Source organism: Tenrec ecaudatus, chromosome 10 (genome assembly GCF_050624435.1).
Source record: "Tenrec ecaudatus isolate mTenEca1 chromosome 10, mTenEca1.hap1, whole genome shotgun sequence".
In the NCBI taxonomy this organism is placed as follows: Eukaryota; Metazoa; Chordata; class Mammalia; order Afrosoricida; family Tenrecidae; genus Tenrec; species Tenrec ecaudatus.
This window is the reverse complement of record NC_134539.1, coordinates 60,354,825-60,426,913: the sequence shown is the minus strand read 5'-3', so window position 1 is coordinate 60,426,913 and position 72,089 is coordinate 60,354,825. Positions and strand designations below refer to the sequence as shown.

At 40.7% G+C, this 72,089-nt stretch overlaps 3 protein-coding genes across 3 annotated transcripts; 1 reads left to right on the top strand and 2 right to left on the bottom strand.

The window, feature by feature from the left end:
- Window positions 1-16,459: 16,459 nt before the first annotated feature.
- Window positions 16,460-17,419, bottom strand: OR1N2 (olfactory receptor family 1 subfamily N member 2). The gene has a single exon (XM_075559528.1). It carries the CDS (start codon window positions 17,417-17,419, stop codon window positions 16,460-16,462), a length of 960 nt encoding a protein of 319 aa, XP_075415643.1.
- Window positions 17,420-48,172: 30,753 nt separating this feature from the next.
- Window positions 48,173-49,114, bottom strand: LOC142457967 (olfactory receptor 1J4-like). The gene has a single exon (XM_075559048.1). The coding sequence runs from the start codon at window positions 49,109-49,111 to the stop codon at window positions 48,173-48,175; it is 939 nt and encodes a 312-aa protein (XP_075415163.1). The 5' UTR covers window positions 49,112-49,114.
- A 14,273-nt stretch (window positions 49,115-63,387) lies between these two features.
- On the top strand, window positions 63,388-64,323 carry LOC142457966 (olfactory receptor 1J1-like). Its single transcript, XM_075559047.1, has one exon. The coding sequence runs from the start codon at window positions 63,388-63,390 to the stop codon at window positions 64,321-64,323; it is 936 nt and encodes a 311-aa protein (XP_075415162.1).
- The last annotated feature ends 7,766 nt before the right edge of the window (window positions 64,324-72,089 follow it).

Below are 72,089 nucleotides of genomic sequence, written 5' to 3'. Positions count from 1 at the left end.
CCCCCTAGGGAATTGGATAGCTTGATAGTAATGCAAATAAGGTGCGTTGAGCTTTTGGGGTTTGGGTCCATGAAAACAAGGCATATTGAACACGAATGCAGAGATTGGTCATATTTGCCAGCCAGTAGGCTTAAAATAAGATATCTCAGATAGAGACAATGGTAGGGGGATAGCAATATCACTAAAGAAGAGTCAGGAGCTGAATGTGTCCTTTGGACCTAGGATCTTTGCACCGAGACTATCCTAGATCCGGAAGATTCAGAGAGAGTTTCCCACCAAAGACAAGAGATGGTGAGAAGCATCAGCAGAGAAATGGCAGAAACAGAGCCAGAAGTCTGAGATCCCTTAGGTAGGATACTTGCTACTGGAATGGGTACCTATGGGAATTTGGTGGAACTAGGCTTGCCGACACAGGAATCTAGAGCTGAGCAACATTGGATAAGGCTTACTGGTAGAGTAATACGTATTGACAATGATAAAAGAGCATTGTAACACTTGCCTGAGCAGGGTAGAGGTCTGGTAGAGGGGCTGAGGGTCAAAGTCAGACTTTCTTGTGGACTTGGCTGAGAAGAGCCTGTCCTGCTTGAATAATTGTACCCTGAGCCTTTCTGAACCTGAATTGTAACTTGTTACTTCCCTAATAAACTATGTAACATTTCATATGGTCTGTGAGTGCTCTGGAGTCATTGAAACGAATTTTTGAACACAGAGGAGTGTGCTTTGGGAGGGATGGTATGTGTCAGAGTTGTTCAAAAGATTGCTAGGTGGTAGAGGCATGTCTGATCCACCTCAAAGGAATCAGCCTGGGGCTGTTGATGTAGAAAATGATTCTCTTTCCCCTTCCTGACATTTGAAGAGCAGGTCAGGTGCTTCTCCTGCCAGGACACTTAAGAAATCATTTTATTGAGGGATCATACAACTCTTATTACCATCCATACATCCATTCAGTGTGTAAATCGCATTTGTACATTTGTTGCCCTCATCATTCTCAAAACATTTGCTTTCTGCTCGTGCCCTCGATATCAGCCCCTCATTTTCCCTTCCCTCCATTACAAACCCTTGATAATTTATAATTTATTATTATTTTGTCATATCTTACACTGTCTGATATCTCCCTTTACCTACTTTTCTGTTGTCCTTCCCCCGGGAAGGAGGTTATATGTAGATCCTTGTAATCGGTTCCTACATTCCATGCCACCCTCCCTCCACCTTCCTGGAATCGCCACTCTCACCACTGGTCCTGAAGGGATCATCTGTTCCTGGATTCCCTGTGTTTCCAGTTCCCATCTGTACCAGTGTACATCCTCTGGTCTAGCCAGATTTGTAAAGAAGAATTGGGATCATGATGGTGGGTGAGTGGGTGGGGAGAAACATTTAAGAACAAGAGGAAAATTGTATGTTTCATTGTTGCTATACTGCACCCTAACTGGCTCATCTCCTCCCTTCTCAAAGCAGATGTCTAATTGCCTACAGCTGGGCTTTGGGTCCCCATTTGCACACCTGCTCATTCACAGTGATACGATTTTTTGTTCTTTGATGCCTGATACCTGATCCCATTGACACCTCATGATTAAACAGGCTGGTGTGCTTCCTCCATGTGGACTTTGTTGCTTCTGAGCTAGTTGGCAACTTGTTTACCTTCAAGTCTTTAAGACCCTAGATGCTATATCTTTTGATAGCTGGACTCCATCAGCTTTCTTGACCACATTTGCTTATGCACCCATTTGTCTTCAACGATCATGCCGGGAAGGAGAGCATCATGGAATGCCAGTTTAATAGAACAAAGTGTTCTTGAATTGAGGAAGTACTTGAGAAGAGACCCAATGTCCATCTGCTACCTTAATACTAAACTTATAAATATATGCACATAGATCTACTTCCTCATCATCATATAAAATATATTTACATATATACATGCCTGTATTTAGAGCTCTATAAACGTCCTTGGCTCCTACTTCTTTCCCGTATTTCCTTTTACTTTCCTCTTATCCCACTATCATGCTCAGCCTCTCCTTTGGGTTTCAGTAATTCCTCTTGGTTACGTTTCCCTTGATCAATCCCTACCAGGCCTCCTACACTCACCTTGACATGATTTTGGATCACTTGTTTTTCCCTTATTCGTGGATTGATTAACACCACTTCCTTTCCCCCACCTCCTCCTCTCCGATGTTCTCCCAGAACCATCGGTCCCATTGTTTTCTTCTCCAGATTGTTTATCCAACCTATCTTATCTTGATAGACCTGCAGAGATAATACTATGCACAAACAAAAACAAGACAGAGCAAAACAAAGCAACAATAAAACAAAACAAAACAAAAAACCCCACAACAGCAAAAAAGAAAAACCCAATGCCAAAACAGAGAAAGGCCTGTAAATAGTTCAAGGACTGTTTGTTGGCCTTTAGGAGTGTTTTCTGGTTGAGTCTGATGGGCTGCTATGCCCTGGCTGCAAAGTCTATTTTACTCCCTTGGGTCTTCCTTGCTTTGCTCCCCTTGCTGTTCTGTTGCACGCCCTTAGTGTTTTGCCTCAGTGTGGTGGGATCAGATCGGGAGTAATTCCCACACTGTGTCTCCAGTGTTGTTCCCTGTAGGGCTATGGGTCAGTGAGGGCAAGCCATATGGTCCTCTATGTGCACTGGCTGCTCTGAGTGGGGATATCATCCTGAAGGCTTAGTGGGCCAGGATGTGCTCCACTCTCTTTCTCCCCCTTCGTTGCTCCCATATTCTCTGATCAGGCATGTCCCTCTCCCTGAGCTGTAGCTTCAGTGCTGTCCTCTGAAGTAAATTCTTCTGGGGTTGAGGGGTGCTGTCCATGTAGTTGGGATTGGGTCCAGCCCCCTCACACCTCTCTACTGGTTCCCTGCTTCAGGCTGGTATCTTGCATTCACATCTTAGAATGCCAGGACAACACTTTTAAATGTTGTCTAGGACAGAGTTTGAGGTTCAAATTATGGCAAGGTTGAGCTACTGTTGGTCTTGTTAGGTGCTGTTGAGTTGGTTCCAACTCACAGTGACCCAAGACACAACAGATTGAAACACTGCCTGGTTCTGCACCATCCTCACAATCATGTAGCCATGGTTGCAGCCACTGTGTCAATTCATCTTGCCGAGGTCTTCCTCTTTTTCACTGCCCTTCTACTTTACCAACCAGTCCCTGGCAAAGAACCCTCTTCTTAATCTCTTTACTCCTAAAGTCTTGTGAAAAAATGAATATGTCAGGCTCTGAATATTCAAAGACTGACAATTAAACTCACTCATCAGATATCTGTTCTCTCTACGAGGACCATGACTAGCAACTATTTCCTTGATTATAGTGGGAGGGTATGACCTGCCTGATTCATAGTTGGTGCCTTTTCCTAAGGATAATTTGACCTGAAAGAAAAGGAATAAAAATAACAATGTTCTTTTTAAAAATCATTTTATCAGGGGCTCATGCAACTCTTTTCACAATCCATGCATAAATCAATTGAAGACAACAATAGTCTTGATTTTAAGGATTAAACAAGGAACCAGCAGAGTATGGCAGATGATGTGTGGACCTTAATTTCAAGTGAATGTGTTCAAGTGTTAACATTTTTAGTTTCACGGCCTGGACAAGTAGCTTTATCTTGTTTATCATCAAATTCCTCATCTAGAAAGCAGAGGTAAAAATGTCTGCATTGTGATGGTTAAATGCTATATTTAATGGGAATCAAACTCAAGCTTACTTAAAACTTAAAGAAGATTCTGTTATGTTTACCTTCCCGGCATGATTGCTGAAGATAAAATTGGTGCATAAGCAAATGTGGCAAAGAAAACTGATAGTGCCTGGCTATCAAAATATATAGTGTCTGGGGTCTTAAAGACTTGAAGATAAACAAGCAGCCATCTAGCTGAGAAGCAACCAAACCCACATGGAAGAAGCACCCCAGCCTGTAGGATCATGAGTGTCGATGTGATCAGGTATCAGGCATCTAAGACCCAGAATAAAAATCATATCAATGTGAATGAGGGGGAATGCAGAGTGAAGACACAAAGCCCATCTGTAGACAATTTGACATCCCCTTACAGAAGTGTCGCCAGATGAGCCAGTAAGGATGCAGTACAGCACTGATGAAACATACAACTTTCCTCTAATTCTTTAATGCTTCCTCTCCCCTACTATCATGACCCCAATTCTACCTTACAAATCTGAGTAGACCGGAGCATGTATACTGGTACAGATATGAGCTGGAAACACAGGGAATCCAGGACAGATAAACCCAATAATGAGAGTAGAGATACCAGGAGAGGAAGGGGAAGGTGGGGGAGAGATGGGTAACTGATCACAATAATCTACATATAACCCTCTCTCCCAGAGGGATGGGCAACAGAAAAGTGAGTGAAGGGAGACATGTCAGTGTAAGACATGAAAAAAAGTTATCATGGGTTCATGGGGGAGGGGAAAAATGAGCTGATACCAAGCATTCAAATAGAAAGAAAATGTTTCGAAAATGACAATGGCAACATATGTACAAATGTGCTTGGTACAATGGATTGCAATAAGAGCTGTATGAACCCCCAATAAAATGATTTTTAAAATCCAAGAAACAAAAGAGAAGAGTTGTGAGAGTTGTGAGACTGTCACCACAATCAATTCCAGGTGGGGATGGACGTAAATGAAAAAGAAAGAGTAGGATTTAGGACTTAACTGAAGAGACCAGTAGCGTCTCATGGATACATATGAAATTTCAACATCATTTGAGATCTCTCCTTCTTAAATCAAAGAGATAAAGATAAAGAAGGCCAGCAGCACTTCTAGGTCCTCATGGTTACCAATCCCAGGAAAAGAGAAATTTGCTCTTCAGATGTTTCCATTTGAAAGGGGACCCAATCCTATTGGCTTAGAGAGACATATGTTCATCTCTAAACCAAAACCTATGATTGGACGGTCAACTAATCTCATTCATCTAGTCTGTGTCAAACACCCACCCCTGATGCTGGGAAGTGAGGTTAGCCCTGCCTGATTACACATGGAATACAAATGGAGGGGGTGCATGGTGCCTCCAAAGTATTTTGGACAGAACAATGTGACTACTGTCATTGGATAACCTGTGTGAACATGCCTTCACACATACTGATGCTGAAAACATGACAACTCTTGCTGATCCCCTGCCCCACCCCCTTTGTCCTGAGAATGGGTGATTGCATTTCTTTATATTCATACAGAAAATATCCCCAAGGACTAAGAACTGATGTTATTTTATTATATTCTTTTACTTTTTAAAGTATTGAAAGTTTACAGAGAAAAAAATTCCCCCACTTAACAATGAATATCCATCTGGTCTTGAGACACTGATTGTAATTCCCTTAATGTAACAGCACTCTTCCCACTTCCTCCCATGGTACTTCTCTGCTGCCCCTTCCTGTCTTCTGAGACCCACCAAGAGTTTCTGTCCAGTCTTACTTCCTCCCTTCTTGGAGACCATCCTGACACTAACAGTGAGATCTTCCCTTAAGGAGCGAGTCACCTACATCTGCTCCAGCAGAGGAAGAGGTTCATTCCTGAGGTCGCTATGATGCAGTGTTTGGCTTTGATCCACACCTCCATGTACTACATCTTGTCCAACTTCTCTTTTGCTGATGCCTGCTTTCCCTTCACTGCAGTCCCCAAGATGCTGATGAACAGCCAGAGGCATAGCCGTACCCCACCCCGTGGGCAGTACTTAGCTCAGGCGCATTTCTTCATGACGTTTGGGTCTCTGGAAGACTTCCTCGTGGGGAACCCTACATGGTCATCTGCAGATTCACTACTCCAGACTCAAGAGTCCTCTTGTTTGAGTTCTTCTTGAAGCATGCTAGTTTTTTACTAACCTTATTGCTATCTTACACACCTTGTTCTTGGCAAGGCTCTCTTTTGGCGCACACAATGCTATCCATGACTTCTTCCGTGAGGGACTCCCTCAGATGCAATGTTTCTGTTCAGCTATCAGCACCTAGCAGGTGGCCCTGCTCACCGTGTGCTCCGGGATGCTCACTGATCACTCTGTCAACTGGATGCATCCTTGTCACTATCCTCAGGATCCGCCCTCCCCCTCCCCCAGCAGGCAAAAGGCCGTCTCCACCTGTGGATCTCATCGGACTGTTGTCGTTGGGTTCCACGATACAGCAGTTGGTGTCTGTTTTGACTCCTTTATTCACATTTGGGTCCCAGGGGCGACTCTTCATTCATAGCCTCAGAAACAAGGACATGAAGACAGGACTGAAAAGTGTTTGGGAAATTCAGATCCTCTCTTCTGAAGGACTCTGACTCCACATTTATGTTTGAAAGAGACACATTGGAGGATTCATGTTTATAAAGCACTTTTTAAAAAGCACTTTTTTGCTTAACTTTCAGAGAAAATTCACCAACAAGGTAGTTGCTTAATCTCCAGAGTTAGACAATGTATATGGTGAGTACATATATTTCATAAAGGGTTTATTGTCTTATAAATGTTATTAATATTTTTCTGGTATCACTAGTGTAATCTCTACCTAACTGGGAAAGATCCATCAAAACGTCATTGATTTGCATTTACTCAGATGAAGTTTGTATACCCTCTAGAAAAAATTCAACCATCGTTTTGTTTTGCTTTTCAAAATCATTTTCTTGGAGCTGATATAGATACTATATATCATTCTATAGTTCAATCACATCAAGCAGTATTGTGCATCAATCAGTATTGTACAATCAATTTCAAAATATTCTCATCCTTCTTCAACCCCTTGATTTCAACTCGCCTTAACCCACTGTTGCACTCCCTCACCCCAGGAACCATTTCCTATTTGTTAGCTCTACAGATAAATCAATCCTGGGTTTCATATACCAACAAACATAAAAAAATATATAACAAAATTCAAGAGGGTTGCCCCCAATGACAAAATACATCTGAGATAAACCCCAATATGAAAAAAACAAAAACAAAATGTTGAAACCCATACCAGGCCCAACATGCATCACAGAGGAGGGTCAACTGACAAGACTTTAATTGTTCAAGTCAGGTTCATCATTTCGATCTCCTATGGTCATCTCTCCGATGCACTCTGGCAGGCAGCTTTCTCCCAGCCCTCTATTATGGGTAACGTGATATTACTGGAGTCTTATTTGCTGTGTAGGTCCCACAAATATACCTTGGGGTTCCATTGTCATCCATAACCTTCTGCAAACCAGAATCTTACAATATAGGCTGATATTATTCCCTCTTTCAGCTTAAGATGAAAAGATTTGAACCATAATCTCTCAGTCCTTTGCATTCATCAGGAACAAGAAGATACTGATCCTCAGCCATTATGGAACTCACCTTGCTATATAATATATAGTTGCACACATGTGACTGTGTGTCATTGCACATATGCAATTAAGTACAAGTTTGTTCGTGAGAGTTTTCCATAAATCTTAATATTTATTTAATATTCATGTAATTAACTTTCTAAATGTCTTATGCCTTGAGTCACCCAATCAAGACCATCTTGGGCTGGGCATTATGGTGATCACATTTTACAAACGAGGAAACGGCGGTAGGATTTACATTTGTTTCTTGTCTAATGGTGAAGCTTGAACTCTTACATGCTTTCACAGGGCTAATATATGTACCGAGAGACAAATTTATATTCCTCAAATGAATACGCTGATGCCATGTGCCAGATAGTGTGCCGTCCACAATTGGTAAGATACAAAAGTGACCAAGATCCCTTACAGAGCACATTAAGGCTAATTAAGCATATAGCCAATAAATAATAAAACAAATAAATACCGTTATAAACTCTGATTAATCTTTTCAACAGGAGAGGCATGAAAGTATCACGAAGAAAAGACCTCATTGATGTTAGAGATCGTGAAAAGCTTCTTTAGGGAAGTTAACTGTAAGATAGTATCTGAAGCAGGAATGAAGATACAAGTAGAATTAAGCAGAGTAAGGCTATACGTAAACCTTCCAGCATATTTGAAGTTCCTGAGACCAGTGAGACCGTAAGAGTGAGCATGACAGAGCATGATGATATGTGCAATGGAGATATGATTCTCACGCCTAAACCATCACTAATTAAACTACAAAAGCAGTTGAATCCATTCAGCTGACCAAGGTGTCTTTTCAGAACTTGGAATTCATGATCTAGGAAGTCTAGCTAGTTGGTAAATTCAATGACAAACTCACAGAAAATATCGTCACAGTCCAACTGGTGGGGGAGATTTCTAGAGGGACAGAAAATGGGAGGGCTTGATGGGGCTCATGCTGTTAAGTCCTATGCAACAGCGTTCCAAAGGTTTTATACCAATACACAGTGCCATTTTTAGCATGAAAGCATTTCAGTTGCACCCTATATTCAGCAAGATTAGACAATGGGCAAAATGGTTGAAGGATGTTGACCTGGGTGTACTTGAATATGGTGCCCCAAAGAAGGAAGGGAAACCAAGGAGTTGGGGAATAGTAGACTGCTGGGTGATTTGATTAGTAGTTTAAATTATAAAATACAAATGTGGTGATATGAAATGTAAACGTTCAGCTAACAAACAGTAATTTTCCCCCAAAACTTGATGATGACGCATAGCAGCCCTGTAGGACAAGGAAGACCTGGCCCTGTCATTTTCTGAGATTGTAATTCTTCTTTTGTTTGCTTGTCTATTTTTGTACAGTTTTATTGGCATATAATTCAAATATCACACAACTTAATCATATTAAGAATTGTGCAATTATCATCACAATCAAATTCAGAACATTTCCTTCTTTTTTGTACTTACTGCTATTGTTGTTAGTTCCCCAATTCCCCCCATCCTCCTCTCTCCTGACCCCAAGTAATTATTAATCCAGTTGTCTCTGTCGATTTATGTGTCCTGGTTTTCATATACAGAAAATCATAGAAAACAAAAGCAAGAAATAAACAAATAAAATAAAAACAACAGTGACAAAACAGAGAACATCCTCAATTGAAAAGCAAGCAGACAATCTGAAAGAAGTTTAGAATGAGTCAAAGGGAAAGTAAATGTTAAGGTGTTACATTTGAACTTGTTTGCAGCGTCCATAATCCACCTCACAATGTTCCATGTCTGATAGAAAGGCTATTCATATCCCTGGATTATTATCAAGAAGGATTCAATGGCATCTTAATCCATGAGCGGATCCGACAAATGGATCTGGGGCCTCCACTTTCATCCACAGTCTTCTGCACAGCAGGAGTTCACAATTTAAGCTTTGATACTGTTCCCTCCTTCCAATTTGGATTTTATGATTTACAGTCCTTGGATCACACAAGCTGGCGTGCTTCTTCCATGTAGATTTAGTTGATGTCTCACTTAGATGGCTGTTCGTTTGAAGACAAACCTTGAAGGCACAGACACCATTTTTTTCTGATAGCCAAACATCATCTGATTTCCTCACCACACTTTGCTATAGCACCCATATCTCCAGTGATCTCATCATGAGGGCAAGTATCAAACAGGGCCAGGCCGTAAGAAATAGTTGTTCATAGGTTAGGGTTACAATTAAGTGCAAGCCCATAATCATTTCATATAGCTAACATTACATATGTCTGCAATTCACTAAATTTTATTTTTACACTTTTATTGACATATAGTTCACGTATCATATAGCTTAATAGTTCGCGTGTATTTTTTAAACTTGTACAATCATCACTACAATCAGTCTTAGAACACTTCCTTCTTTCTTGTGCTCATTGTTGGTTTTATTTAAACCTCATTTTATTGGGGGCTTGTACAACTCTTATCACACAATAAATACACCCATCCATCAAGTCAAGCACATTTGTACACTTATTGCCATCATCATTCTCAAAACATTGTCTTTCTACTTGTTTTAACTCCCAATTTCCCCCGAAACTTCCCCTGCCATTCCCTAAGAAAAACATTGGAAAAAAATGAAACCAGAGAAAATCCACACTTGAAAAGAAAGCAGAAAATATTAGAAAGTAGAACAAATTAACAATGGGTAAAACTTGAGATCAAATGGTAAAGTATTAAATGTTAGCCTAACTGCACTGTAATAGTTCACTTTTTAATGCACTCTGCTTGACAACAAGGCTAGTCACACGCCTGGTTCATGGTCAGAGGGGATTCACGGGAAGCTTACTCTATTTGTATTTCCCTTTCACTTAAAAAAAAAATAATGTGATTATTGACGAGAAAAAAAAGGACTGGATTGTTAGTCTTTTAAATGTTAACCATGGTGATAGGTGTGCAATAGTACTTTGCAGTCTATATTTGTATTTTTAATGTAAACAGAATTTGAACACTTTCTGATATGTGTATTAGTCACAGGACATCTTTTTTTGTGACAAAACCCACTGCCATCAAGTCAATACCAGTGATACATAGGGACCCTGTATAGGAGGCTCTACAGGAGCAGATAGCGCCATCTTTTTCCTTAGGAGCAGCTGGTAGATTTGAACCACTGAACTTAATAGTCCAATGCCTAACCCACAGTGCTATCAGGGTTCTTTTCTCTTTGTAAAGTGACAGCTAAGTTCTTTTGCTTATGTTTCTATTGCTTTTGCTCTTTTCCCCCCTTATGCACACATTCATATAGGTATAAGTAAAAAAGTATTGCTATAGTCATAGAAGATTTTATTTTAAAAATATCAAAATGTGAGCTGGTTTCTTGACATATCTTTCATATAGGTCTATACACTGCTAAAGGGAGTGTTTTCATCTCTCTAACCCTTACCCAAAGAATTCTGCATTCCTCTATGGAACCAGATGCAAGTGGTCGTTTGACAGCCTCAAGGACTCAAACTGTGATCCTTTCAGATGTTCTTTGAGTTTGGGGCGCGGGGAGGAATTCTGAAAGGGCAAGATAAGAACTGTAGAGTGGATAGGTAAGATTTATCAATGAAATTCTTGTGGGACACCCGTGTTACCCTTGAATAATGAGCAAGGTCATTGTTGTGGTAGGAAAAAAAGGAATCTTGTATAACTTTCCAGGTTTTTTCCTCACTAATGCAACTCTCCATATTCTTAACACGTTTCTAATCACCCACCGTCCCCCATAATCATCCTGTGATTTTTGAGAAAATATATCATTATTACCCCTTTGAGTTTTCAGAAAACAATCAACCTCTCTGTCTTGAATTTAATTGGCCTAGGAGACCCCTCAAAAGAAGTGATTCCCTCAGATCTCCATTCGGTCAGAATTTTCTCTTGAGATCGTATTAGCAAATCCAAGACGCCTCTCTGATCCCAGTCTGTTTCATAAAATCAAGTTCTTAGGTTTAATCTTGCGTAAAATACTGATGGACTGGTCAGCGCTTTGATCTAGCTCATCTGTGAGTGACACTCTGATCAGGGTACCCGAATGACACTAAGACAAGTTATTGGAAGAACTTATGACAATATCACATGATTGTAACTACACTACTTCCAAATCTCAAACTCACTGCCCTTGAACGGTTTGATTCAGAGCGATTCTGTAGGACAAGGTAGAAGCTGCCTCTTTGGGTTTCTGAGACTGTAAATCTTTAAGAAATAAACTTAGCAGCCCAAAGTGTAATCAACCATGCCACCCCGGGCCTTTTAAATTATTCCACAGTCATGATCAAGTTTGGTATCTAGCATCAGGGGTCCTCCTACTTGTTTTTCCTTCAAGATTATTTGGCTATTTGTGTTTCTAAGTAAATTCATCATCAGTTTGACAATTCACACACAAACATAAAGATAGTGGTGAGATTTTGATTGGAACTGTTGAAGTAATTGACTACTATCCATTGGAAAGCCCAGGACATTTTTGTAATTTCTATTTTCAGTTCCAAATATCCCTCTGTGGAGATTTAATTGGCAAAAAATAAGTAATAATCTAGCAGATATAATACTAAAATAGATGTTTATTATGATGATTATATCAACAATATTTAGGCCACAAATTGTAAGAATAGCCACTCTACTTGAGTCAAATAAAACAATTATAAAGGTGAATGGGAATGGGGAGTTACTTCTTTAGTGGTACTGAGTTTTATTTGGCATGATAAAAAATTGTGGAAATTGATAGTGATTATTGGTGCACAGCATGGTTAATATAATCAATATGACCAAATTCTATATTAAAATAGTTAAGATACTAATGTTAATTACATATAATTTACTATAATAAAACAAAAAGAATTACAGGAAAAGATGAATGATATACTATCTTATAAGAAAGACTCAATAATACAAATCTTGAAGATCTAAGCGTCAGTGTCCCACTGCTCCATGGCACTTGACCGCGGTCCCCAGAATGCACCCAGAAGCCCGGGTCCATGCGGCCCTTACAGTGCATACCACCTAAGACACTCCCGCCTGAAGTCAGTTCCCAGAAAATTTTCAGACATTCTTCCCTGGAAAAGGCTGCAAAAGTGAGATCCATTGTGGAAATGCCACTGGGGGAACGGGACACTACCTCAGACACTCTTGTAACTTGAGGACTTAAGTCAGAAAAAGCATGGAGTCTGAGGAAGCGGAAGACAGCTCTACCAAGATTGCTGAACTGTCGTAGGCAGGCAAACATGGTCTGCCTGCACCAATGCTCTATATGCTGTATTAAGAGGTGTATTGTTCCAGCAAACCTGTGGCTGACGCTCTCAGTGATTATTATTGTAATATTCCCTGATAGTTAACTCCCATCGTTCGTGAAAATAGCATCCAGCCATGAAAGAATTGCTCTTTGTACACGTGAATAATTCAGATTCTGTGATATGGATTTAGCCTACTTTGACCCAATCTCTCTCTTTCAACAGTGCTTTAAGGAATGAGTACTAGTAGCTAATCAAAGACAATGTTAACCGAAGATGGTTACACCCTAGGAGAGTGATGAATAAGAATCTCTACCATTAATTAACAAGGACTTTTTGAAAGGAAGCCAAAGGCATATAAAAAAAACATAGATCCAGGAATGGATTTGGGACTCACACTAAATCCTAGACCCAAGTTAAGAACAATTCATTCTTACATCACGGCCTGCTCGATACTTGCCCTCAGGAAGGGAACACAGGGGTGCTATAGCAAAATGTAGTGAAGAAGTTAGATGGTGCCTGGTTAGTCAGGTAAAATAGCATCTGGGGTCTTAAAGGCTTGTCTCCAAACAGGCAGAGATCTAAGTGAAATGCCCACGAAGTCCACATGGAGGAGGTACACCATCATCAGTCACCTAAGGATTATAAATCATATAGTCCGAAGTCGAAGGAGTGATTAGTATCAGAGCTGAAGTTGTGAGAATCTGGTTTGCAGAAAGCTATTGATGACAGTGGGAGCCCAACATACATTTGTGGGAACTGCATGGGAAACAAATCTCTGGTGATCTCCCTCCATCCACAATTGAAGGGTGGGAGGAAAGCGGTTACTAAGCAGTGCATTGGAGAGATGAGTATAGAAGTTCAAAGGGATAAACCTGGCGTGAACAGTTAGAACTTCATTAGTTGATGCCCCGCTCTGGTGCATGATTTTCAACATCTTCTGTATTTTTTCCCTTGTTTGATCATATTAAGGTTTATCTCAGAGATGTTATGTCATTGGTGGTCACCCTTTTGAAGTTGTGTTATATGTTTTCTCTGTTTTTCAGTATATGAAACCCAGGATTGATGTACCCAAATGGAAAGCAAGAGGAATAAGGGTGTGTGTGTGGGGGGGGGGGTGAAGGGGGATAAAATGGAAACAATGTCAAGGAGTACAGGAAGAAAAATAATATTTGGGAACATTGTGGTAGCAGTTGTACAATATACTACTTGATGTAATTGAATTGTGGAATGATATGCTATATGTATTAACTCCTAATGAATAATAAGTTTTTAAGGATAATGATTCAAATCACTTTTTAGATCCACAATCCTCAAAAAAGAAACAACTGGAAATGGGTAGGCGGAACTCTGTAGGAACTCTAAAAAGCAATGGAAGTGTTGCAGCAAGAGAGAAATGCTAAATAAAGAAAAAAAGCCAACTTTGACATGATAGGAAAACAATTATTCCTGAGTCCCTGCATGTTTCCCATTTCCCAACTCCGCCGTAGCAGTGACGGCAATGGTGGCCTATGAACTGCACTCTCAGAAGGCGCCCGACCTTTGGTTTTGAAGCAAGCAGAGCAGATTTTGCTAGTCGTGTGTGCGTGCGCGTGTGTGTGCTGAACTCCCCGTTGCCTGAAAGATGGAATGGGGTTGCTCGCATGAGATAATAATGATAACCAGTGCTTCAGAGCTGTGACCACCAGGAGCTGCGGTCTCAGCAGGGTGACTGCAGCACATCCCTAGGAGCTCTGGCTGGTGGTCATCGGTTGGGCTGCGAGGACCAAGATGAAACCACCTAGTGGTCCCCTGGAGAAAGAGTGGGCTTCGACTCCCTGAACATCTCGAAAACCGGACTGGATAGTAGAGAGAGCACATACCTAATGCCCACGGGCTGACGGAGAAACCTGAATGAGCGTTTCTTTCAGGAATTAGTGCTGACAAAAGCATGGTGTATGAGGACAGAAGGGATTGAGAAAGCTGCACCTGTGCTGGCGACAAAACGAATGCATTAGAAGGAAGAAGAAAGGGAAAAAATCACCATCAAAGCCCCAAGCTTTCATCTTGGAGTGATCCCGAGCCACACCGAAACAAGCCGACTTTGTAATACATTGGAAGGCATCTGGCTTTTTGTTGTCTTTCGTCTGTTTCAACTGTCAGAAATATTCATGAATCAGCCTTTCTTTCCAGTGTCCAATTGCCAAGACCCATAGATGCTGAGAGTCAACTGCACAGGAGAAAGCAGTTGGACCCCCACACTTGTGTGTCCAATCTTCAGGTCTGGGAGACAAAGGGAAATAAGATGCTGACTTTCTGATTCTTGGAGTTTGGCTACACTGCTAATTGTCTTCAACACAATCATTAGGATTCTGAATTCCTTTTTGTTTTTTTCCAGATTTGATACCGAGGTGGGTCCTAATGATATCATTCGGAGTTAATCCTGGAGACGCAGCCTAGAGCTTGTGCTCTGTGAACCTAAGACGCTTGTGGTGGCTCTATAGCACCCAATTTTATGAATAAATTTACAACACTTATATTGCTTTCTTTTCACCTACCCAGAAATATGATTTTAATATAATAGATAATTAAATGGAGTACTAAATAGCTATGATATTGACCTTTTTATGTTCCTTGATATAGGAGGGGGAAGGAGTATTATAACTTATTGTGATGATGTATATACAAGTCTTTTTAAAAGAAATTTAACTATAGAAGTGTATGATACGTGATTATTATATTAAGAGAACAACTAAGAAAAAGAAAACAAACTTGACTAATGGTTACCATGGAGCGAGGAGCAAGATTTTTTGGTGAGGGGGTTACCGAGTTTACGCTAATGGTGGTGAAGGAATTTGGAAAAGGATATCAATAATGGTTGTACAACATGAAAAGTATAATCAAGGGCACAGGATTGTTCATGTGGAGGTTGCCAATTTGTAGAATGTTTTGTTGTTATGCTGTCAGTAAAGAGTCTCTTCCTAATTTTAAACTTGACTCAAACTGAACTTGACAGTGAGCCTTGCTCATCATTGGAGCATTTTTCTATGCAGCTAAAATTTATTTTATTAGCATAAAAATACACAGTTCTAAATATAGCTATAAAACAATGGCCTGTAATTTCACTGCAAAAAAAGATTACTGTTTAACTTTGCTTTGGACTTCATAGAATATTAATTTGCATCAGAGTAGTTTTCATCAAATCATTACCCTAAAATTCCCAAGTATTTGATTGATTGTTTTTTTTGTTTTTTAAAGAATATGTAATGAACATGAAGGATCAAATGTGCACACAGTACATGATTGGCACATAGTAGTCATACAACACATAATGACAAATTTTTACCATTCTATACAATAATACAACGGGTTTTTAAATAGTTCAATGAAATATTAAGTAAATCAATCCAATACCATGTTATTTTATTTCTCTATAGCCTATGATAACACCAATATTAGTCTTACTTATGCTCCCAAATCTTCCTTGTGTCAATTCCACAATGTGATAGAATAGGGGGAAATGGATACTGGAATCAAACATACCTGATTTTGGCAACTTATTGGTTATTCAAAATTCTAAATTACAGATTTCATAATTCTATCTCAATGAACCGATGCTAAAAACAATGAGAAACCTTGTAAGTAGTCAAAACATGTTTACATTCTTATTTTTCATTCCATCCCATAGTCCTCCGTGGACAGAATCCCTTGATTCCAGAACTGTACATCAGATGCCATTGTTCATGTGGATGGTGTGCTGAGTTCAGAGGAGGGGGCAGGAGCAGTTTCCTGTCCTTAGTAACATTTGCCTTACCGAAGTCAGATGAGGCAGAGTCCTATCATTTCACATCTTAAGGATAAAAGTAACCTTTCTACTACACCCCTAAGTCAGAGTAATCCAATAACTTTCCCTTAAAATTAGTCTGCAAGTGGTTGAATCATTGAGGTAACGGGAGGAAAGGAGCTGGTGTAGGTGCCAAAATTAGGCATCACTGACATGGTAAGAAGTATGTCTTCCCACTGCCAAAAAGTTTACCCAACGCCTCCTTCATGTCTCTGTTCCTTAAGCTATAGATGAATGGGTTTAGCATGGGAATAACCACCATATAAAGAATGGCCGCCCTACTGTCCCTCTCTGTAGAGTTCATTGATGGAGGAAGTAAGTACACACCCATCAGGGACCCGTAGAAGAGCAGGACCACTGTGAGATGAGAACCACAGGTGGAGAAGGCTTTCCACCTCCCTCCAGGTGATGAGATGTTAAACACAGCGCAGGAAATTTGGACATAGGAGAAGACAATTAGCATGAGGGGAGCAGTGAGAAACATCAGGCCCATGGTGATGATCATCAGCTCATTAATGTGGGTATCGGAACAGGCAAGCTTTAGTAGGGCACTGGGATCACAGTAGAAATAGGGGATAGCTTTCTGGGCGCAGAAGGCCAGACGGGTCAGCAGCAATGTGTGCATCAGGGCAGGGCAGTTGGTTAGCAGCAAGCACATGCCCAGCATTAGTGCACAGAGCTGGGGACTCATGGCTGTGCTGTAATGGAGTGGCTGACAGATAGCCACATAGCGGTCATAGGCCATCACAGCCAGGAGGAAATTGTCAAGGCCACCAAAAAAAAGAAGAAAGTACAGCTGTGTAAGGCACCCAGAATAGGAAATGGTCTGGCTCTGATGATAAATGTTGACCAGCATTTTGGGGATGGATGCAGAAGTGAAACAGGCATCAGTCAATGAGAGGTTGGCCAAAAAGAAGTACATAGGAGTGTGAAGGTGTGGGTCAGAACTGACGGCTAGAATGATGAGCGAGTTCCCCACTATAGTGACCAAGTACATGCCTAGGAAGATGCCGAACAGGAGAGGCTGCTGCTCCGGCTGCTCAGAGAGTCCTAGAAGGAGGAAGTCTGAAACAGTGGTTTGGTTCACTCTGCCTGGTCTCCCCATTCCTTGTAGACCTTGTTATCTGTGTAGATAAAACCTTTCTCTGTATCAATATTTAATTATGAATTCACATATATGTATCTACTACGATCTGAGTTATCAGAACTGTGGTGTGACATAAAGGAGAGAGAGTAACTACTATCTCAATTTGAATCTTTGGGTCGAGAGAAAAGATTTCACTAGAGAAGGCAGTGTAAGTTATTTGGAGATAGTGAGCCTTGGACATGGCCTAGATAGCTAGATAGAAGAAGTCATTTGTAATTGCCAATTTGAAATGAGTTGTATGCTCTCCATCAATTTATTTGCCCATCTCCGACTAATGGACACATAGACACACACACAGATCTACACACAGACACACATACAAGTGTTCTGTGTGGGACACGGGGAATAACTTTGAGTGATAAAATGCTTTTTTATTTCTTGTCTCTCAATATCTCACCCTTTTAGCCCCAGTACCTATGGTTTTCCATAACTGGAGGCAGAAGATAAGTGCACTGAGCACAGTGGGTGTCTGTGGTGTCCTCTTATCTCCAGTCACTGTTAGGACATCCTCTCTATAAACCAGAAAGAGACCACCATCTATTACTCGCTCTCCATTATCCCTGCCTTCCCTTTTGCATCTCTGCACTGGGAACTTATAGTTTTCCAGACCTCTTGGGCATCATCATGATTAGTACTTATTTACAAAGCCTTGCTATGTGCCAAACACCTATTATATCAACTCCACAATTATCCAAACTATGAAATTGAGTCTCAGAGATATCTCACCAAGATCATTTCGCTAGTCAAAGATTCAAAATATAAATCTGCACTGGACTCCAAAACCTTTGCTTCTCCCGACAGTCTACTCTACTTGTATGTCTGTAGAGTATTTACTCCTTATTAGAAGTGAATACCTGATATTTATTGTTATTAGAGAACGGGAAGGTGGGGGTGGGGTGGGTGGAGTGGGAAGGGCTCTGTCTTTTTGGCCTTAAAAATAGCTGCTCTTGTGTTCCATTGTACAGAATGTCGCTATGAGTTAGAGCTGACTGGACAGCACCTAGCAATATACAGGATTTAAAACAAGCCGGTCTGAACCCTCAGCTTATATTGACTTTATAGAAGCTTTGACAGTTGAAGCTTTTGTAGATATTTCTGTCCTTCGTTATTCTTTGGCTCACAGGAGGGACTTCTGATTTTAGTCAGAGATTCAGCTCCCCCATCACCTAACTGTTGCCTGGACACTGGGCTAGAAATGGGGGGATGAGTTTGTATGAATGTGTATGTCCTAGACCTTCCACATCCTTACCTGTCAGGATATGGGTCCGTTTCAAGCATGTTAAGTTCTCCAGGTATCTCTTCTGAATGGGAAATTCACAATGAGAACTCTGGGAATGTTCAGATTCAGAAACGATAAAGTTGGGATCTATTGAGCGCAGAGTTGATTAGTACAGCACAGGGTGTCTGACTCATTTTCATCTTCCCCAGGCCTAAGAAGGCAGGCGTATTTGGGGGGTTATGAAGCCCCCCGAGACCAACAGGATTCATTAGAGCCGACCTCAGTGTCATCATTCAGCCAGTTTTCCAGCCAGCTCTTGCTGGCTCCTGGGGGACCAGCGGAGAGCTCTTTCCCAGGTGTTAACTCGCAAATGTGGGTCTCAGGAGTGTGATTCTGGAGCCTCTTGCTTGGATGAAGCACACTTCACCCTGACACACTGGCCTCCTGGGAAATTCCAGGTACTGGGCAATTTAGTGCCTGCTCTTTGCCCTAGGATTGAGAAGAAATTAGGAACTTACATTATAACATGAGTATCTTTGCTGGCCATTTTACAAAACAAAATAAATCTAATATAAGTTACTACCTAACAAATCACAAACTCATTCAATTAAGTAAGGCAGACCAAGGAAATGCAATGAGATGTAAAGTCGGGAAAGATGTGAATCAGGGTTGCATCGTTCCACCAGGCTTATTCAATGGTTACGCTGAGCAAACAATAGGAGTGACCCTATGTACAACCAAAAAAATACTGCCCTGTACATGTGGAAGGACACAGTATCATGATTAGAGAAAGACTTATTAGCAACTTGTGACATGGAGATGGCACAAACCTGCAAACTGAAAGTGAGCAGAACTTGCAGGGCTTGCTGATAAAGGTCAAAGACGTCAGCCTTCAGTATGGATTGCAACTCAATGTAAAGTAAACTTAACTCCTCACAACTGGACTGATAGACAAAATCATGGAAACAGAAAAGATGGAAATTGTCCAGATTTAATTTTGCTTGGATCCACCATCCGTGCTCATGCAGCAGCAGAAATCCAGAAATGAAATGATGTGTTGCATTGGGCAAATCTGCTGCATCTGGGCTCCTCTCGGGGTGGGCCAGTCCTTCGTTAAAGACATCATGTTGGTAATGCAGAGGGTCAGCAAAATGAGGGTCCCCACCCCCATAATGAGAAGGGACTGACACAGTGCTCGCAACAATAAACATAAATATAACAATTATGAGGATGGCACAAGACAGGGCAGTGTGATCTATAGGGTCACTATGAATCAGAACTAACTGGACAGGAGCACACACACGACACCAGCCATAAAGTGAATACATAGTAGCTGCTAAAAGGAACTACTCACATCTCCTGGGTTTCTATTAATACTACTCACTGCTCCAACTCACAGAGACGCTGTAGCTATGGTAAAAACTGGCCTATGGGGTTTCTAAGGCTGCCACGAATTCTCTTGCAGAGGAACTGATAGGTTCCAACCAGTATCCTTCCGGTCAGCAGTCAAGCACTTAACCACTGTGCTATCAGGGCTTCTTCCTATTAATATGATGTACTTCTTATCGAGTACTTTCATTAAATAATCTCAAGTAAATCCCCAAACTCAGGACAGGCCATCTTCCACCCCCACGAAGACCCCAGTTGCCCTTCAACCTGGCAAGAAAGGGCTCTGCCTGTCCCCACTCCTGAGTGAGGAAGACCTGAGGAGGCTCTGAGTCCAGGCAAAGCAAAGCCAACTACTCATAAACATCTGAGCAGCCCTCCCAGCATTACCAACTGCACCATGATGCTGTAGAAACAGCGGTCAATGGTGGTCCATACAGAAACAACAACAAAATAAGAAAAACAGGCCACAAACAACTGAGGAACCCCCAGATCAAAAATAATATTCTAAAGAAAAGGTTGTGGACCTACCAGAAAAAGGAATCAGAAAAATGTTGTTCAGGTACTTTCAACAGATGAAAGAAATGTTTGAGAGAACAATGAAAGAAAAGAAAAATTAGAACCCCTATGCCAAATATAGCTCTAGAAGACAAATGATAAGAAAATAGAACTAGACAGCATGGTAAAAGAGCAGAGTAAGCAAATTGAAAACATGGAAAGTCAAATTAGTGGCCTTGAAAATAATTCCCTTGACAAAAACTGACAAGAGAAACAAAAAGAGCAAATGAATAAGAAGAAAACTTAAGAATTACGTGGGACATTATGAAGAGGAGCAGCCAACCTCTTATTGGGATTCTGGAATAGGAAGAAACAAGGCAAAATTGACAGAGAAAATAGTAAATGAAATCATGCAACAAAACTTCCCTAACGCCACACAGGAAGAGAAAATTAACTATGCAAGAAGCTGAGATACACCAAATAAGAGTGACCCTAAAGGAAAAACACTGTGACATGCTGTAATCAAATTTCCCAACATCAAGGACAAAGAGAGAGCCCTCAGAACAGTTGGAAGGGGGTTGGGGGGTGGAAACATGGTTGATTAGAGAATCAAATCTAGGGAGACTCATATGTGTATGAGAGAATTTATATCAAAATCGTAAGTGTACATTAAAAACACATCCCAGCCCAATCCAGATCAAGTCCATAAGTCCGATATCACTCCATATGTGAATGCTAGTCCATAAATTCCTCTCTAGACTCATGCAGTCATGCAACGACACTGAATGAAGGAAGATCACAGGCCAGTGGGTGGAAAGACTTATGGATCCAGTGGTGGTGGAAGCATCTCAGCACTGACATGTGTCTTCACGTAGCTTCTCTAGTTCCAGGGCTCTGGCTGTATCAGTGTAGCTCCATGTCAGCAGGAAGATGAAGCAGAGAATCTGGGTCTGGCCTCCAGTGAGTTACTTATCTCCATAGCGTCTCCATATGAGGTCATCATGCTGCAACCTGATTGACAGGCTACACTCTACCCCTTCACTCTTAATAGTCTCAAATTGACACTAGATTATGTAACTACCACACTCCCTTAGACCCAAAGAAAAAAATAGACTAAAAACTAACAAAAGGAGAAAAAGTTACCAACCTAAGGGTAACAAAAATAAGCAGGAGTGGCAATATTCATCCCTAATAAATTAGACTTTAAGGCAACAAATCATGAGAGACATGAAAGGGCACTACATGATGATTAAAAGAATCACAGAACAAGAATACATAACAATAACCAACATATGCATAATCAAGGAAGGAACCTTGCCAGAGGGGAGAAAATGGCGACCAGATAGGACTCCGGAGCTCCTGCTGCTAGACCAGAAAATCTGGAGGTAAATCAAAGGAAATGGGGAGGTGGAGTCCTGAAATTAGAACTAGGGTACCAGGGTTTCTCCTGAACCCTTTTTTGTGTGGGACAGAATCCAAGACACCAGGGAAATCCCACTCTGGCGCTCTCTGCAAGGTTGGCTGTCTTGAGCTCATGCCCAGAGGAGTGTCGGTGGGTAGCCATAATTTAGAGTAAAAGAAAAAATATATTATTACCTTAGGAAGATCGCGGTGTGGGAGCAAATAGGCGGAAAGTCGGGAGTCCAGGGAGCAAACCTAGTTCCAATTGGCAGAGAAGGAAATAACCCCCATAATAAGCTGGATTTCCCCCTCTGGGGGTCAGCCTGACAGCCTCCAAACAAAAAAAAGAAGGGTAAAATATATATTATTGGTTTAAAACTACTCAAACCCAAAGCTGGTTGCTCAGCTCCAAGGAGCACATAGGTGGAGGCCATTAATATAAATTAACATAAGAAGCAACCTTGCTAAGGAATGCCAGAACTCAGCTACAGGGCCTGGCGGCTTTTAGCATAACAAAGACCCGCTGTAGCAAAAGTCAGCTTTAAACCGCAAGAGCTGCTGCCCAGTGACTGTGAGAGACAATTTCATTTGATTTTATTCTAGCTGGCCGGGGGTGGGGGAATCAAATTAAATTCTCTGATCTAGTAAGCACCAGCACACCAGCAGACTAGATAGGAAAACAAGCCCCGCTTCCCTCTCAGTGATTCTACACATAGTTGGGGAGGCCCTGCCTATCCTGGGGCCCTAGACAGGGCTGAGGGAACACCCCAGTACTCCCCTCCCAGCCCCTCCTGCAGTGCTATACACAGCACAAGGCAGGTACACCAGTGAACTCCAGCACCCAAGTGACCCCTGGCCACTGCACGAGCTTGCTTTTGAAGTAACCCCACACAGCATCTGTGGAACCCTACACTATATAAGGTTTATTTGGACGCGAAAACAGAATCAAAGACCCAATTAACGAAGTTTTACAAGCAGGCTTTATTGAGAAATTTGCAGGCGGGTTCAGCAACTCAGGGTATTGAGCTATTGAATAAAAAATCCTGGCGGTGTTTTTATGCCCACTGCTGGCAGGCACAGCTGGGGAGGATCATAGGCTGGGGAGGATCTGCGCACACAGGTGCTTCAGAAGGGAGAAGGTCGTTAATCTTATCTATATGTCAGGGGCGGGTGGAGAGAACATATCTTCAGAAAACATTCTGGCTTTGGGACGAGCTGGTTCTGGGAATTTCGGGTTGAGCAGGGGAGGGGAGGTCGGTTAGGGGTCAGTCTTGAGAGCTAAGATGGAGGTGCAGGACTCAAAATGGAGTCTGTTGTGCCAAGACTGGACATGACCCCGCTACCTTGAGGAAGAGTTGGAACTCCTCCAGCCTCACGGACAGGCTATTAAGCTTCAGTTATTTCCTTACCTACTTCTCTATTTCTTCTCTCTATATTCACTAGCCCTTCTAACTTTCCCATTGCACTCAGTCTCAACGAGCTCAGGTTTGTGTTGGGATTTTATTTTCTCTCTTCTTCTTTTTCCCTCTCTTTCCCCCCTTTTTTCCCCCTTTCTCCTCTTCTCTCCCACTCTCTCCTATCATATGTCACTACTGGCTTTCAGGTCACTACCCTCCGCTTAGGGCAAATCAACCCAAATAGCAGGAGGAACTCAATCCTGCCCGCCATGGGAGTGCTGTACAGCACACAAGGCACCTGGAACAAACACCTACAATGCACTGCACTGCTGAGGGAGTCTCCGTCAGACCTCTAAGGCGATCTCGTCAACTAGGGCAATTCTGCCCAGCACCACTGGGTCCCTGCATTAGAAGGGCACACCAACCTGCCATTACGGGGCAGGGTCTAAACCCCTCTGGCCCCACATCCAAGCAATCAGGGATCAGCTATCTCTTTATTCTTTATTCCATCCTTGCCTCTCTCCTCCCTCGTCACGTAACATCACAGCCAACCTTAGTGAACTCAGTTGGGTTTATTTTCTTCTCTACCTTATTCTTTCTGTCTCTCTTTCTTTCTTTCCTCTCTCTGTCTTTGCTCTCTTTGCCTCTCTCTCAGCTTGTATGACTCTCTCTGCTCCTTCTCATTCCTTGCACATACCACTGCTGGGTCCCAGATCCCTGCATTCAGCCTAGGGCAGCCCTGTCCTCGAAGTGGGCAGCCTGACACTTAAGACAGTGCTGCACACAGGACGAGTCAGTGCTATACACAGCACAGCACAGCACAGCACAGGGTCAGCTATTTCTTTAACTATTTTTAAAATTCTCTCCCGTCCTTTCTTTTCCCTTCTCTCTTTTTTTCTTTCATTGTAATCTTCTTACACGTTTTCTTCTTTTATCCTCTCCTTCAAGGTTTTCTCTATTTTCTACACAGCCTCAACAGATTTAGTTCTCCTTTTTAGTTTTTTTCTTCTCCTTTTTTTATACTCTTTTCACCTTTGTGTACTCTGTGCACTTTAGGTGTACGTGGGGTGAATGGGTGTCAGTTTGCTTGGCATTATTGCCCCAGTGTGTGTCTTCCTCTTTCTCTTTTTCCTCTCCTTTCACTCTCTTTCCTACCACAAGACACTAGCGTCCTCCAGGCCACTTCTCTCCGCATAGGGAAACTCTGAAGGCCCAACTGGGGGAGACCCTACCCGCATTTATTGGTGTAGCAAGCAATGGGGGAATTCATGCCGGTGGTCTCCCACTCACCAAGCAGCAGGGGGTTCTCCCCTAAAAAAGTGGGGGCATTCCCAGCCTAATTCCTGAAACCCTACAAGTGACTCCACGCTGCTGCAGGAACATCCTCCAAACCTCCAAGGCAATCTTTCTGCATACGGTAATTCCCCTGCCAGCTACAGAGCTCTACACCAAGGAGGGTAAACTCGCATGCCCTCCGCAGCAGCACAGATACAGAGAAAAACACCACAGGACAGCTGAGGTGCTCCAAGAACTGTGAAGCCTACTTAGAGATAGTCCAGGGAACCAACGTCATCGTGGGCCCACAACGATCCAACCAGTGTCACATGAGAGGAACATCCAAGACACATTTCAAGTAGCAGAATTCTGGACGGCTAGCATAAGGGTGAAAGCACAGGAAGATATACTGATAGCCTGACCCCTCAGACAGCTTTATATATATACAAAGAGAGAACCAAAAGGTAAGTGCAAAAGGGGCACAGGGGAAAAGCTACTGTATACAAACGCTCCAGGGGTGAGGTCCAGATAGTATGGCAGGGGCCAGACCAAACCCAGGGGTGCATACAGTAGCCAACTAAAATGGGGGGTGGAGGGAGGAAAGGGGAAGGGGGGGGAAGAGAAGATGTGTGATGGGGGAATAGGGCACTGACCCACCCAAGGGGAGGGTATTGTTTGTATCTCCACAGGGAAAGAGGAACCAGATATAAAGCCAGTGCCAGATGTCTGCAGTGTGCCAACAAGGAGGGGGGAGCCAGTGGAGGGGCCTGAGGGCTTGGCCCCCAAACTAGCTACATGGACAACTGCCCCTTCCCCCAGAAGAATTTACTTGAGAGGACGGCACTGAAGCTCCAGCTAGGGGAAAGGGGCATGTCAGATTAGCACAAATGGGAGCAAAAGAAGGGAGAGGAAGAGAGCGTGGAGCACATCCTGGCCCAGCAAGCCTGGAGGACGATATTCCCGATCTGAACAGCCAATGAACAGAGTGGACAATATGGCTGATCCCAATAGGAGACACATCATCCCTCGGTGACCCAGGGCCCTAAGGGGGACAACACTGGAGACTCAGGGCCGGGACTGACCCAGACTGACCCTGTGACACTGAGGCAACACACCTCACAGCATGTGACACAGCAACCGTGGGAGCAGAGCAGGGAGCCCCCGAGGGAGCACAAAGGACAGACTCTGGGGCCAGAGCATCGTACCCCATTGGACCTGACTGAAGGACACGCCTAGAGATCAAAAATCAGACCTTGATCTACTTATAGGTTTTTTCTCTCTTTTAAAAATTCTTTTCTTTTAATTAATTTATTCTTCTATGGGTAATTGGTTTCCATTTCTATTGTCATAGCTGTGTTCTCACTCATTGCCTATCTTGCAATGACTTGATTTTTGGTGCATATTATTATCTCTACAAATCTATCTAGATAAGATGGACGGGATGAACAATCTGGAGGAGAAAACAACAGGACTAATGGTTCTGGGGGAACATGGGAGAGGGATGAGGGGGCAGGGAGGTGGTGCTGACAAACCAAGGGATAGGGGATCAATAAGTGATCCAAAATCAGTAGTGAGGAGGGTGTGAGTGGCCTGGTAGGAAGTCAGCAAGGGCAAGGTAACCTAGAGAAATTACGGAAACCCAAATGAAGGGTGAGCATGATAGTGGGACAAGAGGAAAGCAAAATGAAATAGAGGAAAGTACTAGGTGACAAATGGTATCTATAGAGGTCGAAAACTGGACTGTACATATGTAAGAATACTTATATGAGTGTGGGGAAACAGACCTATGTGCATATATTCAGAGGTTTAGTATTAAGGCAGCAGATGGACATTGGGCCTCCACTTGAGCACTTACTCAATGCAAGAACACTTTGTTCTAATAAATTGGCATTCCATGATGCACACCTTCCTGACACGATTGCTGAAGAAAAATGTGTGCATAAGCAAATGTGGTGAAGAAAGCTGACAGTGCCCGGCTATCAAAAGATATAGGATCTGGGGGTCTTAAAGGCTTGAGGATAAACAAGTGGTCTTCTAGCTGAGAAGCATCAAAGGCCACATGGAGGAAGCACACCAGCTTGGCTGAATGACGTGTAGAAGAGACCAGTTGTCAGACATCAAAGAGCTAAAAACCATATCAGTGGGTGCTCACCTTCCTGACACAACCACTGAAGAAAAATGTGTGTATAAGCAAATGTGGTATAGAAAGCTAATGGTGCCTGGCTATCAAAAGATATAGTGTCTAGGTCTTAAAAACTTGAAGATAAACAAGTGGCAATCTAGCTGAGAAGCGTCAAAGTCCACAAGGAAGATGCAAATGAGCCTGTCTAACCACAAGGTGCAGAAGAGACCAGTTATCAGACATCAAAGAGTTAAAAACCATATCGGTGGGTGCCCACCTCCCTGATATGCTCAATGAAGCCAAACGTGTGCATAAGCAATATGGTGAAGAAAGCAGATGGTGCCCAGCTATCAAAAGATATAGTCTGATGTCTTAAAGGCTCAAAGATAAACAAATGGCCATATAGCTCAGAAGCAACAAAGCCTACATGGAAGAAAAACCCCAGCCTGTGTGACCACGAGCTGTCGAAGGGATCAAGTATCAAGCATCAAAAAACATAAAATCATATCATTGAAAATGTGGGTGAGTGCAGAGTGGAGACTCAAAGCCCCAGGGTAGCCAACTGAACACCCCTGACTGTGGGACTGTGAGGAGGAGATGAACCAGGCAGGGTGCAGGGTAGCAACAATGAAACATATAACTTTCCTCTAGTTCTTAAATACTTCCTCCCCACCCACTATCATGATCCCAATACTACCTTGTAAATCTGGCTAGACCAGAGGATGTATATTGGTACAGATAGCAACCAGAAACACAGGACAGATGAATCTTCCAGTACCAGTGATGAGAGTGGTGATGCCTGGAGGGTGGAGAGAATGTGTGGTAGAAAGGGGGAACTGATTACAGGAATCTACATATAGCCTCTTCCCTGGGGGAGGGACAGCAGAGAAGAGGGCAGGGGGAGACGTCCAAACTGTAATATATGACAAAATAATAATAATAATATATGAATGATGAAGGGTTCACAGGGCGGGGGGAGTGAGGAGGGAGGGGGAAAATGAGAAGCAGATATTAAGGGCTCAAGTAGAAGGCAAATGTTTTGAGAATGATGATGGCAACAAATGTACATATGTTCTTGACAAAATGGATGTATGTATGGATTGTGATAAGAATTGTACGAGCCCCCAATAAAATGATTTAAAAAATAAAAAAGACCCTTGTAGTATGTTAATAATACCCTTACAGAGTTGTAGAGAAAAATAAATAAAACAACAATAATAGTAGGAAGCCAATTCCCCTACTCCCAAAGAAATACAGATCACCAGGAAAGAAACTCAAAGACACAGAAGAACTAAACAACATAATTAAACAACTCTACCTCATAGACACATTCAAAGCACTCCACCCAGCAGCAGCACAGCATGCATTTTTTCCAGTGCACATGGAACATTCTATAAAATATGCCATGTGCTCATAGGTCACAAAGCAAGCCTTTATAAACTGAAAAATATTGAGATTCTACATTCCATTTTCTCAGACCACAATGCTATCAAACTAGAAAACAGCAATAGAAAGAAGGCAAAAAGTCAAGCACATGGAGACTGAACAACATATTACTTAAAAAGACTAGGTAATAGATGAAATAGATGAAAAATTTAAATTCCTTGAAAAAATGAAATGAATATACAACATACCAAAACCTTTGTCATATCAAAAGCAGGTATTAGAGGGAAATTAATAGGAATAAATTTGCACATGGGGAAAAAAGAAGAAAACAAAAAAAATCAACACTTTAGTATCTTCAAAAACTAGAAGAGAACAGAAAAACAATAGAAAAAAATCAATATGACTAGAGGATGGTTCTTTGAAAGGATTGTTAAACCATGGTAAACTTAACAAAGGTGTGGTAGTTACATAATCTGGGATCAACAACTTGCAAAGGTCTGCCTGTCAATCAGGTCACAGCTTGATGACCTCATTTGGAGGTGCCACAGAGATAAATAGCTCGCTGGAGGCCAGATACACACAGACTCTCTGCTTTATCTTCCTGCTGACAAGCCACATGGAGCTACAGGGATGCAGCCAGAGCCCTAGAACTAGAGGAACCATGTGGAAACCACACCAGTGCTGAGATGCTTCCACCAAGACCTTCTACCCACTAACCTGTAATCCTCCTGCATTCAGCATCATTGCATGGCTGCATGAGTCTAGTATCGACATATGGTGTAATATCGGACTTATGTACTTGATCTGAACTGGGCTAGGATGTTTTCTTAATGTACAATTGCTCTTTGATATAAAGTTATCTCCTGTACATATATGAGTGTCTATGAATTTGTTTCTCTAGTTAGCCCAGACTAACACAAAAGGAAAATAAAGAAGATGCAAATATCTAGAATTAGAGATACAAGGGTGACATTAAAACAGAAGCAAATGAAATAAAAAGAATAATAACACATTGCTACAAAAGACAATATATTTTAAAACCTAGATGAGATGGACACATTTCTAGAAACACACCATCTACCCAAATTAATGCTCATTGATGTAAAAAATACTTCAAGCGACACATGACAAAATAATTATAGATCAGATCATCAAATACTTCCAATCAAAAGAAGTCGAGGGCCAGATGGCTTCACCAGGGAATCTACCAAGTATTTGGAGAGATGCTGAATCAATTCTACATAGACTATTCCAGAATATAGCAAATGATGGCAAACTCCTGAACTTATTGGAAGAAGCAAGCATAACCATGGTACCAAAACCAGACAAAGACACCACAAAGAGAGACAAATATTGGTGTATCCTTCTTTGGTCTTCCTTATTGAATATTAAAATTTCACCTGCATATTAGGCTACTGAAAATACTATGGCTTGGGTCAAGCACACTTCAGTAACAGTGTTACTTTTCAACATTTTAAAGAGGTCTTGTGTAGCAGATTTCCCCCATGCAATGCATCATTTGATCTCTTGATTGCTGTTACCATGAGCATTGATTGTAGATCAAATCAAGAAGAAACTCTGGACAATTTCAATGTTTTCTCCATTTATCATGATGTTACTTATTGGTCCAGTTGTGAGGATTTGGATTTTCCTTATTTTAAGTTGTAACTTATATTGAAGACTGTAATCCTTGATCTCTATCAGCAAGTGCTTCGATTCTTTTTACTTTCAGCAAGCAGGGTTGTGTCATCTACATATCAGAGTTTTTTTTTTAATTTTTAAAATCATTTTATTGGGGTCTCGTACAACTCTCATCACAATCCATACATATATCCATTGTGTCAAGTACATTTGTACATTTGTTGATATCATCATTTTCTAAACATTTCCTTTCTACTTGAGCCCTTGGTTTCAGCACCTCATTTTCCCCCTCCCTACCCCACCTGCCCTTCCTCATGAACCCTTGATATTTTATAAATTATTGTTATTTTTTCATGTCTTACACTGACCAATGTCTTCCTTCACCCACTCTTCTGTTGTCTGTCTCCCTGGGAGGGACTTATATGTAGATCATTGTGATCCGTTCCTCCTTTCTCCCCCATTTTCCCCTTCCCCTCCTAGTATTGCTGTTCTCAATATTGGTCCTGAGGGGTTTATCTGTCCTGTATTCTCCATGTTTCCAGCTCTTAACTATACCCATGTACATGCTCTGGTATAGCCGTATTTGTAAGGTAGAATTGGGATTAATAAGCCTTCCTTCAATCCTGGTGCCACATTCTTCATAAAGTCATTTATCTGATTATTTGCTAAGAATACAGTTTGAACAAAAATGGTGGAAGGATAATACCCTGATGCACACTTTCCTGATTTTAAATTATGCATTATTCTCCTGCTCTGTTTGCACAACTACCTCTTGATCTATTTACAGGTTATGCATGAAGTGTTCTGGAATTCCAAAGTGTTCACAATGAAATGTTCTGGAATTCCAATTCTTCTCAAGGTTATCAATAATTTGTTATAATACACATAGTCTAATGCCTTGGCATAGTCAATAAAGCACAATTAAATATCTTTCTGGTATTCTCTGCTTTTAGCCAAAATCCATCTAATGTCAACAATGAAATCCCTTGTTCCATGTCCTCTTCTGAATCCTGTCTGAATTTATGACAGCTCCCTGTCAAAGTACTGCTGAAGCAATTGTATGATATTTAGCATAATTTTACTTGCATGTGAAATGAATGATATTGTTCCATAATTTGTGCGCTCTGTTGGGTCAGTTTTCTTTGGAATGGGTGCATAGGTAGCAGTCTTCCAAGTTTCTTGGCATAGGCGAGTGAGTGCTTCCAGTGCTTCGTCAGCTTGTTGAAATATTTCAATTGGTGTTCCAGAATCCTGAGCCATATTTTTGGCTAATGACTTCAGTGCAACTCTAACATCTTCCTTCAGTACCATTGGTTCTTGCTCATGTGCTACTCTTGAAATGGCTGCATGCCAACTAGTTAGTCATGTCATCTTTCCATGTCATCTTTCCATCATCTTTTGATGCATCCTGCTTTGTTCAGTATTTTGCCCAATCAATATTGCAACTTGAGGCTTGCATTTTTTCTTCAGTTCTTTCAGCTTCAGATACACTGTGTTCTTCTCTTTTGATGTTCTAACTCTGGTTCATTACATATTTCACTATAAGACTTTACTTTATCTTTTGGAATTGCTCTTTAAAATTTTCTGTCCAGCTCTTTATTGTCATCATTTTGTCCATTTTCCTTAGCTAATCTATGTATAAAAGCAAGTTTCAGAGACTCTTTTGACATCAAGTATGATCTTTTCTTTCTTTCCTGTCTTTTTAATGACCTGTTGCTTTCTTCATGTCTATTGTTCTTGATGTGATCCCCAGCCCATCAGGTCTTCTTTCATTAATGTTCAATTCATTCGTGTTCAGAGTTCTTGAATTGTTCTCAAAATTCAGGGGAATAGACTCAAGGTCACATCTTGGTCCTCATGCACTTGTTTTCATTTTCTTCAGCTTCAACCTGAAATTACATATTAGAAATTGATGGTCTGTTCTGTAGTTGGCCCCTGACCTCATTTTAGCTGCTGCCATTGGGCTTCTCCATCATGTCTTTCCACAGAGATAGTCTCTATTCTCTCTATGTATTCTATCTAGAGAAGTTCATCTGTATCGTCAGCATTTATGTTGTTGGAAAAAAGGTATTTACATTTAGGAAGTCGTTGACTTTGCAACATTCTGTCATGTGATGTCCATTTTTGTTTCTATCACCAAGACCATAGTTTCTTTCTTTAAAATATATTTTTATTGGGAGCTCTTACAGATATTATAACAACACATCATTCAATTAGATCGAGTATAATTGTACAATTCCTGCCACCATCATTTAAAAAATATTTTCTTTCTTCTTGAACTCTTTGATATCAGCTCCCCTTTGTCCTCTCCCTCCCCCCCTCAGGAACCATTATTATTAGATTATATATTATTATTCCTATTATTTTGCATATCTGACACCATCCAACGTATCTGTTCACCTACAATTCTGTTATTCATTCTCCTTGAGTGGGGTTATACAGTCAGCATTACTATCAGTTCCTCTTTCCACTGCCCCACACCCCCTCTCTTCCCGTATCCTCTGGGAATCATTACTCCCATTACTATTTCTGAAGGGTTTATCTTGGATTTCATGCATCAAATGATCTTAATTATACAAATGAACATACACAGGTCTCACAAGATTAATGAAGTAAAACTAAGACCATTATTGTAAGGGGGAGACGTATTAAAGAACTAGAGGACAGTTATCTATTTCATCAGTGCTATACTGCACCCTGGATATATCATCCCTTAGGACTGTCCAAATGTCTTACAGGTGAGTTTTGCATTCTCCACTTTGCCTATTCTCCATCACGTCAATTTGATTGCTTCTGTTTGAATTTCTGATACCTACTCCCGTTGATGCCTCATGATCACACAGGCTAGTGTGCTTCTTCCATGTGGGCTTTGTTGCTTCTCTGCTAGATGAAGGCTATAATTTCCAGCCACAATACCTCATCTGTTCCCCCCCCCCACTTTGGCGTTCCAATTAACAATAATTGTGCAGTTTGATTGCGGATTGTAGGGGGAATTCTTCCATTTATTTATCACTGATTTGGTGGTTGTGCATAAATTTGAATAATAAATATATGGATTATGATAAGAGTTGTATAAGACCCTAATAAAATGATTTTTTAAATTAAGTAATAGTGGTATTGATTTGATTTCCTTGTATGTGCATAGATATTATCCATTTACAGACAGTGTTGTATTTCAAGATAAATCTTGAAATGTCTTTTTGATGAGGAATGTGATGCCATTCTAGATTGTGCCATTTCCAGCAGAGGAAACAATGTGCCTGTCTGATTCTCAATTGCCAATACCAACCAGTCTATTTCAGCTCACTAATGCATATGATATTGACCTTCTCAACACAATAAAGGCATTATATGAAAAACCAACAGCCAATGTCTTCCTCAATGGGAAAACCCAGGAAGTATGTTCTTCCTGTTAATAGGAACCAGGTAAGGTTGCCTCTTATTATGACTCTGATTCAAAATAGAGCTGCAAGTCTAAGCCAGAACCATTGGACACCAAAAGCCATGATGTCATATATATATATATTTTAGAGAAATGAACGAATAATTACTAAATTTATATGGGGAGGGAAGCGACCCAGAATAAGCAAAGAACTTCTTAAGAAGGACACCAAAATAGGAGGCCTCTCGGTAGGTGACCTCAAAATGTATTACATAGCTACAGCAGTGAAAACATCCTTGTACCAGTAAAATGATAGGTACATAGACCAATGGAGCAGAATAGAAAACCAGAAATGAATTCATCTACCTATGAGCAACTGATTTAAACTCCAGAGAACAGACTAAAAACTTTAAATAGGAAAGAGATAGTGTCTTCAGCAAATGATGCTGGCAAAATTGGGTCTTCATCTGCAGAAGAATGAAATAGGACCCATATATCACCCCATGTACAAAACCAAATTCTAGAGTGATCAAAGACCTCAAGATAAATGTAAATCGCATAGAGATCATCAATGATAAAATACGGACAAACTTAAGGGTCCTATTGCAGGACATGGACACCATCAAACATAACAAAGGAGGCGCACACAGAAGACAAAATAGATTACTTGAAACTACTAAAAATAAAGCACTAATGTGTATCCAAAGACTTCGCCAAAAGGGTAAAAAGAGAATCCATGGACTGGGGGGAAAACCAAAAAACTTTACTACAATACAACACACAAGGGACTAGTCTCTAAAATCTATAGACTACTGCAGTACTTCAATAATTAAAAAAATGAAAAATCCAATTAAAAAGTGGGTAAAGGACATGAACACACAGGTCACTAAAAAAGACATACAAATGGCTAATAAACATATGAAAGGTGTTCATAATCATAAGCCATCTGGGAGATGCAAGTCAAAACAAAGGCATGATCTTCCACCAACAATGACAGCTAAATTATAAATAAATAAATAACGAAACCAGAAAACAACAAATATTGTGGAAGGTACAGAGAGATTGGAACCCTCACCTCACACACTGCTGGTGGGTCTATAAATATGTACAACCATTGTGGAAAGCGATCCTGTACTGCCTCAAACAACTGAAAATAGAAATTCCTTATCATCCAAAATACCTCGCTGGACATATATCCCCTAAAGAAGTAAGAGCCACAACACGAACCAACAGATGCATGCCTGTTTTCATCACAGCACTGTCCACAATAGCAAGAAGTTGAGAAGAGTTCAAATGCCCATCAGCAGAAGAACGGATAACGGAGTTTGGTACATACATACAACAATATGCTATGCTTTGCTAAAAGACAAGTGGACCACAAGACACCTCGTGACACGAATGGACCTGCAGAACATTATGCTGATTGAAGTCAGTGAAACACTAAATGACAAAGATGGTTCTGAGACCACGATTATAGGATAAAAACAAGACACCACGTGCTGCCAAAGGGACTAGACTTTGGAGGTTCCCAAAGGAGGGAGAGCTAGGGTGGGAAGATGAAGCAAGGGCTAGAAGATATTGCAGGGAAAGGAGGATGGAGGTACAGTGGGTCGGTGGGATGGAGAATGTGGGTTGCAGGGGTTCATAGGAGGTTTCAAATATTAAAGGCAGAATTCATGCCTGGAATGAATCCCTACAATAGCTAATTCACAATTTAAAAAATTCCACTAAAGAATAAAACAAATAAAAAAATCCTGAAGCTTAGTTTTATAAAATTATATTCCTTCTTCTGAACCTCATTAATGAGGATTGAATAAAGTATATTTTAACACTCAATATAGTATAGGCCAGACAGTAAGTTTAAATACATTTTAAAACTTTTAATTTATTTGCTTCTGATATTTTTTACATTTCCAAGTTTATTATGCAACACTTAAATAGCATACATACAAAGTTGTACATTAAAAATATATTTTAAAATTGTTTCTTTATTTTTTAATCATTTTATTGGGCCTCATACAACTCTTATCACAATCCACACATATCAATTATATAATGCACACTTACACATTTGTTGCCCTCATCATTCTAAAAACACTTGCTTTCCGCTTGGGCTCCTAGAATAAGCTCAATTTTATTTTTTTGCCCCCTCCCTCATGAACCCCTGATAATTTATAAATGATTATTTTATCATATCTTACACTGCTTGACGTCTCCTTTGACCCACTTTTCTGTTGTCCATCCCCCAGGGAGGTGGTTATGTGAAGATCCTTGTGATCGGTTCCCCCTTTCTACCCCCGCTTACCTTCTCCTTCCCGGTATCGCCACTCTCACCACTGGTCCTGAGGGTGTCATCTTTACTGGATTCCTTATGTTTCCAGTTCCAATCTGCACCACTGTGCATCCTCTGATTTAACTAGGTTTCCAAGGTAGAATCAGGATCATGATAATGGGGAGTGGGTAAGGGGGAGTGGGTAAGAACTAGAGGAAAGTTGTGTGTTTCATCAATGCTACACTGCACCCTGAGTGACTCATCTCCTCCCAATTACCCCTCTCAAGGGATGTCCCGTTATCTACAGATAGGCATTGGGTCCCCATCACACACTCCCCCTCATTCACGATGATATGATTTTTCCCTCCTTTGGTGCTTGATACCTGGTCCCTTCAACCCTTCGTGATCACACATGCTGGTGTCCTTCTTCCCTGTGCGATTTGTTGCTTCTGAGCTAGATGCCCGCTTATTTACCTTCAAGCCTTTCAGAGCTGGTGTGCTTCTTCCATGTGGGCTTTGTTGCTTCTGAGATAGATGGCCCCTTGCTTATCTTCAAGCCTTTAAGACCCCAGATGCTATATCTTTTGATAGCTGGTCACCATCAGCTTTCTTCACCACATTTGCTTATGCACCCACTTTGTCATCAGTGATCATGTCGGGGAGGTGAGCAACACAGAATGCTCAATTATTCGAGCAAAGTGTTCTTATGTTGAGGGAATAATTGAGTCGAGTACCAATGTCAATTCTCCCTTACAAATCAGATTAGACTATAACATATACACTGCTACAGAGAAGAGCCAGCAACGCAGGGAATTCAAGATAGATAAGCCCCTCGGGGTCAACAATGAGAATAGAGATACCCGGAGGATAAGTGGAAGGTGGGGGAAGAAACAGGGAATGGATCACAAGGATTAACTAGAACCTCCTTCCAGGGGGACAATTAACAGAAAAGTGGGTGAGGGTGGCAGAGGATGATGTGAGACATGAAAAGAATAATCTATAACTTATCCATAGTTCATGTGGGAGGGAGGGAGAGGGAGAGGAGTTCATGGTGGAGGGAGGGGGGAGATGAGGAGCTGATACCAACGGCTCAAGTAGAAAGAAAACCCTTTGAAATTGATGATGGCAGCATATGTGCAAATGTGCTTGACACAGTGGATGAACGTATGGATTGTGATAAGAGATGTAAGAGTCCCAATAAAAGTATTTAATGAAAAAAGAGGAAAAATAAATATATCCTTTGCGGTTTAGACTATTTCAGAAAGTGGATATTATCAGTTTCAGAATTTCTTTGTAGGAGGTAAGTTAAGGCAGCCTTATTTCAAGTTTCAGCAAGGAGAATTATTTACATAGACAATGTATTTTTACCACAGACTGTAGCTATATATAAATATCATAATTTTCTAGAGATATTTTATTTACACATTGCAGAACATTGAATAACATCGATAGTTTATATGGAAGAATATTACTATTTTTATGTTCTATGACTGAGGCAAGGAATTAATAGAGAGTATGGGGAATATTCATGCCACCTCTAGGTGCTAACACTTAACATAAATGAAGAAGTAAAGCTTCCCAACCTTTTAATGAAGCCAGAGTTAATACAAATTTGGGGGGTATGAAGCAGTAAAGAGGGTCACACTGGGCAATCAACACTGTTGAGTCTAACAAGGCTCGAGGGCACTCTATCCCATGGGTCATTGTGTCTTTTAAATGTAAAAAGTGGATCCCTGCTCAGCCCACTTCTGATATTAGTCCGAGAAGAGAGGGGCAACCTGTCCCTGAGTGTATCAGTGTAGGTTTTGGAATACAACTATTCACCTCACGATCTGGGTTCTTGTGGTAGTTACATAATCTGTTGTCAATTTGGGACTTGCGAGAATTAAGAGTGAAAAGGTGGATTCTAATCTGTCAATTGAGTCATAGCCAATGAGGCCCGGCGTAGGCATGGCCTTCTCCTGAGGATTCTGGGAACTCCTGTATTTCCTCCTTGGAGGCAGAAGACACTTCTCTCTCTCTCCACTCACTCTGTGAGAGACTCTACTGACAAGACACATGGAGCTATGCTGATGGCATTGAGGGTCCTCGACCTGGAGGATACAAGGGGAGATCCACGCCAGTGCTGAGATGCTTCCACCATCACTGGATCCACAAGACTATCCACCCACTGGCCTGTGATCTTTCTGCATTCAGCATCATTGCACGTGTTTTCTGAGTCTGAAGAGGAATTTATAGATTGGTATTGAACATGTGGACTTGATCTGGACTGGGATGGGATGTTTTCTTAATATTCAATTGCTCCTGTATAGAAAGTTCTTTCTCATACACATGTGTGTCTATGAATTTGTTTCTCTAGGCTACCCAGACTAACACAGTTGGGAGGGTCATAATGCCACATGTCCCACCCAGGTCATTAGCTGTATCTAGTACAGAATCGTTTCTCTGCCCTTCTCTTTTACAGTTGTTGGTGATAACTGTGGTTACTCCAGGATCCCCTTCAGACCTGGCCTTAGCTTTGCATACTTTGCTGCTTCCTTGAATTCCTCACCTGGAATCCTAATCTCTCTCTCTGTGTATTTTAAACCTCAGTTAAGTAATCTCATCTTTGCTTCTGCCTGTGTTTATTGTGCTTGATCAAGAACCCTGGTTTCAGTTAACCTTATCAGGAAGAATCTGAGCTTTTTTCACCTAAAAGTAAGGACATCTTATTTCTCTGCTTTTTCATAACCAGCATAGTGTTGAGCACAGAATCTTGAGGGGAAACAAAGTTGATTACTGGCAGGGCTTATCTTTTGAATTCTCTCTCCATTATGTCCCAGTCACCTCTTACCTGTTCACAGACAAAATATATCAAGAAACAGTGAGGTAAGTAAAGGGACCTCATCATCCAGGGACGGTAGAGGAAGAGGTTGCTACAACTATCTAGAAGCACTTCATTGGTGTCTTTATGACATTCAGAGCCCTCTCGTAGCTAGAGTAAAGGATGAGAAACTCATTCGGATGGGGGAGAACCAAAAGATAGAGCAAGAGGTACTAGGGAAAAGTTCATGAACACAGGGGAAAACACACACAAGGTGGAAACTATGGGTTTGCAGTGGAGAACTTTTAAGGATTTGGGAAATTTTCTGATGAAATCTAATCTCTACAGAAATAGCCTGCTTGAGGTAATATATATTGTTAGAGACAGTGAGATGACGCAGCATTGCCCTAAAATAAGTGATTTAGCTCATCAATGGATCTGAATTGACATATTTGATGAAGGCAATGTCTGGATGTCAGAAAAGCAGAGTTGTCTTCCAGATTATATCTGGGCCAAGATTAATCAGTAGGGCTGTAAGAGCTTCTCTTAACTTTTAGGACATGCTTATTAGAATGTGCCCAGAAAAGAAATCTAATATTTATGCAGGATAACATTCCCCATTGAGAGACAGACAATAATTTAGCTTGTCGCTTCTCATATTTCAGAAGAATTTATATAGCTCTGAGATGAGCTCCTTAGATTTAAGGGGTAGAATAATATGTAATAGCCCAGCCTACTGACATCAAATCAATTTTTACTCAGAATGACCCAGTAAAGGATTTCCAAGACTGTAAATCTTCATGGGAGCGACAGTCTCATTTTTCTCCTGCTGAATGGCTGGGGGTTTGAACCACTAATCTTGTGATTAACAGCCCAGTACCTTACTCACAGGGCCACCAAGGCTCCTTATCTATGTAAGAGTTCTCAGATATTCCTCTTTGTAAGTTTTAAGCGTAAAACAATGTTTAGCAAATCTATCAATTTTGATGGTGAGTTTTTCTTAGGGTATAAGCTTTGAATGTAGTAAGAATAGGGACACGTGTAGTTCTTTAAGATAGTGATAACAAAGAAATGAACAATAGAAATATAGCTGGCTTAATTAAAGAGTACTATACTGAGACCCTGGTTCTTACACAATAACTTTCTGGAAGGTGCACTATAAACTCTTTCAATCATTTCATCTTGTAAATCTTAGGTTATTTATTGTGAATCAATAGCAAGTTGAGATTAAATGAAATTTTCTCAATCCTGGTGGAGCATCAAAATATCTGAAAATGTTCTTGTTTTAAAATGCAATTACAGTCATGTTTGATTAAAATTTACAATATGTTCTGTGAACTAGGACATTATGTGCTCTGGATGTTGTGAAAATACCACAGGCATTTGTACAGGCAGCCACTGGATTATGAATGATTCCTTTTCTCAGTCTGTCTCTGTTGTCTCTTGGCCTGTCAAAATTGTTGGTAAGTCAGAGTGATTAGGTATAGCTCATTTCTAATGACAGTCAAAGATATATCTTATTATAAAGCATAGAGTGTACCTTTCTTTGCATAAAAATATAAAGAAATATTTTCAGGTACTCAAAACCATCTCTAAAATATACAATAGCAATATTAATAATACATATTTTGTAATATTAATAATAACAATAATAAATAATTTGTGATATGCAGGTAACACAATCTTGTTTGGTGTAAGCAAACTTACTGATGAAGATTAAAGACTACAACCTAGGTTATACCTCAACATAAAGGAAACAAAAAACTTTGAAACTGACCCAATAAAGAACACCATGAAATGGAGACAATGTTGAAGTTGTCAAAGATTTCATTTTACTTGGATCCACAATACTCGTGGACACGGCAGCCAAGAAATATTAAAGAGGGTTACATTAGGCAAATGTGTTGTAAAAGTCCTATTTGAAGTGTTAAAGGGCAAAGACGTCACTTTGAGGAATAGGATATGTCTCATCCAAACTATATTATTTTCATTCCCCTCATATGCATTTAAAAACTACAGTGAACAAGAAGACCAAAGAACGGATGCGTTTGTATTATGGTGAAGAATTTTGAATATACCATGGACTTCTAGAAGAACAAACAAATACGTATTGAAAAGGTATAGCCAGAATGTTCTTTAGAAACAAGGATAGTGAACTTTGTCTCACCTACATTGGCCATGTTATCAGGAGGGACCAGTCCCATGAAGAAGAACATCATGTTGGTAAAGTCAAGTAACAGCAAAAAGAGAAGCCCCTCAAAGAAATGAAATAACACAGTAGCTGCAACAATGGCCTTAAACATGGCAGTGATTGTGCGGATGGTGCAGAACCAGGTGGAAGCATCTCAGCGCTGGCGTGGGTCTCCACGTGGCTCCTCCAGCTCCAAGGCTCTGACTGCCATCAGCATAGCTCCATGTAGCTTGTCAACAGGAACATCTCACAGGGAGAGTCAAGCAGGAGTGCGTGTGGGTCTGGCCTGAAGTGAGGTATTTATCTCTAGAGCACCTCCAAGTGAGGTCATCATGCTGCGACCTGATAGACAGGCTAAACTCCACCCCTTCACTCTTAATAGTCTCAAGTTGACACCAGATTATGTAACTACCACACTAAGACACTTCAAAAAATTTTTGAAAACTTTTTGTTGTGAATTAGCTGAAGATTTACTTTTACATTCAACAATTTATACACATTTAACTTCAACTCCCTTATTGAAACCCCTTCAATCTACCATCACTTTCATTCTGTGTTTCCTGTTTATGTTCCTCCTTGTTTCCTCCTCAACTTGGATGTTGATTTAATGATGCCCTTTTGATCTCCTATGGTTTATTATTTAGTTATCACAGGGATGGGTTCAGTTCCAGACCGAAAGGATGTCTGCAGGCCATAGTCTCCACCAGAATTTTTCCAACCAACAAGCCTGGCTTTCTTTATAACTTAAAGTATTCTTCCACATTTCTTGCCTATTCTATCTCAGATCTTGCATGTGATCCTTTTCAGAACAGTTGGTAGTGGAAGGCAAGCACCATCTAGTCCTTCGGGCTCCAGGGTTATGGAAATGGATGTTTGTCTGAGAAACTTCAAATACTGTTTTAAAAATACAGGCCATAAACTTTTGATTCCTTACTAGTCTTGGATATGACCGAGTACCCACTGGACCCCTATATCTCCCCATTACACTTTGTTTCTAAGACTCAGCCCATTTGAAAATGTGTCACGATTCCTGAATGTCTCCAATAAAAAGGCTGGATCTTCACATTAATTATTGAACATCTGTCACAGAATCAAGCTGCCCAAACTGTAGCAGTTGATGAACGTAAATAGGAATTACTTAGAGCAAAATGTGACATCTTAGTACCTGGTTATTCCATTTGCTTGGTGCCCTGAAGTGTGACATTTTTTACTTTCCCCAGCCAATCTTTCTAGATATTCTTTCAAGTGGCCGGTCCTTGAGTGAGATGAAGAAGTCATTCTCAGGTAACCAGAGCAGCTCGCAACTCTGGAGCCCTGCTCTTGACACCTCCCTCTAACTCTTCCTCTAGTCTATTGATGTGTCTTGTTCTACTTGCTCTGAGCCATGGACAGTTTCCCCTGAGCCACTAACCTCTATCTTTCGTTTCTGAACTGGCAGGAACATTTCCTCCACTTCTTGAGATGAAGTCTTTAGCGAGAGAACCTGGCAGAGTTATAAGGCCCCTAAGGACACAGTTCATGGGCATGAAAGAAGCTGAGGTGTGAGGTGACCAGATGTGGCCTCATACTGTTTCTACAAACCATGTCCCCTCTGATGTCCTAAACTTGCAGTTCAGCCTGGGCCAATCAGGACCACCTTCCTCACTTTGGGTGCTTTCTCACGATGGCCTCTTGTTTCTTTTTCTATTCGGACCTGTAGGAAATCTCAATCTGTTAATAGTTCAGTACATGTCTGATGTCTTTGGGGACAGACTGATGTTCTTTTTCACAGGCAACAAGAAAATCAGGAGATATGGCTGGATGTCAGGTTTGGGTCTCTTAATATGAGGAAGCTTCAAAAAAAAATCTTGGAAATTTCCACTATCTTTCTATTTCACGTTTCTACACACTTTCTGAAACCCTCTCATATTCTTCTGTGGCCATTCAGAGTGAGATCACTATAGAATATACAAAGGTCCATTGAGGGGCAGTGTTGTTAACAATTGTTCAATTCTCTAACACTGTTGAAGGTCCCACCCAGCCAAAAGTTACCCTCATACTCATAATTGCAAACTGACCCCTCTCTTATACATTTTATTCTGACCACCCCAAGCCCAAAGTGCAAGCTTTTGTTTTACTAAGGTCAGTTAGTGTCAATGCGATGATGACATAAAGATAATTCACAGAGAAGCATTAGAGGTGGAGTATAGGAGAGTTTCTTGGTGCCCGTTGCCTATTCAGAGTATTTATCTTTTTAAAAAATCATTTTATTAGGGGCTCATATAACTCTTATCACAATCCATACATACATCAATTGTGTAAAAGCACATTTGTACATTCATTGCCCTCATCCTTCTCAAAACATTTGCTCTCCACTTAAGCCCCTGGCATCAGCACCTCATTTTTCCTCTCCCTCCCTGTTCCCCCTCCCTCATGAACCCTTGATAATTTACAAATTATTATTTTGTCATATTTTTCCCTGTCTGATGTCTCCCTTCACCCACTTTTCTGTTGTCTGTCCCCCAGGGAGGAGGTGATATGTAGATCTCTCTAATCAGTTGGTTCCTCCTTTCAAACCCACCCTCCCTCCACCCTCCCACTATTGCCACTCACACCACTGGTCCTGAAGGGATCATCTTCCCTGGGTTCCTTGTGTTTCCAGTTCCTGTCTGTACCAGTGTACATCCTCTGGTCTAGCCATACTTGTAAGGTAGAATTGAGATCATGATAGTGGTGGGGGGGCATTTAGGAACTAGATGAAAGTTGTATGTTTCATCGTTGCTACATCACACCCTGACTGGTTCTTCTCCCCGAGACCTTTCTGTAAGGGGATGTCCAGTGGCCTACAAATGGGTTTTGGGTCTCCACTCCGCAATCAGAGTATTTATCTAATCTTCCTCTTGGAACCCACTTAAGAAAGCACGCCATCTCGTTCCATTTCTTAAGATTGTTAAAGTGAATTAATATTCTTCAAGGAGCCTAGCCTTCCAATCTGTTCTAAAGTATCAGTTCATAAAGGCAGAAATCAAGTCCTTTATTCTACCACCATCATCGATTAGCAAGATCAATCTGTTCTATACCTTCAAAAGGATTCTCATCTTCATCCCCACTGCCTCATCTTCATTCAGGCACACATCATCTGTCACCAGGGAATTGCAATAACCTTTGAGCTCTGTGTCTCCAGGCTCTACAATCCTTTACTGGCCCATCTAGCACATTAGTGACTTGATCAATCATTATGAAATACAAAAATAACCCTCCCAGGCTTAATTCCTGTCCCGCCCCACCTCCACCAATGGTACCCTCTAATTTGTAAGGCAACTTCTAATCTGCTTAGAAGGGCATCTTAGTTCCTTCATAATAAGGTTCCTCCCTGCTTGTCCAGAGTTCTCTCCTGGTCCTTCCCCTACCTGTGACTTAGCAATACTAAAGTTTTACACTTCCTGAATTCACCATACAGTTTCAATTCTCTGGTTTACTCTGCTTACAATATCGTTTCTTCAGTTCTGTTTCATACTTCTGAACAGTTTTCTACAACCACTGAATAGTTACCCACTGTCATCGAGTCAATGCCTGTTGATAGCAAAACTATATGAACTGCCCTAGAGGATTTTCAAGGCTGTACATCTTTATAGAAGCAGACTACTGCCTCTTTCTTCCATGGTGTGACTTGAGGCTTTGAACCACTGACCTTTCTGTTAGAATTTGGGTGCTTAACCACCATGCCAACAGAGCTCCTGACTGAATAATGACCTTGCCTGTTAAGCTTTTGCTGATACCCAGCCAGTATTAATTGTAGCCTACCTTGTGAAACTACTGATTATTGTACTTATGATATTGTCTCTAAGTTTCATTTTCCTCAACTATATAACATAGGTAATCACAGTATATGTCTCAAGAATTATGATTAAAAGTGACATAAGCAAGGCTTTTAATACAATGCTTGACACATAGTAACCATGCATAATAAGCAAAATTATCATTATTATTATTTTAAAGCCTCCTGCCTTTTAAAAAGCATTTAAGAACATAATCCAGATATCATACAATTGAATAGTTCAGTCATATCAAGAAATGTTGTACAATCACTATCACAATCATTTTATAACAGTTTCTTCCTATTTTGTTCCTTGTTATTAGCTCCCATTATCCCCAACCTCCCCTGCCATACCCTCCAGGCATCCTTAATCTAGTTATTGTCTCTATAGATTCACCCGTTCTGGGATTCATATACCAAAAAGATACAAGAATACATAGCAGTCAAGAAGGCTACCAACAATAACAAAATACAACAGAGATAAACCCAAATTTGAAAGAAAATATTAAAAACGATTACTGGAGGCTTATTCTATGTGTAGATCCCGCAGGTGTATTTTCGGCTTCCACTGTCATCCATAGCCTTCTGCAAACCAGGATTTCACAATTTAACCTCTGATAACATTCCCTCCATCAGACTTGGCTTATATTATTTCCAATCCTTGGATCACATAAGCTGGAATGCTTCTTCTATTTGGACTGAGTTGATATCTTATTTTGATGGCTGCTTGTTTGAAAACAATCCTTAAAGGCTCCAGAATCTATTCTTTCTGATAGCCAGGTACCATCTAGTTTCTTCACCACACTTTGCTGTGGCACCCCTATCTTCCTTTAATATTTTAAGATTTTGCATCTCTCTGTGCTTCAAAACTGTGAGCATCTATAACCTGGAGGTCATCTCCCCATCTCTCTCTCTCTATGACCAGGTTTAGCCACACTGCCTGGACTAGATTGACTTCCTGACTTCACAGCGGCACAGTGGGTTACACAGCGGGCTGCTAACCACAAGGTCCACTGGAGAAAGATGGGGCCAGTAAAGATTTAAAGTCCCAGAAACCCACAGGGGCAATCCTACCCTGCCCTATAGGGTGCTATGGGTTTAGGGATATACTTGATAGCAGTGAGTTGTTCACTAAATGGCTATTAATTACAGAATCTGTTAGTTACGTCTATTTTTCTGATATTAGCTCTAACTTTATATCTGTAATGGCAAATAAATTAAATTGTAGGTATAAGGCCTCCCTTGGTTTAATTTATAGCTTTTTACATTCAAAGATAATAATCATTCAAATATCAGTGTTTTTCTTTAAAAAGCTTAAAGAATCTAATTCTTTTATTTAATCACTTTATTAGGGGCCTATCTAGCTCTTATCACAATCCATCCATCCATTCTGTCAAGCACATTTGTACATTTGTTGCCATTATCATTTTCAAAACATTTTCTTTCTACTTGAGCCCTTGGTATCAGCTCCTCATTTTTCCATCCCTCCCTCGTGAACCCTTGATAATTTATAAATTATTATTATTTTTCATGTCTTACACTGACTGATGTCTCCCTTCACCCACTTTTCTGTAGTCCATCCCCCTTGTAGGGGTCATATGTAAATCATTATGATCAGTCTCCACTTTCTCTCCCCACCTTCCTCTTACTCTTCTGGTATTACTACTCTCATTATTGGTCCTGAGGGGCTTAACTGTCCTGGGTTCCTTGTGTTTCCATCTCTTATCTGTACCAGTGTACATGCTCTGGCCTAGCCAGATATGGAAGGTAGAATTGAGGTCATGATAGTGGCAGGGGGAAGGAAGCATTACAGAACTAGAGGAAAGTTGTATGTTTCATGCTATACTGCACTCTCACTGACTCATCTCTTGCTTGTAATCCTTCTGTAAGGGGATGTCCAATTGTCTACACATAGTCTTTGGGTCTCTACTCCACACTCCCCTCATTCACATTTATATTATTTTTTGCTCTGGGTCTTTGATACCTAATATCTGATCCCATTGACACCTGTGATCACACAGGCTGGTGTGTTTATTCCATGTAGAATTTGTTGTTTCTCAGCTAGATGGCCCATTGTTTATCTTCAAGCCTTTAATACTCCAGATGCTATATCTTTTGATAGGCGGGCACCATTAGCTTTCTTCACTGCATTTGCTTATGCACCCATTTTGTCTAGAGTGATCATGTCAGGAAGGTGAGCATCATGCAATGCCAGGTTACTACAATAAAGTGTTCTTGCATTGAAGGAGTACTTGAGTAGAGCCAAAATGTCCATATGCTACCGTAATAGCAGATTCTAAATGAGTCTAAAGAGGAATTTATGGACTTGTATCAACATATGGAGTAATATAAAATTTATGAACTTGATCTGGACTTGACTGGGATGTATTCTTACTGTACAATTGCTTTTTGATATAAAATTCTCTCTTACACACATATGAGTGTCTCTGGATTTGTTTCTCTAGTCTACCTGGAATAACACACTAGGGCAGCTGACTACGTTGAATTGGGAATAGAACCTACATGCCATGCAGTTCTAGGGTGCTCCCTGCTTCCCACAGTCACCGTCTTTCAGGAATGTGTGCAAGTTCCTGTGGAAAATTCACCTCTGATACAGAAGACGGAGAAAGCTAGTATTCATTGTTCTTGGTTAGCTTTAGGGTTAAGGCAAGTTCATTATTACATTTATTTCAAATAAATAATACATCCAGGGTTTAATAATTATTTCCTCCTACAAAAAAGAAGAAGATGTAGAGCCTGTCTTTTTCTCATACTCTTCTGCTGTGGTTACACGGTGCTGACTCTCAGAAGCCACTGTGACCCCATTTATCCTTAACTAAAGAGCAGCATAAAGAAAGAAACCTAGTTGGTCCTTCACTCGATGCTAACAAATACCTATTTCTCGGCCTCGTGGTATAAATCACTAAGCTGAGAAGAAATTATTTTTAGGGAGTTAGAATGAAGGGACTAAATGACAAAGGGGCTTAATTCAGTGGGTGCCACAGGAAGTTGCAGACAATTGGTACATTCTTTGTCTTCCTTATTCTTCACCTAGATTGAGCCTGTGTCCTGATTTAAATTTAAATATGCAAGGATAATCTTCATAGACATTCGATCAGAGAACAAAATGCTGATGGAGGTCATTATAATCTACCAGGATGGTCAGACTTCTTAAAATCAAGAAGAAGGTTTGTGTCCTTGAGTGAAACATCTACATGCATAATAATAGGCGGTTTCCTGGAGTTAAACGGACACTGTAAAGTTTCTTCTCCTGACCCATTATCATCTCCAATCAAAAATGTGAGAAGAGCATTGAATGAGGGGTGGAAAAATGAAAAGAGACCTCCCAAATCCGCAGTTCTGTAGTCTTTTTACATCAAGGGACCACCAACCAACATCTTCCAAAGATTCATAAGAACAAATTCCCAGTAAATCACACGAGAGGCATACATTCTATTTTTAAAAAACATTTTATTAGGGACTCATACAGCTCTTATCACAATCCATATATACATCAATTGCGTATAGCACATCTGTACATTCTTTGCTCTCATCATGTTCAAAGCATTTGCTCTCCACTTAAGCCCTTTGCATCAGGTCCTCTTTTTTTCCCCCTCCCTCCCCTCTACCCACTACCTCATGAGCCATTGATAACTTATAAATTATTATCTTGTCATATCATGCCCCATCCAATGTCTCCCTTCACATTCTATTAGGTACATAATTTCTGAACCTAACAGGCAAGAGCAATAATCAATAATTTCCATGTAGAATTCACAGCTTACACTAAAGGGCCTTTAGGAATGCACAGAATGAGTATAACAGAATACAAGTCATTAAATATTAACTGAGAATTTTGTCCATGGTGAGCGGGATTAGAGGTCCAGTACCTGAGGATATGTGAATTCATATATCTGTTATAAAGAATAAGAGCAAGTATCATTAAGAAGAAATTGTCACCTTATTGAGGAGTTTTCCCAAGGCCCCCTTCATGTCCCGGTTCCTTAAGCTGTAAATGAAAGGGTTCAGCAAGGGGGTGACCACTGTGTACATCACAGAAGCAATTATGTCCTTGTCCTTGGAGGTGCTAGATGAAGGGAAAAAATACAGCCCAATAATTGTCCCATAGTACAGAGACACAACAGAAAGATGGGAGCCGCAGGTGGACAGGGCTTTGCAGATCCCCTTGGTAGACGGAACCTTCAAGATGGTGGCCCCTATTCGGCCATAAGAGATGAGGATGCACGTCAATGGGAGAGTCATGACTGCCACTCCCACTGTGAAAATGACTATCTCATTGAGAGAGGTGTCTGAGCAGGACAGCTTGAGCAGGGCCGCAAGGTCACAGAAGAAGTGGGGGATGGTGTTGTCAGCACAGAAGGACAAACGTGCCAGGAGGAGGGTGTGAGACAAGGCGCTGGCACAGGAGAGGATCCAGGACACAGCTACTAGTAGGCTGCACAGTCCCCCCCTCATGAGAGTGGTGTAGTGCAGGGGGTGACAAATGGCCACATACCGATCATATGCCATTGAAGTGAGAAGGAAATTGTCCAGATCTGTAAAAAATATGAAAAAATACGTCTGTGCTATGCACCCGGAATAGGGGATGGATGGATTCTGCGTCTGCATGTTTATTAACATCTTGGGAACAGTGACAGATGAGAAAGAGATGTCAGTGAAGGCCAAGTGGCTGAGGAAGAAGTACATGGGGGTGTGCAGGCGAGAGTCCAGCCTGATGAGCAGGATGATGAGCAGGTTCCCCAGCACGGTGGTGAGGTACATGCCCAGGAAGAGGGTGAAGAACATGGTCTGCTGCTCTGGCCGGATGGGGAGCCCCAGGAGGAGGAATTCCGACACGCTGCTCTTGTTCTCCCACTTCATGCTGTTCTCGCTACCAAGATTAAGACTGTTGAGGACATATTAAGAAGATATACACTACATTCCAGAAAGTGGGAGATGTGGCCTAATTTTCCTTATATGCTGATACTTAATGGAATTAGTAAAATTGCAGATGAGGCACACATTAACAAGAGCCAACATTTCTTAGTTCCTTGAGTGACAGAATGGAACTCTTCCCTCTGTGGCCCTGAGAACCATACCATGGAAAACGACATCTCACCCCTAGAAGGCTCTTTGGTGAGTATTCCTAATCACCAGGGCCCAGTACCCATTCGAAGATTTGACCTTAAGCAAACAAAATACCAAATTCACTGCCATCAAGTCCATGTCAACTCACAGAGATCCAATAGAACAGGGTAGAACTGACCCTGGGGTTTCCAGGCCTGTCACTGTGTACTGGAGGAGAAAGCCCTATCTTTCTGCTGCAAAAGCCACGGGTGGTTTTGAACTGCTGGCCTTGCAGTTCGTAGCCCAACAAGTAACCACTTCACCACCAAGGCTTCTTTGACTTTAACATTCATTGTGTTAAATTTAAGAAGCAAAACAATCTTTTCAAATAAAAGGATGCAAACAATAGTATTGTAGATATTCCAAAACAGCACTTGTAATACACATGGATTTCTATTTATTTCACATAAATATAAGATCCCTAAGAAACTCTGAGTCACTTAATGTTTTCCCTGTTTCAGCGAAAGAAATCATTTTTGAGACTAAATTTCAATGTGCCTTCCCCTGTTTAAAAACTCTCAAGTTGCTTCTACTAACCTTCAGATAAAGTGCAACTTGTTAATAGAGTTTAAAGTTCCTATAAAATCTATGCTTCTCCTTTGTCTCCTACTTCTCCTCCTTCCCCTGCTCCCACCCCCACCCCACCCTACTGTTCTCACCACACTCACTCTCACTGACTTCTCTGTTCTGGCTTCCCAGGAAAGGTCCATTTTCTATTTATGCAATTCTTTAAAACACTAGATTTGTGGTAGTTTGTTACATAGGCAATAGGAAATGCCTTTGTGAGAATTGGAAAAAGTACAAGGTCTATCTAAATGCTCCAGTTGCTCGATACCTCTGTGCACCAAATAAACTGTCTCCTTCCCCAGCTTCCACTTTGTAGACAACAGAGCAATCACTTAACAGAGATGTAGGGAAATTTAGTTATGGTTTCTTTTAAAATATATAGTTATTTATTTTTTAAAACCATTTTATTGGGGTCTCTTACAGATCTAATAGCAATCCATACACCCAGTGTGTCAAGCACATTTGTACATATGCTGCCATCATACTTTTCAAACCACTTCTTTCTACTTGAGCCCTTGGTATGAGCTCTTTTTTTCCTCTCCCTCTCCCCCTTCAAGAACCCTTGATAACTTATAAATTATTATTCTTATTTTCATATCTTACACCATCTGCTTCTCCCTTAACCCATGTTTCTGTTGTTCATCACCCTGGGGTCAGGGGTACATGTTGATCATTATGATTGGTTCCCCCTTTCTCCCTCCACCTTCCTCTACCCTCATGGCAACGCTACTTCCATTATTGTTCCTGAGGGTTTATCTGACCTGGATTCTGTGTCTTACAAGTTCTTATCTTTACCAGTGTCCATGCTCCTGTCTAGCTAGATTTGGTAGTGGAGTTGGGAGGAAGCATTAAAGAATGTGAGGAATGTTGTGTGTTTGGTTGGTACTATACTGCACCTGGCTGGCTCATTCTTCCTTGTGACCCTACTGTGAGGGGATGTCCAATTGTCTACAGATAGACTTTGTGTCTCCATTCCGCCCTTGTTAACATGGATATGATTGTTTGTTTTGGGTCTTCTGATGCCTGATACCTGATCCTATCAACACCTCATGATCAGGTTAGTGTGCTTCTTCCATGTGGACTTTGTTGCTTCCCAGGTAGTTGGCTGCTTGTTTATCTTTAAGCCTTAAAGACCCTTGATACTATATCTTTTAGTAGCCGGGCACCACCAGCTTTCTTCACCGCATTTGCTTATGTACCCATTTTGTCTTCTGCATGTCGGGAAGGTGAGCATGATAGAATGCCAGGTTATTAGAACAAAATGTTCTTGCATTTAGAGAGTACTTGACTCAAGGCCCAATATCCACCTGATACCTTAATACTTAACACATATGTACATAGATCTATGTCCCTATCATTATATATAAATATATTTACATATGCACATGCCTTTATTTAGACCTCTATATATGGCCTTTGCCCTCTAGTTCCTACCTCTGTTTCATTTCACTTAACTCTTGATCCATTATCATGATTGGCCTTCATTAGGCTTTCAGTAATTACTCTCGGCTACATTGCACTTGGTCAAACTCCACCAGGCAGTCTATGCCCTTCTTGGCATCGATTTAAGATCACTTGTTCTTCCCTTATCCCTGGGTTTATCGGCTCCTATTTATTTATCTTTAATTGGGAGTTAATACATATATCATGTCATTCCACAGTTCACTCATATCAAGCAGTATTGTACAACTGCTACCACAATCAGTTTCCAAACACGTTTTTCCTTCCTGGTATCCTTGACATCCCTCACTATCACTGTATCCCACCCCACCACCCTAAATCCTTATGCTACTTGCTATCCCTATAGGTTCATCAATCCTGGGTTTCATATACTGAAAAACAGTAAAACATATGATGCAACTGCAAGAGGGTGACCCCAATAACGTAACACATATGATATAAGCCATATTATGAACAAACAAACAAACATTACAGAAAATGTTGAAAATCAGATCAGGTCCAGGGTGCATAAAAGGAGGGATCAACTGACCAGGTTTTATAAGTTACTATTTCATTAGAAGAATTTGTCACTACTCTCAAGATACAGACCACCCTTTGTACAAAATCCCAGGATGCATCTTTCACTGGATAAGAAGAGTCAGAGTGTTAGAAAGGATTCTCACTTATCTAAAAAGGGTTTCTAGCCAGGATCCAGCATTTAGCAGAAGACAAGGCAATGACAAATTTTAAATCTTCTGGTTTTTAATCTAACAGCATATACCTCCTGTCAATTTCTCAAAAGCAATTTCTCTGTAAACAAAGCATTTCAAAAGTACTAGACTCAAACCTGTGCCTTTTCCTAGTGATACTTGAGGTGGGAGGCAGGCCCAACTCTCTCTTCTGTGGAAAATCTTTGGGCATGATAGAGACTTGGCTCACCATCAAGCTAGCTTATAGCATTTTTATCTCACAGCAAGCTTCTTGACCTTCATAAATTTCAGAAGGACGAGGATTTTTAAACAATACCCTGCATGGTTATTATCAAGAAGAAATGAGGTGACATGTGTGGAGCTTCTAGTACCGTTTCTTGCAGATGAAATAATGTCAATAAATGTTGGCTCCCCTCTTACCACAATGAAGGCAAAATGCAAACCTCTCCAAAGAGAGAAAAGCACAATTCACATTCTTTTACATTCAGGAGAAAATGAATCATACTAGTTCCTTTGTTGGACTCTGTATTTTGGTATTTTGGATAAAATTATGGAATTGGGATTATAATTTGCTGGCAAACATCAAGATAGCAAACCAGAAGGGAATATATAGGGAACAAATAAGTATGGGGTGAGGTAGGGCTGGGGGGCCCATTCACTTACTGAGAAGAAGAGTCATTCAGGCAGGAATGAGACAGGTACTATTTATATGAATGTAAACTGACCAGGAAATTTGGGAGAAAGGCTTGTTACCATAGAGCTAGTTTATATTCCGACACTCAGAAGCTGAAGGCCATTCACAGCCAGCCAGACCTTCAAGCCAAAGTCGGGAGGGCAACTGGCAGTGGCCTCTAAGAATAATAAAGTCCTACTTTCATAAGCATGGGGTCAATGTGTATATACAACAAAATTCAGCACAGTAAGGAAGTGACTTTGTTTCCACTGATTCAAAACTCCTACATCTCCTTTCTTCATTGGTCCCTCTTCACTCCATCCTTCTTCACAATGTTTAATGCCCCCATACTGCTTCAGAGGTAGGAATAAGTCTGGACAATCCCTGCACAATCAGTGAAATAAGTTGCAATTGGAGAGATATTTGTCCTTAGGAAGCACATGCATTCGTTCAGCAAGTGGACGTAAAAGCTGCCATCAAGACAGCACTGTGATAGTGTTGTCCTGAGAGCCCATGCTCATTTGTGAAGAAAAGAATCCTTAATCATGGCATCTGATGTTTCTATAGGCAGTGAGAGTGTGGGAGACCTTGAAACCCCTGCCTTCAACACCTGAAAGCTGTGGAAATGCTTGAATACTGCACTGTTCAGATCTGGTTTTCTAACTTAAGATCCCTGGCTAGAATAAATTCCGGATAAGTCTGTTTTCCTGTATCTCTGTCTCTTATGGTTTCTTCTTTTTCTCTCCCTTCATATCATCATTCTTTCATTATCTTCTCCCTTGTCTTCCTTTGCATCTCCATTCTTCTGTCACTTCCCCCTTCTCTTTTGTTGTTGTTGTTAAAATCTTGCTCTCTCTTCCCTTATGCAATAACCTAGTGTTTCTCTTTTGTACCCATATAAAGAAAAAGTCAGGTATTACTGAGAAAAAACAACAACAAACCATTCCATCCCAATACTGACCTTGCCTGCTTTTATGCTGCAGTATTTGGTGGGTGAATGTGTCTCCAGCTTCTCGTTAGGCATCATGAAGACTGATTTCCAAAGTCCATGACATTTGGAGGGCATGAAAAAGAAGTGCTGCCAGCTCAGGTTCTCACGCCTCTTCACGAGCCCCAGATGGATGAGGCAGGTCCAATGATCCAGGGAGATAACTGTAGGGGTAGGAACCAGAACTTATCATTTCCAGTTAAAGATACTCAACACACACACACACACACGGGATAAACAAAAGAAACCGTGGGGGAAAGGAGACAGCAGTTTATAATAATTTATCATTTATCAAGGGGTCAGGAGGTGGGAGGGGGAGAAAAAAGAGGAGCTGATACCAACGGCTCAAATAGAGAGTAAATGTTTAGAAAATAATGATGGCAACATACATACTAATAAGCTTGATACGGTTGATGTGTAGATTGTTATAAGAGCTGTAAGATCCCCCAATAAAATGATCTTTTAAATATAAAAAAGCTACTCAGCAAGTTTGAATTAATTGCCCGAGTCCTCTCCTCCACCCCCCCACTCCCACACCCAGTTCCTCTAGGAAAGATGTCTGTGGGAGGGAAGTTGGTGCTGGACCTTGGAGGTTAAGTCCACAGAGAAAGGATCTCCAGGCACACTCAGTCTCCCTCCTGAGTGTGAATCTAGGGTCTATTTTCTCATCATCACTCTTTGGCATTGTAAACTCCAGGGAGTTGTGTTTGTTTTGTTTTTTAAACAAAATCCTGGATCTAATAAGGTACAAATAGAAATCTAAATGACTAGTTGGCCTCTAGAAATCTAGGTGAAACTATATCCCGCTCAAAGGCATTTTTTTGGGCCCCATTCACCAGATAATTCAATGGAAGTAACTGTATTTCTTCTTTTTGGTTATGAAATGAAAAGTGAGATTAAGCAGGAAAAAAAATCACCCATTTGGGGGAAGTTTAATTACTTTCTCTTAAGCTTGGCCACTTCAAAGAAAAATTCATACTCTCATGGGATCAGGTATCAGGCATCAAAGACCCACAATAAAAAATCATATCAATGTGAATGAGGGGTAGTGGACAGTGAAGACCCAAAGCCCATCTGTAGACAACTGGACATCCCCTTATTGAAGGGTCACAAGGAGGAGATGATCTAGTCAGGGTGCAGTATAGCACTGATGAAAGATACAACTTTCCTCTAGTTCTTTAATGCTTTCCCCCACCCCCATTATCATGACCCCAATTCTACTTTACAAATCTGGCTAGACTAGAGCATGTACACAGGTACCAATAAGAGCTGGAAACACAGGAAATCTGGGACAGATAACCCCCTCAGGATCAACATTGAGAGTAGCCATACCAGGAGGGGAAGGAGAAGGTGAGGGAAGAAAGGAAGAACTGATCACAATGATCTACATATGACCCCTCCCAGGGAGATGGACAACAGGAAAGTGGAGAAAGACATCAGTCAGTGTAAGACATGAAAAAATAATAACAATTTATAAATTATCAAGGGTTCATGAGGTTGGGAAGTGGGGGACAGAGAAGGGGGAAAAAAGAGGAGCTGATACCAAGGGCTCAAGTAGAAAGAAAATGCTTTGAAAATGATGATGGCAACAAATGTACAAATGTGCTGGACACAATGGATGTATGTATGGATTGTGATAAGAGCTATATGAGCCCCAATAAAATGATTTGAAACAAAGAAAATTCAAACTCTCTTATATATATATATATATATAATTAGACTGACTAGAGGAATCAGTAATAGGACATAAGAGAATTGAATAGTCAACGTAGCCATCAATTGCCCATTCGTAATTCTTGATCTTACCACATCAGTGTGCTCTGGTGAGAAAGGCAACTACCACTGATTTCCTTTCCATGTCTATGGGCGTCCCATGACTACCAGAGCCCAGCTTTCCCACATATGCAACAGGCCATGCTGATGTGCCAGAGAAGCAGCACTTTTACCGTCACTGCCACACCCCCTTGGTCCATATATGCACATGTATTCATTCCTGTCGTGGAAAAAATTCTGACGTGTGTTGGCATCTAGTTTTCCCAGTGGGATTAGCTGCAGTTACACAAGGGGTTATTTGGTTTATATAGCCCTGCATGGGCAGCTTCCTTTCCTGTTTCACTCGGATATTTTCAATGTGGGGTTCTTATCCCTTCTCCTTGCTCCCATAGCAATAACCATTTGCATTCAAAAGACTATTTAGGAGCTTTTAGGGAGAAAAAAACTGCGCGTTTCAACTCTCTTTTACCCACAGAACATCACAATCATCTTGTTACATAGTAGTCACATAATATTTTAATGAATGACTAAATAAACACATAATTAAATAAAATAATGAATAAAATTCTATTTCCTCTACTTGATTCTGTCTTCTATTTTTTGCCAATCTGAATGGAATTGCTTCTGAAAACTTTTCTCACTCATTCTTTTAGTCAAAGAATATTTATTGAGCAGTGAGTATGTGTCAAAAATTATGTGTCATCACCAGAAAAAAAAATTCCTGCATTCTAGGTAGAAGGGAAAAATACTCTTTTTCTGAGAAACAAAAGCCCAACTATCTCTTGGTGAGTGTTTTTACTTCCTAGGGACTAAAACTGTCCTTTCATATCCAAGTTCAAATTTGGGAAGGAAGAAGTCAACATGACAAAGAGTCCATAAATATAAGGGAGGCAACATTGGGAACAATGTTTGAAGTTGGTGTGTTTGGGTTTGAATCCTCATTAGGTCATTTCCTTTTGAGCCACACTCTCAAACTCAGTACAACAGGAAATATACTGTCAACATTAGGAGTTATTGTGGTGGTTACATGAGCTCTTGAATGTGAAGTCTTTGTGAATAATAAAAGTTCTCATTTATATTCCCAATATAGTTGACTATCTGTAGTATCCAACCAAGAACTGTCTCCTTTGGGAATGCTAAGGGACTGGGAATGTAAAGAGAAATGGAATAATTACTTCCAATTTGCCTCTCTCCAGAAACATGTGGCCTCGGTCCCCTGAGCCCCCAGTGTGTCTGGTAAAGAGGGATAGTCGTATTGTTGCCTGGGAGCCGAAGACTAGAGCATGCAGCTCCTAACTGTTTCAGGCTGAGCACATACTTCTTCCTGATCTGGATCTAAATACCTTGCGAGGGAAGGAAAAAGTTAATGCACAGCCTGGACTTGAAAGTATTTGAATTTATCACATACTGACCTAGGTAAGAGTGGTGCTTATAGACTTCACTTAGCAATATGCGTGTATGTATACGCGTGTGCCTGCACATGCACATGTGCGTGACAAATTTTACAGATGAGTACATCTGCCAGGCAGTTTGTAAAAATTCTTTGTATCATCTCAAATTCCTTAGGCTGACATGATAATTATAATTCCACAGGGCTCCTATAATTTCCTCTCTAGGAAAATGTTTATCTTTTTCATAACTTTGCCTGCTGTCTGGTCTGTGTCTTAGTTGTTTTAAGTGCATAACGTGCACCAGCCAGGTCTGGTCTGCTTTTATCTTGGAGCCTAGTGAGTTGACCATATATGTTTTAATAAATTCAGTAATGGATATTTCAGTCATCAGAATAGGGTCTGTTTAAGGCCTGGGGAAGCACATTTATACAAAAGTTTATGGTACAGATACAGATGTCATCTTCTTTCGTCTCTTTAATGAAAAGTACAGGGTGAATTGTCTTTTTCATCAAATCCTGTTCTGACAGTAGCATGGGTTTGAAATGAAAATAATCCGGTTAATGAGAATCATAATGCCTTTTGCATGATTCCATTAGACTGATATACTGTAACATTACAGCAACTGGTTTCTCATAAACCAAGCCCACTGCCATAGAGTGGATTCCAGTCATCCAGACTCTGGAGGACAGAGTCGCTCTGTGCCGGGTTGTTGAAATTATAACTCACCAAGGGAATAGAAAGCCTAGTCTTTCTCCCATGGAGCAGTTACCAACTGCTGCCTTTGAGGTTAGCAGCCCAATCCATAACTACTTAATAAATAGGTTATTATGAATGATGATGATTATTATTTTGTTGTTATTATTTTATTGGTATTACAATCCAGGCACCTATTTTGAAAGATAATTTTTTTTCATTTATCCTAATCGTTCTGAATTACTTTCTGAAATTCTTGAGTGATCTCAGGATACAAGTCCTATCACTTGCAGGTATGTTTAATGCAAGCATATAATACATTGGAAAGAATGTGGCCTTTGAAGGTAGGTAGACATGGAATCAACTCCTAGCCCAGCTTTGTAACATTTGCTAAGTTTTATCACTGAGCTCAGAATGGCTACATTGAAAAGCTGCGAGAAGTGAGTAATATTCAAAAAGGACCTGGTACAAATTGAGCACTGCCAGAGTTTATTAACAGGATGATTTCTCCAGCATTGCACCAAAGCAACTATTTTAACCAATGTAGGGACTTAGTAGATTTGTTTTCAGAGCCGTGAGGCTCTGCTTTTATACTGCCCGTGATCCGGAACCTTTTCCTCTTCTCAGTTGAATGGAGGAAACCAGTACCCTTGTCTGCCTTCTAAATACATACTCCTGTCAGCCTTCTGATCTCAAGGAGAGTGCTGACTACAAGACTCTCTCCCCTCAAAGATTGCTTTTAAACCTGATCTCTGGTTAGAACTTTAAAGTCCCTTTGCTGTTTCTGAAGAGAATTTTTAAAAAATATATTTTATTAGGGACTCATACAACTCTTATCACAATCCATACATATATCAATTATGTAAAGCACATCTGTACATTCTTTGCCCTCATCAATTTCAAAGCATTTGCTCTCCAACTAAGCCCTTTGCATCAGGTCCTCTTTTTTCCCCCTCCCTCCCCACTGCCCCTCCCTCATGAGCCCTTGATAGTTTATAAATTATTATTTTGTCATATTTTGCCGTGTCCCATGTCTCCTTTCACCCCCTTTTCTGTTGTCCGTCCCCCAGGGAGGAGGTCACATATAGATCTTTGTAATCAGTTCCCTCTTTCCAACCCTCTACCCTCCCCATATCGCCACTCACACCCCTGGTCCTGGAGGTATCATCCGTCCTGGATTCCCTGTGCCTCCAGCTCCTATCTGCACTAGTGTACATCCTCTGCTCTATCCAGACTTTCAAGGTAGAATTCGGATCATGATAGTTGGGGTGGGGTGGGGTTGGGGTGGAGGAAGCATTTAGGAACTGGAGGAAAGCTGTATTCTTCATCGGTGCTACATTGCACCCTGACTGACTCATCTCCCAACAGCATAATGCGAGTGATGTTTGGGGAGAGGGATTTGGAAGACTCGATGTTATTCTGGAAGCTTTACCACACAAAAATGATTCAACATGCCCTTCCCAAAAAAGCTGACCCAGAAAGTTTGAAAATATCTCAGGAAACGTGCAGAGAGACACATTCATCACTCATGTTCATAATCCATGAAGATTCTAGGATCAGAGTTTGGGTCCAAGTTTCTAGAATTCTACAGAAAAACTTCAGTAACATTAAGTAGAAAACTATTTTTCATCTGTTCTGGTAAACTTAGTTATAAAGAATTCATAAATATTACACCTTTTATCATTTGACATGAGTTTTACCCTTTGGGGAGAGTTAGTTCACAATTACACTATTCCTTCCACTCAACTGGACAGTGGGAAAATTCGGGCCTGTAGTACATGATTGGCTTCAAATCCAGTTGGGAGGTTGATGGTGGAACCTCTAGACCCTTTTTATTGCTTCCATTTCTTTTCTTTTTATTGCATAGTAGTTGGCTAGGTGAGAATGAGGGAGAAACAATCTTGGCTCCCTTCTTGAAAGGGGATAAAATTGCAAGAGTATGGGTTCGATTCTGTGTTTCATTAAAGTATCTTCATGCCATACCCTTCTTTAATTGCAGATTTGTTCTTTGTCATAGGCCCTTTGGAATATTAATTTATACAAAATTTGAACAAAACAGTTCACTTTAATAATAAAAATAAGTTTAGCTGCCATGGGAAAACAGAAACAAGGAACCTTGGAAATTGGAAATCAGTAGCTTTTTCTAGAGAATTTTACTTTAAAACAGTTTTTTCTTTATTTAAAGGTATTTATTCAGCATTTAGTATCTCACATTAAAGTTAACAAAAATATGATCCATTGTATCCACTAAATCAGTTGAAAAATGCTTACTTTTTGCCAAATTTCTTTCTTCCTTTTTAAACAAAATTTTAAATGCTTAAAATTGTTATTTGAGTTAAAGTTTACAGAGCAAATTGGTTTTCCATTTGACAAATTATACACATTTTGTTTCATGATATCAATTGCAATCACTGTCATGTAATAGTCATCCTCTTACTTCCTCTCTATGTTTATCATTGCCGTCTCTTCGTTTTTATCTTTTCCTGCCTCTTGCACTTTATCCCCAGGCAATCGCTTCTCTTTGGATCTCATATGGTTGATTGCCCTAATGCAGGGTTGGCAAACTTTTGAGATGGAAGAGCCAATCCTGTCCCTCACAACAATTTGACAGTTTGAAAGAGCCGTAAATATATCTTTACAAATCAATGAAATTGCCATTATCTGAATACTATTCATTTGAAAATGAAATGAATTGAAAATGTTTTCAATTTTCCTTCAGACCCACATGCACTCACCAAAAGAGCTACATATGACTTGATTGCCACAGTTTGCTGACCCCAGCTCTCAGGAGGGCATGCCTCCTGGTGTTATTGTTCACCCATAGGTCTGTCTATTGTTTGAATGAGCCATGGAGCTGAGGAAAGTTCCAGGCTTGAAGGTGTCCAAGGGAACCCTGAAGGGGTTCCAATAATCTCTATCAGATCAGTAAGTAGGGCCTTTGTTTGTTTTGTTCCACATTGTTCCAACTCTACCCAAAACCTTCTTCCAACAGTATTTGATGGGCACCACCTAATTCTTTTGGTTATGGAGGCTGAAATTCACATGGCCATTAGTCCTTTGGGCTAATTTTTTCCATGTGTCTTTTGTTATCTTCACTTTTTTTTTTTTTTTTTGCTCTGGATAGGGAGAGACCAGTAGTTACACTTCAGCTGGACACTCTCAAGATTTTAAGACTCTAGGCACTATTCACCAGGTAGAATATATGAGGGGGTACCAAAGACCCCCCATAAATTCACTGGACAGAGCTTTCATAGTACTCATTTTTCCTTTCGGTGAGCATCAAGCAACTTGCTCTGAGTTAGTGCACCCTGTGGTGTCACCTGGGAAGGTTCTCTCTGGTCACGGTAAATTTTACATAAAAGCCGTTTCACTTGAACTTCACTTTTTGTGATGACCAATTTAAGAGAATGGCATGTGACTGTGAAATTTTGTTTCCTGCTCGGGAAAAATACCATAGAAACTGTTTAGATGTTCAACAAGGACAGCATTAAGGGGAGTGAAACCTCAAAGCATATGAGTGGTTTTCTCATTTCAAAAAAGGTGAAATATTGATTGATGACAAACCTCGTTCTGGACATTCATCAACTTCCTAAAGGATCAAAAAGGTCGACATGTAGTGCATTTGGAGTTCGTTCTACCAGGCCAGATTGTTAATCAAGCTTTCTATTTAGAGGTTATGAAAAGATGGCATAACAGGGTGCGACAAAAAAGGCCTGATTTGTGGCAGATGGGGGACTGGCTTTGCCACTGCAACAAAACACTTGTTCACACAGCCATCTCAGTGCTCCAGTTTTGGGCAAAAACCAGCATGCCTCTCTTGCCCCATGCACTTTGTTCACCTGACCTTGCTCTGTGTGACTTCTTTTTGTGTCTATGAATAAGGAGGGACATGAAAGGAAGAAAACAATGAGGGAGGTGCTGTCAGCCATCCAAACAGAAGAGTTTGAAAAATGTTTCCAGGAACAGAACCGCAGATTCGATAAACATATTCAGTGTAGTGGAGAGTACTTTGAAAGTGATAAAGTTGTTTTATAAAATAACTTAAATACATAGCTTTGAAAAAAATCCAGTTTCTTTGGGGAGAGGTACCCCCTCTTAGAACATTGTCCCTGTGGATTATGTTTTGCTGATTGACCTAATGTCTCTTAAGACTGTAGTCCTGAGCCTTCTGTAAAGTAGGTACTGAGAATTTAAGTTCTAAAACGGTTCCCTCCTTTGGTCTTAAATTTTATTATTTATAATCCTTGGATCACTTATGCTGGTGTGCTTCTTCCTTGTGGATTTAACTATCAGCTCACTTAGATAGCTGCTTGCTTTAAGATGAACCTTTAAGACCCCAGACTTGATTCTGTCTAGTAGTTTGGTCCCATCTGATTTCTTTACCGCATTTTGCTATAATACCTGTATCTTCAATGACCTCTTCACGAGAGCAGGTATCGAGTTGGGTCATGTCATAAGAACTAATTGTTCTTAGATTAAGGTTTAGGATTAAGTGGAATCGAAAAATCCATTCATATATCTACAGTTTATATATGTTGCTGGTCTATTTAAGAGATATTATTTTATTGAAGAATATTATAAATAATTCCTATAGGGTATGTGGTAATTATATTGATAGCATTGTTAATTTAGCCAATGATAAAAAAATCTTAAATACTGTTGGAAAAAGGAAAGTACATGTGTATAGAATAACTTTTTAGACAAAAATACATGGACTGTTGACTTGTACAGATTTAAAACCTAAGTGACTGGACTCTAATTACACCCACAAAAAAATGGGATTGCACTTCTTTAAATGTGATGCCATTTAAATATGCCCACACGAGGCCTACATTAGAGTTAAATAAAGTTCTGGTATAGGCTTGATGTCATTTTCTTATGACCATTATAATGTAAATTTTTATGACCTACATGTCATTTTATTATGGACCCATTATGATGGATTTAGTTAGACCTGAAATCTCCTATTTCTTCAAAATTTGTATTGAATATGTATTAAGTGCCTATGGTAAACTCTAGGTCTACAATCAATTAACAAATTAAGAATAATCATGGGATGCATATAAAAGCAAGGATTATATTTAGTAATAGAATAACTATATGCAAAATTATAGATAGCAATGGAATTTCTGATATCTTATCATTTGTTTAGCTTTCAAAGAACAAACTCGGGACCCAAAATGCCTGGGTCTAGGTTCCAGCATCTCTTCTTCTTACCTCTGTGACTGTGAGACACTTAGCCTCAACTATTTCCTTTGAAAAACAGATAGTCTCCCAACTGCTCCATGGGAGAAGGATGAGGCTTTCTACTCCCATAAAGAGTCACAGTCTCAGAAACCCACACGGGAAGTTCTACCCTGTCAAATATATGTGTGAGAATCAACGTGAAGGCAATGGGTGACGGAGGAAGGAACTTAGTTAAGAGTTGGACTTGACTGTACAATAATGAAAAACAATTTTGCTCATCTATTTAAGACTACTGAATCAGTTGCTACATGTAAACTATTAAAACATTGACTAAGGTCAACATCTAATAAGTTTTAACTACTATTATTCTCATTTACAGAGAGTGGGGCCAAAGTGAGAAAGAACACAGCTACATAGCATAAAGCTGTATCTCTTCTAATCTATCCATGCAGTAAAATATAGGACAAGTAAGAAAATATGGATGAAAACATTCCGTAGGTCAAAAGAACATCTCTACTGTGCTATACCACAACCATCATTTATTTAAAGACTTCCTACTTTTTGCCTTCAAATTTCCCAGCTCCCTCCAGCTGATGTAGTATAGCAATATGAGTTGGACAAACCAGAGCAGGGTATCGAACTTCCTCCTCCTGGGCTTCTCTATCAGGCCAGAGCAACAGAGTATGTTCTTCGCCCTCTTCGTGGGCATGTACCTCACCACAGTGCTTGGGAACATTCTCATCATCCTGCTCATCCGGCTGGACTCTCGCCTGCACACTCCCATGTACTTCTTCCTCAGCCACTTGGCCTTTACTGATATCACTTTCTCATCTGTTACTGTCCCGAAGATGTTAATGAACATGCAGACCCAGCACCTGTCAATCTCTTATGAGGGGTGCATTGCACAGACATATTTTTTCATACTCTTTGCTGACTTGGACAGTTTCCTTATCACTTCAATGGCCTATGATAGGTATGTGGCTATCTGTCACCCTCTCCATTATACCAGCATCATGAGTCAGAGCCTTTGTGCCATGCTAGTGGTTGGGTCCTGGGCGATTGCGTGTGCTTGTGCTCTTTTGCATACCCTCCTCCTGGCCCGGCTGTCTTTCTGTGCTGATGTTACTATCCCTCACTTCTTCTGCGACCTTGCTGCCTTGCTAAAATTGTCCTGTTCAGATACATCCATCAACCAATTGACAATCTTTACTGCAGGATTGGCAGCCATCATGCTGCCATTCCTATGCATTCTGGTTTCCTATGGCCATATTGGTGCCACCATCCTTCGGGTTCCCTCTACCAAGGGTATCTGCAAAGCCTTATCCACGTGTGGGTCCCACCTCTCGGTGGTCACTCTCTATTATGGGGCAATCATTGGTCTCTATTTTCTTCCCTCATCCAGCAGCACCCATGACAAGAACATGATTGCTTCAGTCATGTACACAGTGGTCACCCCTATGTTAAACCCCTTCATTTATAGCCTAAGAAACAAAGACATGAAAGGAGCTTTGAGAAAACTCTTGAGAAAGAAAGCACATTCTTGAAAAAGAAAACATTCCAAATGATGTTTATCTTTCTTTGAAGACATCCATATGGTCTTATTTCCTTACTTATATTTAAATAAAGATTACTCAGAATATAGCTCCCTTGTCTTTCTTCCCATTGTTGTTGCTCGGAACTGCTTTGCTAACATTGCCCTTTAGAGATAATAGGAACATGGGGCATGCCTTATGGGATTTTATATACTCTTATATCATGAAATAGTGAAACATTTTGAGGATATTGCCCCACTGCTGTTTGTGGTTAACTGTTACCCTAAAGGCTAGCAGTGTTAATACACACAGCAGATCCACAGAACGACTTAGGGAACTGCTTCCATATAAATTACAGACAATAAAACCCGGGCACCCATGCATCCAGGGACTCTGAACCGTTGTAGAACTCTCAGGGAGAACATATTAAAATTTACATCTTTCATAATCATTACCACACTGCTTTCTTGTTCTTCAGGAATGCAGTCCACATCTCCTTTCTCCCCAGCCACATACAAATATTTCATGACACAATAAAATCTCAGTGATCTTAGGTGCGGAGAACTCAATATGCAATAAAATCATGGAGCAATTTAGTCCTGGACACAACCTTACTACGTGAGTTGGGAAAACAGAGACAAAGAAGTTAGGGATATCCTAAGGTCACACAGATAGTGAAAGGAAGATTTAAACTCCAGCTGTCTGAATCAGCCTAGCATGTTCAAGGGCAATAGATACAGAGCACTGTGTAATTTTGGGTGATGTGTCGAGCTGCTAACTGCAAGATCAGCAGTTTGAACCCCCCAGCCATTTTGCGGGAGAAAAATGAGGCATCCTACTCCAATAGAGGTTTACAGTTTCTGAAACCCATGAAGTTGTGCTGTGGGGTTGCTGTCAGTTGACACTGACTCCACGGCAGTGAGTTGTAAGTTTGGTGTCAGTTTTAATAAGAAATGATTAGCACAATATAGTGATAGAGGACACAGAAATTTCCCCAAAGAACATTACATTGCCTGTGTTTTCACAAATAATAGCTATCTAGACACAAAAGTTCTCTTTATTCCCGATGACTACAAGATGGACTCACCATGTGTCAGGATGCTAAACTGGAAGTTTCAATGGAGGAACCAACATTTTGTAGACCACAGATACTACAGTTAGTTGTAAAATACAAAATGCACATAGACCATATCCAGTCATCAATTTCTTAACTCTTGAGCCTTTCGGTCTAGATTTGGATGTTAAAAAAAAAAAAGATTGAAAGCGAAAGATAAGTGAGTGTATTGTGAAGAGATTTCTTTTGCAGAATGCTGTGCATGAGTCCCAAGTCTTCCCAACAGGCAAGGGGAATACTTTCCTCATCACTTCAAACTTATGCGAGAACTTTCAACAAGACTGTTTATAGAGTTTGAGATATATAGATGTAGATGTAAATATAGATATAGATCCTACTTTTATGATTTTTGAGGTGGTGGTGCAAATAGTTTCATCCAACTAAACTAAAAGTCTGTGGTTCAAACCTACCTACCCAGTGTCATTTTGGTTGTTTGTTTCTTTCTTTCTTTTTAAATAGCTTCTCTAGATACCACTAACTTAAGAATAGGTCGAGCTTCATTTTTGTATGCTGTTGGTTTTGTAAAAGCATTTTATTGTGATTTTGTTTAAAGTTAAAGAGGAAATTGGAGGACTTGGGGGGAAATGACGACTCAATAGGACTCACCCATCAGGAGCTCCTGCTGCCAGACCAGAAAATTTGGAGATAAGGTGTAGGAAACGGGAGGTGGAGTCCTGAAATTAGAACTAGGGTACTAGGGTCTCTCCTGAACCCCCTTTTTGTGTGTGATTTCCACTCACAAAACAAACCAATAATGCTCTAAAGCGGTCTCGCTTTGGTGAGCCCACGGGGGCCAGCTGCCAAGGTCCTCACGCCCTTGCCAAGAGCAGAGATCTCTCCAGGCTGATGTCTGAGAAAGGACAGAATCCCAGACACGAGGAGAACCCCATGCCAGAGCTGTCCATGCTGTTGGCTGCCTTGAGCTCACAGCCTGGGGAGTGGGGGTGGTGGCTAGCCATAATTTGGAGCAGAAGAAAAAGCAGATTTTTACCTGAGTTGGAATCTCAGTGTGGGAGAAAATAGGTGGATAGTCAGAGTCCAGGGAGCTAATTTACTTCCAATTGGTCTAGAAGGAAACAACCCCCTCACCCATAAGCTGGATCTCCCCCTCTGGGGATAAGCGTGACAGCCCCCAAATCAGAGCACATCACAAGCATAAGATTAAGAAGTGCAAAATATATATTATTGGTTAAAAACTCAAACCCAAGTATTGTTGCTCAGCTCCAAGGAGCACATAGATGGGGCCCCTTAGCATAAATCAGCACAAGAAGAATCCAGCTGGGGAATTGCAGAATTCAGCTACAGGGCCCGGAGGCTTATTTACATTACAAAGACCCACTGTAGCAAGTCTCAGCTTTTAATAGAGCACAGAGCTGCAAGCCAGAGACTGAAGGAGACTATTTAATTTCATACTATTCTAGCTGGTCAGGGGGATAAAAATATAAATAAATAAATAGATAGATAGATAGATAGATAGATAGATAGATAGATAGATAGATAGATAGAGAGAGAAAGAAAGAAAGAAAGAAAGAAAGAAAGAAAGAAAGAAAGAAAGAAAGAATAAGATCCTCTGATCTAGTAGGGCACTAGCCGTCTAGATAGGTCATTAAGCCCAGCTGCCCTTGCAGTGATTCTACACACAGCTTGGGAGGTCCTGCCTGTCCTGGGGCCCTAGATGGGCCTGTGGGAACACCCCTGCTGCAGTGTTACATACAGCACAAGGCAGGTATACCAGTGAACTTAAGAGCTCAGTACCATGGTGGGAACTGACTGATGCCTAGCCACGAGTGTGATCTTGCCTTTGAAAGTAACCCCACAATGCATCTGTGGAAACCTACATCAAACGGGTACATCATCCTGCTACCTTGAGGAAGAGTTGGAACACCTCCAGCCTCACGGATAAGTGATCAAGTCTCAGTTATCTTCTTAATTACCACCCTACTTCTTCTCTCTTGAGTCACTTGCCCTTCTATCATCCCCACCATAGTCAGTCTCAATGAGCTCAGGTTTGTGTTGGGTTCATTTCTCTTTCTTCTTTTTCCCTCATTTCTTTCTTTCTTTCTTTCTTTTTTTCCCCCTCTTTCTCCCACTTTTTCCTATCATACTCCACTAATGGTTTCCAGGTCACTACCCTCTGCTTAGGGCAAGTCAACCCAAATAGCAGGGGGAACTCCAGTCTGCCCTCCGTGGGAGTGCTGTACATCACACAAGGCAGCTGTGACAGCCATCTACACCATGCTGCACTGCTGAGGTAACCTCCATTGGATCTCTAAGGCAATCTCATCAACTAGGGCAATTCTGCCAAGCAGCAGTGAGCCACTACATTAAAAGGGCACACCAACCTGCCATTGTGGGGAAGGATCTAAACCCCTCTGGCCCCACATTCAAGTAATCAGGGATCAGCTATCTCTTTATTTCTTCCTTCTCCCTCTCTTCCCTCTTTACCATCACAGCCAATCTTAGTGAACACAGTTGCGTTCTTTCCCCCTTCTTTCTCTTTCTTCTCTTTTCCTTTCTTTCCTGTCTCTTTCTTTGTTGTCTTCGCTCCTCTCTCTGCTTGTATGATTCTCTCTTCTCCATCTCTTTCCTTTCACATGTCACTGCTGGTTCCCAGACCACTACCCTCTGCCTAGGGCAACTCTGCCCACCCAGTGGGAAGCCTGTCCCTAAGAAAGTGCTTCACACAGCACGAGTCAGTGCCAAGTAAACTAGCACCCACTCATACACAGTACTAAAATACACAGAGTAAACAAAAGTAAAAACACTAAAATAAAAACAATTAAAAATAAAGCAAAGAAAACAACAAATAAGAAGAACTGAATCTGCTGAGACAGGGGTAGGAAAGTGAAGCGCTAAGAGAAGAGGAGAAAAGTGAAAGGAAGAAAGAAAAAGAAGAAAAATAAAGCAAAGGAGAGAGGCTTAAATGTAGATAAAAAGATAGCTGTTGTTCCAGTCATTGTCTTCTATCACTCTTTTACCTCTCTTTCACTCTCTTTCATGTCACAAGCCACTATTGGTTTCCAAGCCATTCCCATCTGCATAGGGCAACTCTGAAGGCCCAATTGGGGTATCTCCCATCTGCATTTATTGGCTTTGCAAGCAGCTGAGGAAATCATGCTGGTCCTCTTCCATACACCAAGCAGCAGGGGGTTATCCCATGCAAACAGTGGGGCATCTGCAGCCTAAACCCCGAGGCCATACAAGTGACTGGGGGAAACACCTGACCACCATTGGTGGGGCTCCATGCTACTGCGGGAACAACTACCCAATATCCAAGGCGATCTCTCTGTCTAGGGTAACTCCCCTGCCAGATAAAAAGCTCTACACCAAGGAGGGTATACCCACATGCCCTCCTCAGCACTCCAGTTGAAGAGGAAAAGACCACAGGTCATTCAAGGTGCTCCAAGAACCGTGAAGCCTACTTAGAGATTGGCCAGGGAAGTGAAATCCTCGTGGGCCCACAACAACCTGACCAGCATCACATGAGAGGAATATCCACACACATTCCAAATAACAGAATATTGGACGGCTAGGATATGAGTTAAACCAGAGGAAGATATAGCAATAGCCTGACCCCTCAGTATAGCTACTGGTAGGTAATTCATAGAAGCACTCATACGAATCTCCCAAGACAGAGTCCAGGGCTCTTCGACTCAGGACGATGACTCCAGGCTCCTCTAAAACAACACATAAACTGCAACCAGTTCTAATAGATTCAACAAAAAAGCAGGAGAAACAGAAGACAATGCCAGAAGAAGTCATGAACCTAATGATGGGAATAGAAGAAGCAGATATTGACCTGCCACAAAAAGAAATTTTCAGAATGCTGCTTTGAGTCATAAAGGATATGAAGGAAGCAATGCATTAAAAAGATGAAACAATAGAGGAGAAAAGGCAGCACACCAAAGGGAAACACAAGAGTTAAAGGGTAATATAACAAAATCCAGTGACAAATTGACAGACCTTGCCAAAAGACTTGAGGAGGCAGAAAATCACATTCGTGACCTAGAGGATAACCAAGCAGACCTCAGAAAATGGGAAAAGCAGTCAAATAAGACAATCAAATTAGCTGAAAAAAACCTGAGAGACATATTTGATACTATGGAAAGAAGCAATATTAGAATAATTGGACTACCAGAACAAGACACAACAAAGAAGTCAACAGAGAAAATAGCAAGGGAATTCTTAGAGGAAAACTTCCCCACTTAATAAATGAATTCAAGAGGCTGAAAGAACACCAGCCATACTAAATCCCAAGAAGTAGTCACCAAGACACATAATTGTCATTATCCAACTACGAGGAAAAGGAGAAGATCATAAAAGCAGCTAGGGAAAAGCATTCACGTATAAAGGTACACCAATAAGAGTATGTTCATATCTATCAGCGGAAACAATGAAGAAGAGGAGGGAATGGAATAACATATTCTAAAAATTGAAGGAAAATAATGCCAACCCAATAATACTTTACCCAGCCAAATGATATATTAAGATAGATAGAGAAGTAAGAGTCTTCCCAGACAAGGACCACATCAAAGAATACATAAAAGGAAACCCAGCCCTACATAAGATCCTTGCCAATCCAGTATGGCAGAAAATCAACACTCACCGAGGGCAAATAAAGAGACAATCACATAGGGCGACAAAGAGGAAGCATCAACTCAATAGTGGAAAGAAGTCAAACATAAACCACACATACAACACAAGCAGATAAGAGAGGTAGATAGGAAAATAACCAACACAAAAGATACAAGGTGACATCACAGAGTCAACAGATGGATATAATAACACTGAATATCAATGGCCTGAACTCAGGCATTAAAAAGCAGAGGCTATCAGACTGGCTCCGAAAACATAACCCATCGATCTGCTGCCTCCAGGAGACTCATCTCAAGCTTGCAGACAAAAAGATGTTGAGGATTAAAGGCTTGAGAAAAATATACTAAGCAATTGGCAATGCCAAAAAAGCAGGGGGAGTGATCTTAATATCTGACCAAATTGACTTCAAGTTACAGGCGATAAGAGACAAGGAGGGGCACTATATAATGCTCAAAGGAACAATAGACCAAGAACCAGTGAGCATAATAAACATATATGCACTTAATGAGAGACCTGTGAAATTTGTAAATCAAACACTTCAAAGGATGAAAAAAGAGATAACAGGCTCAAAAATTATACTTGGTTACTTTAATACAGCACTCTCTGGAAAAGATAGATTATTGGGAAAGAAACTCAAAAAGGAGGCTACAGATCTAAATAGCACAATTGGAGGACTTGACTCCATAGATATTTTCAGAGCTTTCCACTCACATGCAAAAAATCACATTCTTTACAAGCCCATATGGCACACATTCGAAAATAGGCCAAATCCTGGACACAAGTCGAACTTGAGTAAACTCAAGCACATAGAGGTTATACAGACATCTCTCTCCGATCATTGTGCCATAAGGCTAGAAATTAACAGAACGGTGAAGAAAACAATAGCAAACAATTGGAGGATGAGCAATTTTCTGTTGCAAAAGGAGTGGGTATTAACCCAGATCAGAGATGAAATCAGGAAGTTTCTAGAAACAAATGAGAATGAAAATATGATGTACTAAAACCTGTGGGATACAGCAAAGGCATTTATCAGAGGAAGGCTGATAGCAATAAATGCACACATTACAAAAGAAGAGAGACTTGTGGATGATATGATGGCACAAAACTTACACTAATTAGAGCAGAGTCAAGAGAATAACCCTACTAATAGCAAGAGGATAGATATAATAAAAATCAGAGCCAACATACCAGAGAGGGAAAAAAAGAAAACTATGGGAAAAAAATAATGCCGTTAAAAGTTGGGTTGTTTTTTTTTGAAAGAATAAACAAAATTGATAGATTGTTGGCAAACCTAACAAAAGGAAGAAGAAACAAATGACCTTTGCAAGGATGAGTGATGAAATAGGGGACATTACAATGGACCCTAATTAAATCAAAAGGATACTTACACAGTACTATGAAGGTCTATAGTCTAGCGAATTCAACAATTTGGAAGACATGGACAAATATTTGGAAACACAATCTCTACCTAGACTATCCCAGATGGATGACAAGAACCTCAACAGACCCATAGAAATGCAAGAAATAGACAAGGTATTCAAGGGATTACCAACCAAAAACCCACGGGCCAGATGGCTTCACAGGAGAATTCTACCAGGCATTCTGAGAAGAACTGACACCAATCCTATACAAACTCTTCCAAACATAGAAGAAAACTCCCAAACTCCTTCTAAGAAGATATTATAACACTGATACCTAAAGCGGGCAAAGATGCCACAAGAATTCAGAACTATAGACCAATATCTCCAATGAACATTGATGTAAAAATTCTTAACAAAATACTGGCCAACAGAATAGAAAAGCATATAAAAAAATAATTCCGCATGACCAAGTAGGATTCATACCAGGGATGCAGGGATGGTTCAACATACGAAAGACCATCAGCATATTGACCACATTGGCAGGAAAAATTATAAGAACCACATGATAATATCGATAGATGTGGAAAAAGCATTTGACAACATCCAACACGCATTCTTGTTTAAGACACTCAAGAAGATAGGAATAGAAGGAAAATTCCTCAATATTATACAAGCCATATATGAAAAACCAACAGCTAATGTGGTAG

Coding starts and splice junctions, on each gene's coding strand:
- OR1N2 (XM_075559528.1), bottom strand. CDS start 17,419: ATGGGGAGACCAGGCAGAGTGAACCAAACCACTGTTTCAGACTTCCTC.
- LOC142457967 (XM_075559048.1), bottom strand. CDS start 49,111: ATGAAGTGGGAGAACAAGAGCAGCGTGTCGGAATTCCTCCTCCTGGGG.
- LOC142457966 (XM_075559047.1), top strand. CDS start 63,388: ATGAGTTGGACAAACCAGAGCAGGGTATCGAACTTCCTCCTCCTGGGC.